Here is a 68,074-nt window from a genome sequence, read left to right as displayed (position 1 = left end):
CGGGTAATATGAATGTTTTGGTTCGAAAACAGCTCAATTTAGATGAAAAAATTCAAAATGAGAGAAACTGAGAATCAAAATACTTCATGAAAGAAAGGCCTAAAAAGTGGACGATGTGTTGACCAGCAATATCTCATCCGTTTGACCTGAAGCTGTGTTGTTTCAGTAATATTTGGGTCGAGTTGATATAGCTGGACGCATTTTGTAAAACATTTTCACTCGGTTCCACGTCGCAGAGTGGAACGAGCTAATACAGGAAGTTGGACATTAAATTTTTGACTTAGATTTCAAATTTCGATGATTCATTTCGTCATAAATTCAATTTCAAGGGGTGTTTCTGAAATTAAATTTCACGAAAAACCCAGTAAAACGACTCTTAAACATTTTTGTCTCATGTTTCCGCAAATATAAGCCTTCAAAGCTTCCAGATTTTGAATTCCTCCTATTCGGCCCAGTGTGCGTCGTCTTTTCGGATTGGCACCAATTAATTTTAAGTTAATACAAACTGTACTCGAACAATAGAGTGTTCATATCTTTTATTTTCAAGAAAATAAAAAAGTATCCCAAAAATCCGCTCCAACAAGAAAATAACGGGGACAAAACAACCAAGATGGAGCATCGACGGATAGTACTGCCGTGCTAAGGAAGAACGCCGTATGAACATTCGAGAGTTGCCAAATTTCCCTCGATAAAACACGTATTTTTGACGGCATTCGTGCATATTTCCCCTCGAAATTTTCAGATATTTTAGATTAAATTGGGTAAAAAATTGTCTGAAAATTTTGGAAAGTAATTTTTGCAATTTTCCCAGTAAATTCAGTTTTCATCGGAGGAAACTTGGCAACGTCTGAAGGCTCATACGGCGTTCTTCCTTAGCACAGCAGAGGAGGTGACTGAAATCCATGCCCGTGCCGCGGAATAATTCGACGTCTAAGTCCACGTCTCGCATCTTGGACGTCAGCCGAAATGGGTCAACAAAAGGTTGCCGCAGGTTACGGCGCCGTCGACGGCACGGCAGAAGAAAGTAATCGTCGTAATTGTCGGAGATGCGTTTCGAGGGAAAAACTTGCAGTGCTGCTCGGTCTGCTTCGGCGACGCGCCATCCTAGCTTGACCTTCCGGGGCATTGAAATAATGGCTCTTTTACAAGGTCAGTGGGACCGGGCCACGCCGCTGTGCCGCTACACAGTGAGAGCATCAATTCAAAAGTCCTGTCTATAAAAACGCCTTAAAAGCAGTTAGATGTTGCCAAATTTCTTCTTTGAAAATATGTATTTTTGAAGAAACAAGGTGGAGAATTGATGCTGGGTCGACACCATTTTGCGGGGAAAACAAAGCCGAGAGGATATGGTTTGTACCCAGCACCATTCCTCAACCTTGTTACGTATAGTTTGGACCATTTCCTAGTGTTTTCTTTCTCGTTTTTGAAGAATGTTATGAATATTTGTCCTTTAAATTTTTAAAATTTCTGGGTCAAATCACGAATAAAATCCTCTGAAAAATCGGTGGGAAAATTTGTGAATATTTCTATTCACAAATTTTCATGGAAATTCGTGATTTGTCGAAGGTTTGTCAACACGTGATGGTTCATACGGCGATCTTACTTAGCACGAAAGTATACTAGTGAGATACCATCCATGTTACTGGAGAGCAGGGATCCATTATTATTCTTAACTCTAACAAGTGCGTTAGGTTGTCCTAAAACAAAAAAAAGTAACACAAAGTAACACAGAGTGACACGAAACACGGAAATTTTTAACTGTGCAGCGGCTGCTTGTGAAGACTATCCTATTTTTCCGAGCGAGCTATGATTCTACAACTATGGAATTCTAATGGCAAATTGATTGAATGCAAAAATTTCCCACTTTCAAGTGAGGTCTTCAAAAAAGAGCAACATAAAAGGAACGGCATCGTGAGAATATAACCGAGCCCACCTCGAGGTGACTTGAACGAGTGGATAAGAAAGCAAAACAAGCAATGAACTCCAACACAATGTGCTGATAAGGCCCGTGTGCCAATTAATCGTCGTAGTGGTGAATAGGTGCGAGTGAAATTACTCGGGGTAAAACATAAAATCGCGTGTAGCGAAATATGCCCCACGAATGATTGATATTTTATGAAAATTTAAGCCTTAATTTAAGATTTAGCATGCGCATGCCTTTGTATTTACACTGATGTCATTCAATGTAATTAGTTTTGAGCGTCTATTTCTTCAGTCAATATTCGCTGGGCGAAAAAAGTATTTTTTACCAATATTGTGAAACACGAATTTGATACATAATTGAGTAGACAGAGTAATGAACTGTGTTATTATTCGTCAAATGCTGTATAAAATGTTGTCCGACTAGATGAGAAGCATAATATGTAGATGAAAATACTATATAATGGACAAGACTTCTCGCTGTAACAAAAGTCCCTGGGTGACACAGTTCACCACTATATTGAATATAATGCACAATTGCAAGACCACCCACTCTCTGTCCGACAATACGCCACAAAAATTATTTATTCAATTCTAATTTAATATTCTGATAGTTCACAAATGTGTAGTGTAATTTTGAGGGTCAAATATGTTATTTAGACAGGCTTTAACAATGAACTCGATTTACAATAATTTACGTTCATCTTCACGAGCCGATGTTATTAAAGTTTATCATCACAACCTGAAAGTTACAACTGATTAACTGGAAATAGAAATTGAGAGAATGATATTTCATGTAGGTATGCATAGATTATACAAAAAATTCAGTATTCTTTTAAAACTTGCTTACGGTACTAAAGACTGAGGAAAACATATCGAAATGACCAATTTTTCATGCCACTGAGTTCCTTCGTTCTTCATTTTGAGATGTGCAGTTATTTGGTGCGATTTTTGAAAATATGAACAACCTACTGTTATTATGCTGTTGGATGGGACACTATAATGATTTTAAAATGCAAAATACAAAGCAACTCTAATATCCCTAAAGTGCAACTTGAAAACATTTCGCATGATGCGTGCAAAGATTTACAGGAATCCGGACTAATCATTCACCATGGGCCCGACGCGATGCGATGTTTCTTGTCGCCGCGCTATCTGCCTCACCGAATAATATGCCTTCATTTCGTCGTGCCACTTCAAGGCAACACGTGATCTTGGCGGATGGTATCCGTGCCAGAGGAAGGCGCAGATAAACTCATTTAGATTCCACAACGTTCGGACTGTTTTCTCACAACACTCACTTGCCACTATTTTCCTCACTGAAGTTACCGCTTATCAGCCTAAAATGAGAATTCGTGTTAGGAATGTTTTAATATTTGTTGAAACCAAACAAGTTCATGAGATTTTAATTACTTGCGTATGGCAACTCCAATTCTTAAACCACATTTCTTCATAGACAAGACGGTTCTGTTTAATATGATCCGATTCATCTATGAAGTTCAGGTTGGAAGTTTGAACACTTAAACCTTTAAAATTATAATATTACATAAATGATAGAAATGCGAAGATCACTTCAATAAATCAGAAAAAAGTTAAGTAAGCTTCATCGCCTAAAGTCATCACTCATCAACAATTGCATTGTAGAGATGAAAAAGTATGAAGTAACAAAATTCCTAAAATTTGCAAAAAATTGAACGATCACTGTTCTGTACAATTGCTGCCTTGCAACAGCTACATTGTGGCATTTACAGAATCTTTCTTATGTAACCATGTTAAAAGAAAAAAATGGTAATTGTTTAACTTTTACAATTTATATAGGCTTAAGAAAATGCAGGATCACTACAACGTACTCATGGAAAAATACACTAGATTCTCTTTTTATAAAAGCAATCCAGGTAGCCTGAAAATGTTTAAAGGCCCTTTTTCTTTGTTTTTCTGTTTTCAGTCAGCGTAAATCTGATTGGAAAACCACAAATGCATGTCGTATCTCTTCTTATGATCAGATTGAAATTTTTTTTAATTTTTGTATTCATCATTCTTTTTGCTTAAATATTTTTCCGCATCTTCATACTTTACTCAGAGTCTTTCAAATTTGTTTTATTTTTCTCGTTGTAACCGCTCAAAATGTTTGTATGGTTATCTGGTACAATCGTGCCTTCAATTTGTAAGTATATGTATTTATTGATCTGCTACTCCAGAGAGCTTTGTGACTTAAAAAAAATTCAATAGTAATTACAAAATCTTCAATTTATAATTACAAATATAATGACAAAAATGACGGAAAATGAGGAGTATGACAGGAAAACCTTTCAAATTTTTCTCAAAGTTTCATAAATTTTAGCACTGGTACGGGTGCAGCGGACTGAGACACCGTGCTTGCATGCACTTCGACAGTGTAAGTCGGCAATCACATAACTCGGTTTGTGACGTCACAGCCTTCCTATCATACTTTATTTTTTAAACGGGAAACTACTCAACTGCAATTCTTAAAAACTGCTGTGTTTTTCCTTCTCTGTGCGAAAATAATTCTACATAAACTTTAAGGAATGATGTCAATTTGTTTTATCTTTTAAAAAAATAACATAGAGACGGAGATTTTCAGACACCGCAAACGAGTTATGTGATTGTCGACTTACATATTGTGTATGCACATTAATGATGCGGACTTAAACCGCATTAACTTTCTATTATACTAAAATAAAAACCTAAAAAATGGCCCGAACAGTACGTAACAAATTGAAATTTTTGGAGCTCTTTGGCTATGTTTTTCTCTCAAAATGTCGTGGACCCAGCACCATTTAGTTCCTTTATAATTGCACCTGTAAGTTCGTTTTTCTCGAATATCTCTGATCTCTTTCGAGTTTTGAAAAAGTTCCATGCGCTCACAATTTAGTGCCGATAGAGTATTTTTAATTACGTAATATAATAGAAATATGGTGGAAGGCATTCTCTCTACTATATTACGTAACTAAAAATATTCTTTCGGCACTAAATTGTGAGCGTATATATATAAGACTTTACTATTCAAAACTTGTGACAAGTAACGTAATAAGGAATACATAATGATAATCTTAGCACCAACTACAAAATAGGAATTGTATCAATGCGCTTATATAAATAAAAAGTAAGAATAAACAATTTTTAAGGTTGCACTGAGCGTTTGTTTTCACGACTGTACCTATTGTACACTATACTATTTGGTAAAAATAATCAAAACCCTAATACATAACGAGAGGTGGGATAAAAATAAGTAAAGACCCTATCAGCGTATGAAACTTTTCCAAAATTCGAGAGAGATCAGTGATAGGTATCCGAGGAAAACGAACTGATTAAGTCTGACGGACCATAGACTCAATCTGTGCGCACTGCATCGATGGCTGCAGTTGAAGCAGCATATTGATCAAACTAGTAATTTGTTCACATGACCCTAGGAAACTAACCTAGTATGAATGAATACTTTACACTGTAGATACTCGCTGGCGATAAAGAATTTAACCGTACGAGTAAAGCTGAGCTTTCAAACTGCACCAGACAATAATGATGGTCGATGATGCATGACCGCGATCGTTGTGAAGAAAATAAGCGGAGAATGGAGCTATTAAAACATACTTTCAGTCCGATTAAAGAAAGATAGAACAAGAATAAAAATATTTAATTCGTTTTTAGCGTCTAGTGATGCAATGCTATACAGGGTGTCTCACGAGAAAGGAGCCACCTTGAATAACTGCCAAAGGCGTCGGAACTTCGAAAAACGGTAAAAAAGGATAGGCAAAAAAGAGGAAAATTTAAAAGGAAACAATGTGAGCCTCGCCGCCATTATTGTGTGAAAATGCGGACTGACACCGTGAAACGTTCAAAGTTTTACATTTTATGATTTTTATTTTCACAGCTTTAGTCTAAACTGTTTTTGTATGGATCGTATCTGATAGTAATACGATATATCGTTTGGCTCAAAACCACAGAACACAACCTCAAACAACTACTGTGGGATTTAAGTAGGAAAAGCTGGAAGTGAGAAAATTCCTAACAATATCACTTTTCATTGCCATTTTTACTCATAAGAATAAAAAATCTATCACAAAAAACCCGTCCCCTCGGGTTACTCTTGAGGCATATATTTACAAGTTGAACCAATCGATATCTCAATCTCACCTGTTTGATGTATCGAATACGATCAATGGACCACTAGACAAGGTACGAATTTCCGCATTCTGATACATACTTCTTAATCAAAATTTCACGTAGAACACGATGCGCATACAACGAAAATGACCGAAATCAACTCCTTACGAAGATATTCAATAATTATTGGTGTGTGAATTCAAACCACCCACTCATTAAAACTCAATGCTCTACGTGATTCACATCGCGCGCTAAACGTTTATCATGACAGTCTCTGCGATGTAATAATCTGGAAACCTCAATCTTGACGCTTTGGCTCAACTTTAGCAAATTGCTTATACACGGAGAAGAAAACTTCGTGCGTGGGACCCGAAGTTTAGGTCGTATGGATCTCTGAAATTTTCGGATTGAGCATCTGAACACCTTAGGTCCAGCTGCTGAGGTTTGGATCACACATCTGAATCTTCAGTTCTTACATCTGAAGTACTTCGGTTTTCGCATCCGAACAACTTCGGTTCTCACATCCGAAAAACTTCGGTTCTCACATCTGAAGTACTTCAGATGTAAGAACTGGCGTTTCAGATGTGTGATCCTAACCTCGACAGCTAGACCTAAAGTGTTCAGATGCTCAATCCCGAAACTTCAGAGATCCATATGACCTAAACTTCGGGTCCCACGCACGAGGTTTTTTTCTCCGTGTAGTTTGAACAACACATGGTGGGAAATGAACATTGCTCGATTGAGAAGATTGCTGAAACCGTTGTAGTACGCGTTTTGACTCACGTAGAGCTTTCAGTTTCTTGGGACCGGGCAGTTCGAATTCCTTGCAATCAGTGTGAAATAAAAACGTTACTATCTTCGTTAGGAGTTGGTTTAAGTCATTTTCGTACCGCGAATCGTGTTTTGCGTGAATTCTTGTCAAGAAACGTGTATCAGAATCCTTTAATTCGTATACCTTGTCTAGCGTTCCATTATACTTTCGGGCCGATTAAGCTGTTTTCCAATTGCAAAATTCCTCGATGAATGTGGGTCTCCTAGACTATGCTTTTAAATTGATTTCGAATGAGTTGACCATTGACGAAAATCTGTCAGAGAAGATGGACATATCAATAGGTAAGTACGTCGACGATAGCTAATAGCGCACGAGCGCTTAAACACGGATCAAACACTGAAGTGGATTTCATGCGCGGCGGCGACGCCGATGGATGGCGGTGTCGGCGTCAATCGGTACCGAAGCGGCTTCAGCTCGCAATTTTGGGACATGCCGGAGCCTGAGCATGCCGCTGCCTCCATCACCACCGCAGCTCCATTGTAATCATTGTTGCGTTTTCAGATTAATAAGCAGTACGGTTCAGTGGTGCTCATGTTTTACGTCCGCACGAGAAAACGATGTAGAGGTCGAGTCTTCAGTATACCGTCACCTTCCGGCCAAAGTATCACATGGATTGCATTTTGCAAAAAGGAACCAGGAGCATTACATTATTGCTAAGATTGTGCAGCTCCTTTTGTCTTTGAAAGAATACCTAAGTATCTCTAAACAGTTTCTTTTTAACTCGCTAAAAACTGTAAATTTAGGACAAAAATTACCATATAAATTTCACATTATTTCAGGATATAAATCGTTATATTGCAATGGGTGAAGTTTCTCAATGTTAGCAACATTGCAATGATCCTGGTTCCTTTTTGCAAAATGCAATCCACATGTGTTATGCGACTTCTATTAATTTCCACTGCCATTTTATTTTTTCACAGAGAAATTTTTCAACGAAGCAGTCCGAAAATGTTACTGAATTTTCTTAATGCTGCCGATAAAAGTCAGTAAAATTTTCAAACAGAATCAACAAAAAGATTCTCTATAAAAAATAAAATGGCTGCGGATATATTTAACCGTCGCATGGCGCTTGTGATACTTCGGCCGGAAGGTGACGATATATGGGTTGCATTTTGCAAAAAAGAACCGAGAGCATTCCAATGTTGCTAAGAATTTGCAGCTTCATTGGTCCTGGAAGAAAAATCTGATCATCTATAAACAGTTTCTATTTTACACCGTAAAAACTGTACATTCAAGTCAAAAGTTACGATGTAAATTTTATATTTTTGCAGGATCTCAGTAGTTTAATTGCAGAGGACAAAATTGCACAATCTTAGCCACATTGCAATGCTCTAGGTTCCGTTTTGCAAAATGCAATCCATATGAGGCAGGCAAAAAGTCAAATCAGGCATTTATCCAAATGCCCAGGCAAAAAGTTAAATATTCTTACTTTGCTTGAAATTCTGAATTTTTTCCTGCTTTCAGATAAAATAATTCTTTGCTCGTAAAGGGAACGATTCTCTTTGAAAACGTGCACCGTTTATTGGTAAATACATTTTTTCCTAGTCCTTCAACGAGCAATTATCTTGAAATTTGGAGCATGTATAAAAAAACAGAATTTTTATAAATTTCGCAGTTAAGATATATGAGGAAAGTTTACTACAGCGTTGTAAATTCTCCACTTATTGCATCATCGTGCTCACACCTATTATTCGACCAAGTTTAATAGAAACGTTTCAAGTCGCATTCTTGGAATAAACTGAATTACGAGTGATTCTAATTTAAATTTGGCATATATTTTCTCCTGTTCAGAATTCCAAGAAAGAATATTTTGAACATGGAAATATGTGTTTTAATATTTGTTGACGTAGTGTTGACTCTCATGGAGAAATACAACTTCAAAACTCCTTTCTATTGATCAAAATTGATGCAACTTGGTGCAAGTATTCTGTTAAATTTTGTCTAGTTTTTCTCAAAAATTCCCATATAATGGAGAGATGCTTAGAGTTGTTCATTTCATACTATCATTTTTCTTCCCTATTGCTTCTCTTTTTATGTGCGACCGTGTTTAACGTTTATTAACAATCGACGGAACCTACCTTAACCTTGACAGAGATACCGCAAATCCAAACATGCCCGCAAAAACCGAATAGGTAACTTTCGTATCCTTGCGTTTAAGTCTCCCGGCCTAGTTTGGTTGGAGCTTTGCCTTTTCCACCGATACCTGGAATACTTACACTATACTTATCAAATGCATGGCGTCAGTAAATTCAAAACCATATTTCACCGCGATTTGGCTCCAGATAGATCCATGAGCGTAACCTGTGTTTGTTTCCTCAGGTGCCAAGCCTTACATTCATATGTTAGAATACTTTTCAACACAGCTATGTAAATTCTCCTTCTGTTTTTCAAAATGTGTTAATCTAAGGGGACTCGATTTTAAATCGCTATAACTTTTTCTTTTATTTTCAGTGAATCGACGATCTGAGTCCGAAATCACGTATCTTCATTGCGGTGTTTCAAAATTTCTTTTCTGTTTTATATTGGAAAGAAAAAGAAATCAACTCTATAGCTTGAAATTTATATAGACTTTTCCGCCTATGAAGAAGAAAACTCAAGAGAGGTTTCAAGAAATGTCGTCGACTAGTTTCCCAAAGCAAAAAATAAAGTAAGACCGGAAGTCTACAACGTCGCATACGGAAATACGTGGTTCCACACTTCAGCCATTTATTTATTGTTAAATATCTCAGAGAGAAATCCAGACTGCATTTGATTCCAGAGCCTACATTGCCTGTATTGTTTTGCTCCAATTTACTCTAAAGAAAAAATGCTGTTGTGTGAACATCAGCAAGTGCGATGTTCAATACCGGCCGTACCATTCGGCTCATGCAAGCGTACTCTTAGTTTTATGAACTAAATTTTTGGTTCATACAACCGAGATTTCAAGCAATGCGAACATTCGAAAAAGCTCATTTGCATAAACCGCGGATCTTGCGACCAGTGCGTGCGTGAATTGCGATGTATCGATTGTTGTGCCATTTAAACCTATGGTAAAGAATCGATTATTAAGGTGTTCGCTGCGAACATCCTGTATACGATCCTTTTCCATTAGTTTAAGTGGCATAACAATCGATACATCGAAAATCACGCCACGGCACTGCTTGCGACTAAACATTTTTCTCAGTGTGCGACTCGGCCTTGTACTGGCAAATAAGGGACGCAAAAAAGGTTGAATAACGATATTATTGACCTACCCAGTTGGTTCCTATCCGATAAACCAATCCAAATGTAACCAGGAGTTTGACAAGATGTGAAAGGAGTGGCCCATAGTGTCTTGAGGACGGAAGCACTCTTTGGGAACCACTAACTCTCTCGAGGGCTCCGGTATTGAGAGGACAGTATTCAGATTACGAGCACTACTGTCCTTGTCTCATCCCGGTCGGTCGGAGGACCAAGTGTGGGATTGGCGTGAGGATTAGAGCTGGAATGCGAGAGTGAAAAATTGATCGAAAGGAGTCATGCGAGAGGCTCGATGAAATGGAGAACGGAAGAGGAGAATAATAAGAGGACTTGTGCTTGGTCGACAACCAAATGATTTGCACCGTTATTGTCACGTTCTCCAGTTCGGCCTGAATGAATTAGTCGCTGCCATACGAGAGGACGTCTCTTCCATCGCATCCGTCCACATCACGGGCCGAATTCTGATGAACCGTCATGTGAAGTTCAGTGCGGGGCACATGCTTCTCTGATTTTGAGGTTTCAAAGGAATGGCACCTTATTAGGGTGATAGTGGAGCGTCATTAAATTGACTACTAGACAGGTGCAACCTCAAGCATTATGATACGTGTGATCTCATCAAAATTTTACGTAGAACAAGATTTGGACGTATTTCTGCCAAACGGAATAGAAAGCTGCATAAAAAAACAATCTTAAAGAGGGCGTGATTCCCTTTGGAGAAATAGAAAAGTGTAATTTTACATTCTGTCAAACGGAACTATGTGCCAACTGAATGCGACACTCATGAGCCGTGGGAATGGAAGAAGAGAGATGAAGACAGGGCTCATGAGTTAAAACCGAGCAAGAGCAACAATGGAGACTGCTTCATTGCCGCTGACGTCACTGGCGATTCATAATTCCCATTCATTCTTACGGACCTCAACTAACGAGCACCCTTTCTCCTTTCCCACCTGTCTCCGGTTTTGCTTGGCAGTTATACGTCCAAATACACAAATCAAATACAAAAAAAGCAAAGCGCCTTCAATTAGTGTTGAATGCGGAGGACATTATAAACACTTAATTTTAACTCCCGGTTGCAACTATTCGAGTTCCATGGATGTCCTTGTTGCATACGCATGATAGTGAAGGCGTTTTAACTGTCCAGGTACTCACCACTTCAATCACCGCCCGCGGTGCGCACTTAAGGCAAGTTTTACTGCAAGGATCCAAAATGGTTCAAAAAATATGCCCATTCATTCTCACAACAGAACAGACATTGCGAGAGTACATGTTTGTACAAAAGTTGATAGTTCAAGTCAATTTTACAGCCTTGGAATTGAGTTAAGTCCCTTTGTCCGGGTAACGACGCTTTGGCGCGCTTGAAACCGATGATCATGGAGATGTTGCATGTGTGAGGAATTTGGGATTTGACCATTGATTCTTATGTACAAGTTCGCGAGAAACACGATGGTGCCACTGGTTTTCTCTGAAATCATCTCCCAAGCTCAAAAAAAGCTCTCAAAGTGAGGCCAAAATGGAGGGGATATCCCACCCTACCCTGAGAGTCCACCTCTACATCAAAACAAACTCTCCATGCAAAGATAGGGAGCAAATACATTGACAGGGTTGCCACTTTATTTATGGACTCCAAAACTGAAAACACGGCATCACTGCTAATGTATTTGCTCCCTATCTTTGCATGGAGAGTTTGTTTTGATGTAGAGGTGGACTCTCAGGATAGGGTGGGATATCCCCTCCATTTTGGCCTCACTTTGAGAGCTTTTTTTGAGCTTGGGAGATGATTTCAGAGAAAACCAGTGGCACCATCGTGTTTCTCGCAAACTTTTACACAAGAATCAATGGTCAAATCGCAAATCCCTCACACATGCAACATCTCCATTGCCAGACGTTTCCTGCTCACAGAGTCGCTTGGATTTTCGGAAAATCTTGAATATTTGGTTGGTGGGACTAGTTCGGGTGAAATTTTTCCATGGTCCAATCGTGACACTCAAGGACTCGGACCGTTACTTGAGCGCATCACCACAATTTCGGAGCTGATTGATTGATGGAAGCCAAGGCCGCGCGAGGTGGCCGGAGCGGCGACTCTGCAAACAGTCCTCGCGGCAGGCGCGCGAGTCGGGTATTTAAAAAGTGCGCGGAAAAACAAAAAGAAGAGCGGACAGGAGTGAAAATGAAGGGCGGCGCGCGAGCGGAATGCAGAAAATTGAATCAACGGCGGCACACAATGGGATCGCCGGAAAAAACTCTCTCGCTGAGCGCCGAATTGATCGCTGCGGGGTCGCCCGCTCCCAGCTCCTCGGTTCGGGCGCCGTCTGACGCGAGATCTCGGGTTGCCCGATCTCGACCGAATCGTGAGTGATTCAAACAATTTCCCAAAATTTAGAGAGAGAAGTTTCAATTGACGAGAAAATGGAGGGAAATAAGAAGGGAACAAATAAACACATAGTGCAAGCAACATAGGGCACGACATTTTCACGAAACAGCTTGTGTGGTCATGGGCAATGTGCAGAAGATGCCAGATGATAGGTTGCCTAAGGAGGTTCTGAATTGGGTCTCCGTGGCCGAAAATGTAGAGGACGCGCCCTGCTAAATCGTATATTTGAATCAGTGAGTTCGAAAACACACCAACTCGGAAAAAAATTGTTCAGGAAACACCTAAAACTGCGCAGAGAGCGAAGAAGTTAGTTTAAGAAAAAATTTTTGGTGCCAAAGGACAAGTACTTAGAGACTTTGTGAAGCACCAAGTTGAAATCGATACACCATGTTTGATGACAGGGAATAAAGCGTTTAAAAATTTCCGAGATGGTGTGTTTTCGTTCTCACCGACTTTCAGATACTGATTTTTCATAGTCTGCCCTGAAAAATTTATATTTTTCGACCAGAATAACGCTTGAATATTTATATAACTTGTTGGTACAAGGTATACTGAACGAGGAAAGAAAACCGCAAAAGCGGATGGTCACCGTTTCCCTTGAAATGGCCAAAAATTGGTATTTCCAATGAAATACATCGGTTTTTCCTTATCCCGTCGCTGTTTCGAGCACTTCCGATTGCAATTTCGAAGATTCCTTTTGCGTGCAGATGCTTCTATCCATAAGTGTCACTAAACCGTAAAAAAGTGAAAATCGAAAAAAACCTGAGTGTGTTTTTCGAACTCTATTCATTTATGGAATAAGGCAGGAATTGAGGAGATGCGATTTGCCCAGGAGCTCTGGCAGGATCGCTGTCAGTGACTGGTTGGGTGTCGCAGAGCGCACAAAAGCGCTTCAAGAGCGACATGAGAACGGAAGGAGCAAAACAAAACGGAATACTTTGGCAGAGGATGGTCAACATTTTAAAAGTGCCTTGTTTTTCCGCACAGTAAATTGAAGTTCATCCGTTACGGATTTTCTGACGGTGAACTGCTTTGACCTTATTTTGAGCTTCAGATGGCTTGAATGTGATCACAAGTGGTTTCAAGTTTGACGGTTCTTCGAGCAATGCTCAAACAAACTGCAGAAAGAGTAAAACAAACTCTGTTTATCAAGAACACTGACAACATTACACTCGTGATCCCACTCGGACGAACGTACGCGATGAAGATGAACAGAAATAATAGGCAGCTCTGTGTTTCTGTGTTGCTGACCGTCCAGAGAAGTTAGATCATTTACCAATGCGGAATTCTCTGCGATTTTGAAGAAACATATCAAGCTGTGTCTCGCACGACCAGTGAAAACACATCAACAGAGACGAAGGGAAATTACTATTTCGACGGGCCTACTGACTAGAAAGGAATGTAACAAGCCAACTGCATATTTCGGTATAATTCCTTGGAAACTCCAATGCATGTACCTCTTCTAGGATAAGCAGCCAAGCCATGAAAGTGAAATTGCCGACAATACCATAGACAAGACGGAAAAGAAAGGGACTTTTTTTTTCGATGGTACATGTTCCTATCTTGCATGCCCCTAAGGGTGGCGAAAAGGGGCTGCACAAGATATGATGGAGTGTCAGCACTGTCAGCTCCTCGATAGAGGTTTTGGAGTTATGGGGAACCGTGGGGCTGAGACGTCACACAGCGCTAGAGAGTGTTATGAAAGCAGGTCTTATGAATTTGTGCATCCTGTCTGTCAATAAGAGAATCGATTGGGAGATTTCAGTCCGATTATTGAAGAATTAGATTTTGATATTTAACCCACAAATTTTCACCCACATTTTTTAAGTAGTTAGAATGTGTGTATTTAAAAAATTAACCTGCATAAAATATTGTCAAATATTACAATGGTCAAGTCTTGAATCAACTCCCGAGCTTTTAAACCTCAGACTTCCAAGCTGGGTCAAATTGACCAGAGGCTTGCTGAAACAATCGCACCGCAAGTTGTTGAGTTGTTGTTGCCAGTCCATTCGAGCTTTAGACATAGGTCTACAATAGAGTCTTAGAAAAAGAATCGGACAATAAATTTAGAAAAAATATCGAAATGTCAACATAGCTAATGATAGGAGAAACGTAATCGGGCCTCGTTTTTTAACATACATCCTGCATCTGAGCGACACCTCATTGGAGGCAATCAGTAGAAGTCAGCGAGTTCACGCCCTGGGTCATCGCTCCTTCAATTTTGCAGACGCAACATGGACATCCATCAAGTACGAATAGTTGTAGGTCTGCGCCGTTATAAACGCGAGTCCTTTCTTGAGCTCAATTTCTATATTGTGTTTATTTTTTCGGTTTGCCTTATTTGTAATTCTGCGTCAAGGGCTACGTGAGCAACACAGCCGAAGACAAGAAAGACGCAATCGGATCTCGAACTACTCTGAATGAAACTTTGAGTACATCCTGTAGATTACACTTACACATGCACGAAAAAAATCTCAGCAACGCACCATCAAAGAACTATTGACGTTTTTTAGACTTTTTGCCCCTACCGTAGACCCTAAAAAACAATTTAAATTCTAGGAAAATAAAGTTTTAAATGTCCATAGCCATGTTTTGCCGTCATAATTCACTGGACCATATTATTTTCATGATACATTTAAGGAACATCGCCGGCAAAAGTTGAGTCCCCCTTAAATTTAGCACTTTTTGTATGGTCTACGGTAAGGACAAAAACTATTATTTTTTTCCTCACCGTTAAAGTTATTTGGACCAATCCTATAACGTGAGGTGAAAGAAATATTACATCTTTTCATGTCCGCTTTTTCACCCCCGTCTTGGGGGGGAGGAATGTAATACAACTTGCAGTAAAAATGCACTCGCTTTGATGTCAACATCAGTCAAGCTCACTGAAAAAAAAAAAAAGCGAGCCCTACTGGCACGCTTAAAAAGTAGCTTGGATCAAGCATGGTAATTCTTGAATTTGCCGTCAAGAATTTTTTTTTTTTTTTTTTATTTTTTTTTTTTTTTTTATATTGCTTTAAGCTAAAAAGCAAAAAAATAAGCAAGAAAGTAGCTTATATTAACCAACAAAATTCTTGATTTAAGAAGAAATACTTCTTGGCGGCAAATTTAAGATTCTTTTTTTTTCAGTGGCTGGCTACCGAAATGAACCTTCTTTCCTAATAGTGAGCAGCCTTTCAATTTTTAGTGCCACCAACAGTCATCGAACTATCTCTCTATTCGTATTAACGTAACAGCAGCACTGTTTATGTGATCTGTCAATTGAATTGAAAGCTCGAGAGTAAACGACCTAAAGAGACGTGAGAAAGATCGCTGCGTGGAAGGAGTACGAGGTCTGTTAGATTAGAAACCGGATTTTGGTCATAACTAGCTTGCTGTGCGTCCGAATTAGGGTTTCTTGGACTTTTCTGATAGCTGATAACATACTAAAGAACGCTACGTTCACAGATTTTGTTTATGTTGATCAGTGTTTATTCTGTGTCATCTTGAATACGAGGAAGTCAGGTGCGTTTTGCGATTTTCATTATGCGATCACTGACAGAGCAAAGATTTAACATTACATTTTGTTTTAAGCTCGGTATACCTTGTACCGAAACTTTTGGTATGCTAAGTAAAGTTTACCAAGATCATTATATGAGTTGTTCTCACTATTTTGAGTGGGTTAAACGATTCAAAACTGGTCAGGAGTTCGTTGAAGATGAGGAGCATGGGAATCGACCATCAACGGCAACTAACATTTGTCACGTGGAAGAAGTGCGGGCAAAAGTCTCGAAAATGGTCGTTTCGAGCTTGCTGAACAGTGTAATATTTCTGAAGGCTCTGTACATACAATTTTGATAGAATATGTAGACATGCATCGAGTTTCAGGTACACTTGCCCCTTGATTGTTGTCCGTTGAACAAAATCCAACCAAATGTTAATTTCCCTATAGCTGCTTGAACGTGCTAACAATGATCCTACATTTTTGGATAGGATAATTTTCGGTGATAATACTTGAGTGTACGGCTAAGATACGGAGACGAAACTCCAATCATCCTTGTGGATTGAAAAATGTAGTGCAAGACCGAAAAAAGAGAGACAAGTTCGGTCAAACATAAAAATCGCAAAACACCTATGAGGTTGCCGTACTTGAAGCCACATACCAACGAAGCTAATTAAGATTTTTCAAATCTGTGGACGTAGCGTTCTTAAGTATATTTTCAGCTATCAGGAAAGATCAAGAAAACTAAATTTGGACGCACAGTAGGCTAGTTATGACCAAAATCCGGTTTCTAATCTAACAGACCTCGTATAGTACTCGAATCGTGAGTAGGTCACTCCTGTCAAGAGATGCCGCCTTTGCTGATTAATTAGATGCAGCATGAGTGAGTAGCGCTAAATAGAAAATATGTAATTGAGATTAAAAATAGAGATGCTAATGATGGAACAGCAACGGTGCACGGCCGATACAGAAGAAAGCATGAAATCTCCTGACCCTCCCCTCTCCGCGCCTCGTTTTCGCTTATATTGTTTCGGTGGTCTTCGTATCCCCCGAAATTGCCATACCTACCAAAATACGTTCATTTCCCGCACACTTAAGCCGGAAAAGTATTTATATTCTAATGAAGGTCGGCAATCCTGATGATGCTACATGGTCAAACGTAAGGAGTCTCTGCACGGATGGAACACTGAAAGGCTCAGGATATTGTCAATTTTTCACTTGTGTGCAATTACTTCTAAATTTACCGAGTAAGTACGTTGTACTAAAATTATTTTATATAAATATAATAGTAGAAATGATGTTATAATAAGTAATCATCGATTTGTAAAAAAAAAATAATGAATAAAAAGAGAATTTTAGAGTAAAAGTAATAGTACTTTTAGAGAATAAGTTACTTCAAGTTAGATTAAATAAGAGAAGTATACGATTTTCTACCATGATGAACTTAAAAACTGAGGGAGGTCTATTTGATGTTGGACGCCATGCTCAAGCAAAGAAGTGAGAAGTTTAGCGATGAGCATGGAGTCTAAGATCTTGGACGAGATGAGCAGGCAAGTATATCAAGGAAGGGCATGGAGTCCAATATCTTGGACGCGGTGCTACATAATCTCCAACACGAGGGTTCCCCGGCAAAGACATCTATTTCTATTATATTTCATCTATTACATATACTTTTGTAGTTTATAGCATCGTGGAGCAGCGATTTTAAGTTTTTCAAGCTTGCTCACGTTTTAAACACTATTCCGGCAGTTGGTGGTTTTTGCCCGATTTAAAAAGGTGAACGTATGCCAACTTTTTGTGCTGATTTTGTACCTGTGGCGCAACGTCTAATAGTGTTTCATCAGTAACACATTACTTTCTCCATTCATTAGCTGCCCACAGATGACAGTAAAATCAGAAGAAAAAATTATTACAGATCATTGACAAGGAACAAAGGGACAGTCTCCACAATCCTGTGATCCTAGGATTGCAAGCTCGCTGTGTGCTCTGTTCGGAATGCTGTACACCAGGGTAGGTTCGACACCAAGAAAATACGAATTTTCAAAGACTTGAGCGGGCACCGTGGTATACAAGCAATGCGTAAGTATCCTGCAGACCTGTAAATCGTTACAACAGGCAGGCGTCTCGCGTACTGTGCTCTACGCGCAATGCATGAAGTATCCTGCGGTCTTGTAAGGCGCTACCATACGTTCGTGCCGTGCGCGCCGGCCACACTGTGGGTGCGATTATTCAAACTTGCGGCGCGGCGTCAGCGTTTTTCACCCTATGATTTTGAAGTTTTGGTGCAGTTTGTTGGAATTATCGTCATTTCAAAATACGATAAAACTTTACATAAAACCCAACAAATTTTCTTCTCTTCATTTACATATTTTTATAAATAATTTTTAATAGAAGCATACGAGTGTAACGACTCTTACGTGTAGGCTTCCTCGTTGATCAGCGATGTATTGGCGTGATCGTTTGCATTTTGCTACATTAAAATCCTACATTTTGCTATTCGGAACTGCAATTTCTGGCTCATCTATGAAAACACGTGTGTGCATAAGAAAGTTAGTGGTAAATACATTGTTCCTAACGAAGCTATAGAAATGGTGGTTCCTCATTGCAAAATGAGGTTAACCCTGAACCCTCTCGAAGCGTAGAGGATGGATTCAACGAAGCGGAGGGTATGCATTCGATCGACATGAATCGATCTAAAAGTGAAAACGTGAATCTTTCGACGTGATTTGATCGAAAGTTCGATTTTTTCTCGAATTTTAACACAGCTTGAAATGTTGAATTATATTCAATCGCTGAGATTTGCTTTTTATTTAATATGATCCTATTCTCCGGGAATTATAGCAAAGTTTATCTAAGTTTGCAATTCTTTGTCATTGATGTCCTTTAATACTGCAGGTTACTGCTTATGTTTTTTACTGCAGGTTATGAATTTTGGCCTCCAAGATGATGTCTCGCCATTCCATTCATTCCTCGATCTTTTATTCTTCCATATTTGTGCTTTCATCGTTCTTATAGGTATATTTCAACGCTTTTTATGTATCTCAATTGTGTTCCTCCTCTCTTCTTTGACGCTGGAACTTAACATTTTAGTACATTTCGTCACCTGTCCGACGTAAGTAAGGGCGGATCTCAATTTATACGTGAGCCCTCGTTCATCTAAAAAGTCCATCCTCTCTGGGGCTCATGCAGAAATCAAGATACACCCTTACGTCAAAAAAGCGACGATTTTTTGACATTCTGCTACGGTGAATTCTCTCCACATGACCAAGAAATTGGATTATTTGAGGTTTTAGCAATTAATGAGCGATTTATCGTTAACCATTTTTTATTCCTATTTAGAATTCCCCTCTCTCCTTAAACATCTTCTCATCTCATACCCAACTAAAATCACCGTAATTTCTGTGTTGGCTCTTCGGTTTCGGGTGATTCGGCAACGCCTAAATGCGTCGGAGTGGTGCCGGCGCGATGCGTCAAATCACAATCACCTCGTTTGCGCGCGCGGCGCATCCAAATTACCCTAAACGTGCGGTGGTGCGGTGACTCCGCGAACCCGACTACGCGCCTCCGCAGTTTTCTCGGCCAAATTACTCAATTTTCGGCAACGTTTACGCACGCTGCACGCATCGATTCTAATTTTCGACGAAAGACTCACTTTTAACCCGGTGCTGTTTCACCTTCATTCGTCGCACCCTCCCCCCCCCCGCCACCTGCACGCCGCCGACCTGCCCCCAAGATTTTTTCTCCGATCCTAATTGCTGTGTAGTGAAAGGGCACGGCTAATGTCATAGATCCAACCGAACCGCAGCTCGAGCCGTTTGTTTTTCACGGAGGACTTCCAGAGGCTTGGGCTCCTTTAGTACACAGTAAAAATAATAAGTACATTTTTTTTGTTTATATGGGAAGTGAAACACAAGATAGATAATCCAAGCCTTCAGCTGACTCTTGGGTGACCCTGTCTCCCACTATTTTTGTACAGTTTTAACAATTTTGACTGGATTTTTTTCTAACTCTCTGTAAGTGAAAAAAATACTACTATGTTGATATTTTCGCTCTAATTGTTCTTGATATGACCACACGGAGAAAAAAACTTTGTGCGTGGGACCCGAAGTTTAGGTCATATGGATCTCTGAAGTTTTCGGATTGAGCATCTGAACACTTTAGGTCCAGCTGCTGAGGTTTGAATCTCACATCTGAAACTTCAGTTCTTACATCTGAAGTACTTCGGTTTTCACATCCGTATGACTTCGGTTCTCACATCCGAAAAACTTCGGTTCTCACAATTGAAGTACTTCAGATGTAAGAACTGAATTTTCAGATGTGTGATCCGAACCTCGGCAGCTAGACCTAAAGTGTTCAGATGCTCAATCCGAAAACTTCAGAGAGCCATATTACCTAAACTTCGGGTCCCAAGCACGAGGTTTATTTTTTCTCCGTGCATAAAACAGCTTTGCCTTCTTCCTCGTTCCTAAATCAGAGAATGGTAGGGAACGATGCCCACATTTTAGAACGGTAACATTGCTATGTATTTAAACAATCAAATCATTATTCGCACATTACATCGACAATGTCGCGATAAAATTCAGTATTGGTTTACTTCATCGACACAAAATTGAACGTTGGACAGAAGAATCAAGCAACGCGCCCTTAGTTAAAGTTTAATGCAGCGAACACTCTATTTTCATTTTAACTCCTGAATGCAACTATTCGAGCTCCGTGAATGGCCGTGTTGTATACGCACGGGAGTGAAGGCGTTTTGATTGTCCAGGCACTCACCTCCAAAATGACAGAGCGCTTTCAATTCTTTGTCAAGAAGTCAATTTGTCGTCCCTCTGACGTAAGGGCGCGTACCTCGATATTGTGGATATTTTGCCTTGAAATTTTCAGACTTTTTAGATCGAATTATAAGGAAAATTACCTGAGAAATGGGAAGAACAATTTTCACAAAATTCTTGACAATTATTGATCTTTCAAAGGAAATTTAGCAACGCTTGAAGGTTCATACGGCGTTTTTCCTTTCTCTGGCACGTCAGTACTGTACAATACATCGTAAATTTTTAAGGTGGTTCTTATTTCTTTTGGTTTTTTTAAGACTTGAGTTATTGAATGCACTTGTCATGTTAATCCCTGATTCTTCATGCCTAAAATTTGAGAAAAACAAGCTTCCCTCGGGAAAATTAGATGTAATCTCAGATTATACTCTCTGTGCTGGCAACTGTAATCATGCTTGGTTATTCATTCACGGTGGTTTTCTGAATTGAAAAGGAAACCAAATACTCAAGGACGAAAGATGGAAAATTAGAAAAAGTAAGATACTCACGAGCAAAATGAGATGAAATAGCAGGGCGTTACATGTGACGGATGGAGGGAAAGGGGAGAAAGGAAAAGAGATGGAAGAGCGCAGCGGTGCCAGAGAGACCCGGCAAGGAGGATGATCAGAAAGAGAAAGATAGGAAAACCCCCCGTCCATTGTTGACGGTTTTGGAAAAAAATACCATTATCCTAACAGTTACTTAAGTCATCTACATAAACTATCGAAGCATTAACTTATTTAATGTGTAATATACCAAGTGTTTGAGGCAGAACAGAGAAGAATTTGTGAACTAGGTTGGGGGTTTTCTGAATTTTTGCTTCCTACAAATACGATAAAACTCAAAATAATAAGTTTAGTTTAGAAAGTTAGTAAGAGCCACCGACTCAATCAGAATGCACATTCAGAGTATACGTGTAGAGGCAATTTAATGGGGTCTTTTAGCACTTTTGAGAACGATGCAATAGCTGATTGATTTAATGGCAATTTCTGTATTTTAGGATTTTTCAAATTTTTCTCAATAAGCGTGCCGCAAATGCGTCTTCAAGTATAAGAGTGGCACAGACACAGTAATACTACTCGTATGGAGATACTGTAACTCAAGTCGTTAAGTCTTTTCGTCGCTCCTCCAACGAAAGACATAAAAACGTATCCCAGCTTCCACATGATCCCTAGAAAGCATGGACATATATGTAAAGTAGGGCTCATGCGAATATTTAAATACGCCCTAACGCCGGAGGGGCGATAAAATGCCTGATTTAACAATTTGCATGAGAGGTATGCACCAACGACAAGATTTCCAAACCTTTATCTAGATTGTGATGCTCTAAAATCTCCTCTAATATTCGATATTGTTCGTGGAGAATTAATCAAAAAGCTTCTTTAAACTCTTAACAGAATATTCTTCAAGCAGGAGAGAAAAATCAAATAAGTTTTCTAAGAACGGCGTTAGAGAGTTTTTCACTGAAGAAACAACACAGGAAAAAAGTGTTGGGGGTTGTCCGCTAAAATTGTGGTACTACCCCAATTTTTCGGAAAGTATGGGCATTTATAATTAATTTTGGTGGTAGCACCGCAACATTTGGGTTAGTGACCTAATTTTATTGGGGTACTACCACAATTAATCGGAAATGCCCATATCTTCCAACGCCCCCACCTTTTCCCGTAAAACTATGGCAGGAAGTCTGAAACGGCGAAAACCATGATGCGTGGTTCGGGAATGTGAGCGTGGACTCGACGAGACTGCTCCACGACCCCATTGCGGAAATGCCAATAATTTTTCCGAGATGGCACCACCGGAAGCGGGAGACTTTTCACCGTCGACGGAGCCGTGCCGCGGCCGCGACCGAAGACAGTGGTTGGGAAGCGCTCCCGAAGAACCTCTTCTTGCAGATAATGGATGTGTCCAACTATTCCGAGCGCAAATAGACTGATGGCGTTACTCCCGGCCGCGTCGTCTTAGGGCTCAATTACCAGTTGTGGTTCAGCGGCTCCGCGCGGAGCTCGAATTTTTATTTTCGTGCGCCGCGATCCTAGTTCCGCGCCATGCGGCCCGCTCCAGTACTCCGCCGATGACGGCCCCGTGTCCCAGTGCCTTATCAACTTCCAAAGTTCCCAAGTGACAATGCCGCCGGCCAGTGTTAGTGCGTGACCAGTGTGTGAGTGCCACGGGCTAGGCGAAGCCTAGGAAAAATGTACAGTGCTCTCGGATGAAGATGTCTCACAGAATCGCGCTCCTAGTTTTCCTCATACAGGTTTTCGCAGGCGGCACGGATCTCTCGCATGTGCTCGATGCTTCGGATCCCGCCCTCGGGCCCGGGGAAATCAGAGGGAGCAATGACTCAGATCAGGGTGGGAACTTCCCCGACAGAGGGCGCAAGTTCATGTTCAACGACACGGAACTCTGGACCAAGTTCAGTTTGGTCGTGCGCCCGGACCAGAGTCCGGGGGCGTCGTTGACGACGGAGAAAAACGGGTTGATCTACACGACGAACCGGTCCCTGGGGGTCCCGACGCCCACCCCTTTGGCCAGTAAATGGACCAAGGTCCACGTGACGCTGCCCCCGCGCAAGTCCACGCCGCCCTCGCTCGCGACGACCGTGACGTCCATGACGTGGACGACGAGGCCCACGACGACGACGACGATGATGACGTTCGCGACGCAAAAGCCGGCGACGACCCTCTCGACGTTGGCGGCCTCGGTGACGAATCGGTCGGTGTTGTTGCCGGAAACGCGGCGGAAGCCGGAGAAAAAGGACCGGCAGGACGACATTTTTTACGACGATGAGGATGAGGACGAGTACGAGGATGAAGATGAGGAGGAGGAGGACGAGGAAGAGGAGGAACTCGAGGAAGCCGAGTTCGTAGAAGTCGAAAAAGTCGACTATGAAAGTAAGTTCTACTTATTTACCCACTTATTGGTACTGGTTGACTTTCAAATAGCTGTGGAAAAGATATTACAATCTGCTGAACCGATAGACCCTCAATAGAAGAGAAGTGAATCGATCTGAGGATCAATATCGTGGGATCGTGGGAGGACCGAGTGTTGTGGCGATTAGGTGTCGCAGAGCGCCAGAGAGCGCTGTGGCAGAGACTCGTATGCATGTAATCGATCTGATTCAAATTGCATGAGATATTTTCTTCGCTCACCTTTGAAGCCTAGGGAAAATATGTACATTTTACAATTATTTACTTCTAGCCTTGCTACTGCACGGAGAAAAAAACTTCGTGCATGAGACCCGAAGTTGAGGTATTGTGGATCTCTGAAGTTTTCTGATCACGCATCCGAAAACTTGAGGTCGAGCTGCCGAAGTTCGGGTCAGACATCGAGGCACTTTGGTATGTATCGGAAAACTTCAGATGTGTGACCCGAACCCTCGGTATATATCGAAGTACTTCAGATATCTGACATGAACTTCGACAGCTAGACCTCAAATTTTAGATACGTGATCCGAAAACTTCAGAGATCCATATGACCTCAACTTCGGGTCCCAAGCACGAAGGTTTTTTCTCCGTTTGAAATTTGACGGGTAATCGATTATTAAAGTGCGACACCACGTATTTCTATTGCTGTATTTCAAATTTCCACCCCAAGTCAACTTTACGGCTTGAGATGAATACAGAACATTCTACTAATAGAGAGAAAAAAAAGGAAGTTTTTAAGAAATCACGTGAGGTAGTTTTCCAAGGAAAAAATAAATTATGACTGGAAGTTTACAACGTCGCACACGGAGATACGTGGTCTCGCACTTTAGCTATCAATATTATTATTCTCTCACATTATTAATTAGTTATTAGATAGCCAAGAGCGAAGTGTGTTTCAAGTTTTGGGATTCGGTTCTTGCCAACGATAAAATAAACCTGCTTAAAGAGCTGCCAGGCCGTCTGGCTACTAATACGGTGGTTCAGGAAAGAAAGTAGGTTGTAATAAACATTTAGGTCTATATTTCCTGAAGATTTACCAGGCGTATGGTCCACCATACCGGAAGTCAAGTACTAGTCACTACATCTCTTGAATATTTACCAGACGTCTGGTTCACAATACTGAAGGCCTGGCCCGCCTGGCACCAGTTACTACGTAAATTTTCAGGATATTTTCTAGACGTTTGGCTCACAATGCCAAAAGACTAGTGCTAGCTACTAGATTTACTGGGGAGTGTATCATAGACTGTTTATTAGCTGCTACCAGGCTCTTTGATTCGTGCAAGACGTCCGATGAATATATTGGTTCTCCAGCTCATATATTTCCGCCTTCATACCTTTAAGAAAGGCACATTACAGACATCCCTGGGATATCTTGTCCTCCGGTTCAAAAAGAACTGAGAAACTGCAAGCTGTTTAGAAACGAAACAAGCGACTCTCATCCCTCTGCAAGTAATGTATTGTAGTAGTTATTCTTGTTTACTTACGAACAACGTCCGTGCATGGAAAATTTCAGAATTAGATATGACGTTGTCGAAAATGGAAAGTGATCCGTAGGTAGGAAATACCAATTGAACAACGTCTCGTGTTCCATTGGTAGTTAGGTTGTTTACATTCAATCGAAGTCAAAATTAAATTCATAAAATCAACATCATTTCATTTGAGATTTATTATATTCAACAAATTCCAGAAACGCCATTTTTGAGGATTTTTTTTGAGGGGGGGGGGGGGGTGTCTTTGCGCGGCGGAAATGAGGGGAGGGGAAGGGGTAAACTTTACTCAAAACGGAAATCATCGATGCGATTTTATGATTTTCTGAGCTCACTTGAAAATGAATATACGTCATTACGATAAAAGAGTGACGGTCACTAAAAAAGGTTAAGGAAACGTGATTATCTAGAGCTTGTATTGGATGGCACTAGCCCGCAACTCATGGAAATCAACTCGTCGTGGGAAACCGATCATAGGAGTAAAACAGGAATCTCTTGTTTTAGCCACAAAGAAATGAAAATTTGAAGAGTTACAGACTTTGAATTAACAATGGGTCATTGTTTTTAATGGAACATCATCGGAAAAAGTATTAGGTTATCCCTTAAAATTGTGGTACTACCCTAATGTATTGGATGATACGATCATTTTCAATTCATTTTGGTAGCACCCTGACTCAAATTGGGGTAGTACCGCAAAATTTGGGATAGTGACCTAATTTATTAGGGTACTAGCACAACCAATATCGGAGTCTTAACCCCTACCTTTTTTTCTGTGATTGATGGGAATTAACATTGTCTTGTTAGCAAAATTTTCATCGCTATCCCCAATAAACAAATTTTGTAGTCCTCGAAGTACTCGAAACTCAATGGACTTTATTTTGCGATTAAGGATCCACTGATTCTGGCTCATTCTGAATATCACCGATCTACATGGGGAAACTAATGGCCTTTACGTTGCTTCAAAAATGTTTCGGAACTGGTTGTTCCGCATCGCAAAAAGTAGTTTATTTCTAGCTGCAGTACAGTCTGGCAACAGTATGTCGAATGCAAAACGCTGCAACTGACGATACGTTTTGCAAACCCGTTGTAATTTGACTGGCTATACCACGGCCGGCATCGTGTAAACTAGTCTTCTTTTTTTTTGGTCGGCGCACCGCGATCGGAGGAGTTTCACTATTTTTTTTTTTCTTTCACGGACTCTTAGTTCTTATTTAATCCGTTCGATCCATGCGTAATCCATTCATCCGTGCAAAATGTCAGTGAAACCGCTCCACGATACGCGTCTGCCAATGGCGTTTGTTTAAGCTCTAACCCCCTTTTCAACCACCGATGATGCCACTTTTCCAACATTTCGTCCATATTTTCCAGAGGTTTAAGTGCAATGTTTTCTCACATTTGTTGACTCTGCATTGAGAAATCTACTTTGGGGGGAATGACAAGAAACGTAGGTTACATACTTGATCAAGAAAATGTGGCATTTTAAAGTAACTTCACAACGGTATAGCTCCTTTATTTTGATTTTACCTGTGCCCAGTCATCGCCCTACGACAGAGATGTAGACAAATTGCCATGAAAGTTGAGCTATCTGTTTGTAACCCCCGAAAATCCATTTCGCAAGACTCCATCACAAATGGAGAGAAGGAATATTCAGTTTTCCCAAAATTAGGGATTTTTATGTCTCAGAATTATGTTTTGATGGTCAAATTTAATGAGTTATAGTCTGTCCCAGATAGGCAGATCCCTCGGAAATTGGAATAATTTGCACTATTATAAGTAGAGGGAAGGTAGCGTTCAGAATATTATTACTCATCACATCACCGCTCCCACCCTGCACCGTACATAGGGGTGATAATGAACCGCCCAGCACGCGATGTGGCTGCGCTGAAGACTATACTGCCGTGCTAGGCATGCAAGAACGCCGTGCAAGCCATCAGGCGTCACCAAATTTCCTTGATAAATCATGAATTTTCAGAAAAAGTCTTGAATATTGCTCCTTCAATTTTTCAGAGGATTTTGTTCGTAATTAGATCTAAAACGTCTAAAAATTTCAAGAAAAAACATTCATAACTTTTTTTCAAAATTCAATCTTTTCTATGAAAAAAATTGGCAACTTCCGGATGCTCATACGGCGTTTTTACTTAGCACGACAGTATAAAGATCCACCATCCGCTTCTGGCCAAGATCGCACCTCGTGGAAAACCACCCCCTTGAAGCCGCGAGAACAGCTTCTATAGCTCGTATGAACACTTTTTGGCTTATCATTTGCATTGGCGGATCCAGCAAATCGGCAAAATTGTCTTTCCTCCATTTAAACCTATGGAAATGTATCGATTCTTGGTGTGGATAGGTGCTCCGACAAGAATCGATTATTTAACATAGGTTTAAATGTAGGCAATCCGATGTTGCCAAAGTGCTGGATCCGCCTCTGATCATTTGAGGAAGTAAACCCCAAAGATATTCACGAGTGCTAGATCATGGGATCGACCATTTTATTTGAGATAAGCGTACGAAATTGCGCATTTGTGCTTCGTATTCATCGTAAATATTCACGGATGTACGATTGGATTGAACCATGCACCGGGAGCATGCGCCGCGTTAGCCGCGAGCCAGCCTGTAGCCCTTTGGGCGACGCTCGCGGCATAGACCAGGTGAAAAGTGTCGAGGGTCGTCAAAGCATCCCAAACCCGCCAGATAGCCCATATTATTCAAAATTCTTAGGGTTCTTCCTATCTGGGAAAGACGTGTGGGGAAATGTAATGAGCTGTCTTCAAATTCGAAGTTTCTACGACAACTTTATGGAAAATAAGTGAATCGCATATTACAAAAACGAACTCCTCGCTGTTTCAGATAAATTTTAGACACAACGTAAATGCCACTAGTTTCCGTATACAAATAGGTACTTTGATGGATGAGCTTGATATAGTAGCAGAAATGTTAGTAGTGGTAGGATGCAAATATATTGCAAAATTAGGTTCAAATGAGCCGGTCTTTTAACACGTCAACGTGTGTTCAATCTTAAAGGTCTGATATATCTACGTCACTTGTCCAGCTATACCTGTGCTCTTCGTCAAGAACACTGCCATTCACATCGGTATGACTTGTGTGTCACACACAGCTTGTGTGTGAGAGACAGGCCCGGGGTGCATTAGTTACGAAAATGAAACGGAAATATAGTTGTAAGATAATATAATCCGAAGCATTATGCGGTATGGTTGTGTTCCTGCAAGGTGTTGGCGATGTCACTCATTAAGTGCAAATACACCCACACTAATGCAGTATAGTGGATGACGTCATCTCATAAGAAGGCACTGTTGATGTTTGACGTCAAAACTTGAAACTTAGATAGATTTCATTAGTTTTGTACCAAATCACAACATGCCGCTACTATGTTTAGATATGGGAACATGTCATGGGCACTAACTGACCAATCGCTTCGATAATAAGCGAAGCTTTCAGTAAGTTTAAGTAGGCCTGCTATTCTGGGATTTAAAATAATATCATCAGCCATCTACCTCCAAAAATTTCAGAATATAAAATAGCATCAGTGCAATTCCTCACTTCATTGCACTATATAGTAAGAAAAGGTAAAAAGTTTCCATGAAATATGGCACACTTTCACAACCAAAAGTATATCAAAGTAGAGTAAGTTCACTTACGGCCAAATTTTCCTTTGACTAGCCCTCGAATATACACCCAAGAGCGGTCAATTTTGTTTAAATTTTGCGAGGGAGACCGACGGAAATTTTTCTTTGTACCACCAGAAACCTAGATACCTTCTCAGAACGATCACGTTGGTGAGTAACAAGAAGGTATCAACATGGTACCAAATTGGTCAAATTGCCCGATAGTGACCAACATGGTAACAACATGGAACAATGTTGAGACCAATGTTGAGGCACCAGTGATGCATGAACTCCGTTGACGCTAACATGCGACCACGCATCATTACCGACATGGTTGTAACAACATGATCTAAACACGATGGCTTCATGCTCGTTTTTAGCGGGGATCGTCTATGTACGATTCTGAAACTTTTGATAAAAACGAAACGCACATTCCCCGTATGGACAGTGTTGTCTCTTTGTTTGAATTTTCGTAAATGTATTACATCGTTGTTCATTTAATTGAACTAGATGGAACTATCCCTGTTCATAATTCGGGCGCTATGGTGGTGGTAGATGGCTCAACCTTCGAAATTTTGGTTTCACTCAGATCACCTGATCGTGAACAAAGACGAGGTGAAATTGCGAATCTTTTCGCACCGTGCTCGCAAGAATTCGTGATACACATCCATTCAGATTTTGTGAATAGGCTTTCCCCTCTCTTCGGACCCATAGAATTGCTTTATGCCCAATGGAAATTCGGATCATCACTCTCCATTCTCGTTTATTCCAGATTAGGATATCGGCTGGAGAAACTGATGGTTGAAAATTCGATTTACTGACGGTGGTCAGTTTAGTTCATCGCATGTTTCCCACGATATGCTCTAAAGCCAGAAGGATGTGACGAGGTTTTATGGGTAATGTGAGTCATAGATCAAAGTGTGCCTTATACATTACACTGGGAAAAAAACAATTGATCAGAGTTAGACTCTTGAAAACATTGACAGAAAAAAAACTCTTGATTCAATCGGATTTTGCTTGATCAAAAGGAATCGCTAAATTAAGAGGCTTGGTCTGATTAAGCTAGATTATGATTGAATCAAGAGTACTTTTTTGTCGATGTTTTAAGAGTCTGGACTCTAGACCCAATGTGTTTTTTTTCCAGTGTAGCCTCAATGTTACACTTAATGAAATTAGCAATAAGGATCCATTAAATGTATGGACGAAATTAAATTTAGATATTTCTAAATTTTACATAACTAGAAAAACATGTTTTATGATACACCAAATTGCAGTTACTTTGCATTTAGGTAAACAAGGTATAAATATCCTAAAAGAGGCTAAAATCCACAAAGAGTACATAATTTTTTTAGGCTGAACGCACAATCTATGTAGTTGCAAGTAAAATAAAATAAAAAAAAAAATAAAAATAAAAAAAAATCCTTCAGTATGTATACTTACACATGATGCGTAGTTCTACTCTAAAATTGAAATGGATTCATAAAACTACAGTTTACGTGAAAATATGGTGAAGATAAGAGAATAGCGACTAATTATTCGAAATACAATATGAATTCTCATATTTGCATTGAACTATCCGGTGCAAGTTGCGATCTTTCCGTTGCAACAATTGTGTTTGGGAATGAGGAAAAACATGAGAACTCCGTTGCAGTCGAAGACTGATCTTGGCGTTGGAATTTTTGATGACGGAGTTTCATTGAGACACCCTCAATGCGATTGATTATCTTGAACAGATGCAGAAGAAACGTGGCATTTGCTTTGATACGATCAAGAGATTACCGAGGGAAATATAGTCTACTCGCAAGCCATTGTTTGTATACTTTGCAATTATTTAGTTTCGCTTATGGTGATTGAATTGCAACGTCTCAAAATCTCCAAATAATCCTTACTTTTTCGGGAATTCCTCACTCCTAAAGTAAACAATATTTTACTTGAATCAAACCACGCACTGAACAGTCTTGGTAAGCTTCCTCATTGAGAAGTATTCCAACGTTCAGCAACTGAGTCGAAGCACCGAAAGTGAGGTTGCCATATTTTTATATCGCAGAGACTGCCAAGGTAACGTTTATTGCGCGATTTGACTTACTTACACTTTTGTTGTTTCATGAACAAGAGGGTTTAAAAAACGTTAAATAGCTTCCTTAAGAGTAAGTTTCAGTAATTTTCATAATGTTCTATTTAGAATTTTGTCGAGGAAACATGTATCAGAACGCTTAAATTCGCATCTTATGTATTGGTCCGTTATCGATCAACAGTACCTAGCAGTCAGCATGCGTATGGATATAGGCAGTAAGCGCGGGAATTCAGAGGAGACTTTAAAGCACGTCTAGAAACATAGAGTTCACTTTCAAACTCTCATTTTCTTGTGCTAATGGAACGGTACACAAGCTACGAATCTAAGTATTCTGATTCACGTTGAGAGCGGTTGGTACAACCCAAAGTATTAAAATCAACTTTAAACTATAATTTTAACTTTTTTTTATTTTACATACGGGAGATTTGAATTCCCCGCTCTCAAGAAGAACAAGAGTCGACGAAACGGCCTTGGTAGGTTTCTAAAGGCCTAGATACACACGGCGATAAACGGCGCGATTGCAATCGCGGCGTTTAAACGCAGGTGTATTCGGTCAATCGCCGCGACGGGCGAGTGAAATTCTCGGAATTTCTCCAATCGCCGCGATTGAATCCAAAGTAGGATTCAATCCTACTTTTTGGGCGAGTAGATGCATTTGTTGTGTCCTGTTTATTCTTGATGGATGCGAAATCCACCAGTACATGTGGTCTACATGTGTTTTTGTTTACGTTCTTCTGTCTTCGCGGTGCTCGTCAATAAGTTTTATAGTATGTTTATTTTTACATTTGATGCGAAAATTGTTATAATTGCAGCAGAAGTGTGTCCGTTCATTAGCCACTCATTATTCAAGAAAGGCACCAGAACTTCAGAAATAGGAAACATTATTCAGTTGAAAATCTTCATCCTCATTCAATTAAAAAAAGGCACTAGTCTTTTGGGCACAGTACTTACGACTATCCTGTTATCAACATGATCAACTAGATAAGATACTGATCATTTTAAGGTTATAATAACATTAACAATTAGCTCTGATCGCGGCGATTAATCGCTAGGTGTATACGTGATCGCACTGATGGCCTCTGTTGATTGTATTGCGTTGAGCGATGCGACCCGAACCAACCCAATCGCGGCGATTAATCGCCGTGTGTATCTAGGCCTTTAATGAGGAATAGGTCCTTTTTGTCAGCTGATAATGGTGGCCTGGGTAGCCACCGAAACGCGCCCGATAAATGTTTAGAAAGTGAAAGCGTGAGTTTTTTAAATTTTTCACAAGTTTTAAAACGCTCCTTTCCCGCCCTGTGTCGGTTAAAGTGTTAAGTGCTAGCAACAGCTGAGCCGAAGCACCGAGATTGAGATTTCCATATGTTCATACCGCAGCGACTATTACGATAACTTTTTTGCGCAATTTGACTCACGTAGACCTTTTTGTTTTCATGACCGGGAGGTTTGAATTTATGCGTCAATGAACACCACTTATTTGGTTAGGTATTATTTTCATTGATTTTCGTTTCACGAATCGTATTCTACATGAACTTTTGGCCAAGAAACATATTTCAAAATGTTTACAGTCAAACCTTGTCTAGTGGTCCATTGGTTTCAAGTTGAGGAAATTAGAAAAGAAACCACGATGTGGAGACCGAATAGAAAAAAAGTTCGATCAGATTAAGCCATTCAAAATTTTTTTAGTCCTAGACAGCCCCTTGAAGCCTTGAATGAGTCGATCAGAGATGGATCCTCTAGTGTCCCGACCGTTTCGCCCGACAAGGTATTTGGTAAATCGCTCAACATCCGCAGTCTTCTCAAGACTTTGATTTCATAGTTTGTAATTTGCGCTAAATATTCCGTCGATTTATGCATCATTTGGCGGGCCTGGTCGAAAGCATTTCTGATAAAGAGGGGCAAAGTAGAGGGGATTGATGCAGTCTCCTGACAGGAATACGTCACGATATGATATGCTTCGTTGAGCGCATCTGATACCCGTCGCGGGGAGCGAAGTCGCCGATGCCCAACTGTATGGAAATCGCCGGAAATTTTCCGAATTCCGCTCGGAATTCCGGTGAATATTTAGCACAGTTTGGCATCCGGGCTGGAGACTAATGCTCACGGTGACTAAAACCGAGCTGAAGACACTTTCGACGAAGCTCAATGGAATTGATGTCATTCGGTGACAATGTTTAAAATGCAGTCTCAGGAAAAGCGGCATCTTTCCCGGTATTCCAGTGCATTTTTATTGCAACAGCAAATAGCCAATTTAAATATCAATATCTGATTAAATCCTTGTTGGCGGGAAAATTAAGCCATTGTTAATTCGCTACGTCTTGTCGAAGGGTTCGGATGTAGAGACTTTGTAAAGAGTTATACCGCTGGTGGACGCTACGAACGAGCCGTGTGGGTCCTATACGGTAGAAGTTTGAGTTAATTATAATTTTTAAGCTCGATTATTTTAACGTAACCAAAATAATGTAACATTTAATCGAACTGTAATTCAAATACAGTTGTTCCAGAATAAGATTTACTGTTTTTTAAATGTTCTGTGAAGGTGTTAGCTTGATTGTTCCATATTTCAGAATTTTTTGTTCAAGAAAGTCAAGCTGGAAGTTTTTAAAATACATCAGAGAAAATCCAAGTTTTACTTTAATTGATAAGTTTATCGATATCTCAAAGAAAAAATAGGATTTCCATTTTCAACAATTTAGCGTAAACATAGCTAATTGGACCACATTTTGCTAATAGGAGCTAAAATTTTTGGCTCAGTTTAGAAACGACTGATGCGTCACTGCATCCCACATGCACAGGTGTTCTTGTGTGTGGGCCATAAATTGCAGTTCATAATTGCAAAATATAGTCCAAGTCGTAACCTATGAAATTTTCGAAGCCATGTTGTGACTTTAAAAGACCGATTACGGACTAATTTGTATACCTCTTGGGAAACCACTTCTCTCTGATTTTAATTCTGCATGCTCATACCCAAAATTTATTGAAATTTTGGAAACTATTTCAGAAAATGTGAAAATATCATTTCCCCTCAAGACTTATTTCAAACTGTAAAGTCTTGATCCATCCCGAGGCATTCAACTCCTTGCGCGAGACAGTGAACGACTGACACCTTTTCTGACCATGTCATTAAAGGCAACGCGAAAACCGCAAGATAGTACTACTATTCTCAACAATAATGAGAGATAATCAGCTTCACTGCAGCCCTACATGAAACTGCCTCCATCTCAACTTGGAACAAAATTCAATTTCTTCACTTGTCATGAAACAGGCGCTTTATGACCTACCAACGTCCGTTATGTGGATTGGTTACCACAATCCAGGTAACCGATTTGTAGGTGAGTAGTGTCTACGGAAACATGGCTTTTGAAAGGTCACTTCGAATGAAAATTTGAAATGAGCCTTCGTAGATTGTCGGCGCTGAATAATTTCGCACTGTACATTTTCGGTTTAAATTGAAACACTAATGGCCTCGTGAAGGCCAGACTCGGAACTAAGGTCCGTCAAGCTGCGTTCAAAGTGAAGGAATGTTTCGCCCTATAAGAATCGTTCTCGGCTATTCCAATTGGTGTTAATTCCATGTTCGCATGCGAAAAAGAAAAGAAATTGAAATTGAAATTAATTTGGGAATAGGAAAGTATTTTTAAGGTAAATTATTTGTGATATGAATGAAAAAGTCAATGCGTTAAATTTTGTGGTTTCAAAAAAATCTTGTCTGAACTCGGAAAATACCACAAAAGCTGATGACGCAAAAGGATTTGAAACTTGAATACTTGGGAGAAATACGATAATGTTCAACTGTAGCTTTAAGACAATTTGACTCAAAATTATTAATGTTACTCTTTCATTCGTCTCATCTTTTAAATTTGTGAAATCAAACGGACTCAATGGCCAGATTTCTTTATAGTTTAGTTTTGTTTTGTTTCCTTTCGCTTGGATTTAACGAGCTTTTAAGTCTAGAATCATGAACATTTGAAGGTCCTGTAAGCTAATTATCATCTTGTATTTGGGGTAGAAAAGTATATGAATTCCGAGATGATTCTATACAAAGAGTAGCCAGCATACGTTCGTAGTATATCCAGAATTAGTGCATGTAAATCAAAGAAATAAAACATTATAATCCCGGCATAGTATCGACAGATTTCCCAAAAGCCCGCTTTTTTCAAATTTGCTACTCGGGTTCGAGGGACACTTTTTGGGCGCGCTCCTGCTACAGTGCTGTGCCTTTTGTATAGGCTGCTTGTTTCATTACAAAAGGTCCAATTTTGTGAGCACGCAATGCCTCATAACCTCCTCTGCGCATTTTTCTGGGGTGGAAAAACTCATAATTATTTGTATCTCCTCCGTGATCAAGGCCCATTTGAAGTTTCTCTCCCACGAAAAGTCGCGCGGAGTTTAGCGTTCTGTTTTAAATAAAACAGCACTTTCTAGAAGCAAAAATATCAGTTCGCCACTTGGTGCTGACGAATACACGTGAGGAAAGATACCCAGAAAGATACCCAAGAAAATGAAGAAACAGTGCCCACGGACGGTGGACGGTTTTTTCTCAGGTTGCCAAGTTGTAGCTGAAAAAGTGCTTTTATGTGTTCGTGAATTACAAATTCCGTAACCGATGATTTACTGAGTGATTTGAGTTCACCGACTTACATAGAAGGGCGATGGACAAAATAGGTAAGTGTGTGAGGTTGGCGTAAGTGGGCAGGAGGGTTCGGAGGAAAATGTCAAAATTTCAACTTCATGTATTTTTTTCCATCATTATATTGACCGTGGAGGCTACTTGTAAATTTTTTTTAGTAAGTACAACACCTTGTCTAAATGTAGGAAGAAGTCACAAAAGTCGAATTCATCATTTTCAATTTATTTCCCCACAAATTTTCAAAAATTTCCGTTTTTTTCACCCAGTTACCCAACGTCGTGGGGTAACTGGGATACCCCCCCCCCTTAATTTTGAGCGGGGGCATTATTTTTAATTTTCTCATGGCCAGGAAACAGTGATGTCCTAGCTCATTGAAGGTTTAAGAAAATGTCATTTGAATGTATATAAACATGTTTTAAGTGGTTAAGAATGATGCCGTAACAGTTGCGGACAAAAAAACCCGCAAAATCAGAGAATTGAATTAGCGGTATTTAAAAAAAAAATTTGTTTCCTTGTAGATAAATGCTTAGAACTTTCTGTCTTACTACTTATAAAGTAGTATTGTATACCAGGACACTGTTATTTGGCCACTTTTAGTGAGATATTAGCATGATACCATTTTTAAAAAATGAAAAAAAATTAAGCCGCAGGGCTGCTGATCTGGGATAGGTCAGGCGCCCAAAAAGTTCCCTTAATTTTTAAGGGGGGCCATTTATTTGTAATTCTCATTTGGCCGAGAAAGAAACGTCCTTTCTCATGAGGGGTTTTCAGAGTATATCATTAGAATTTATATAACCATGTTTAAGTCGTTAAAAGTGATGTCATAACAGTTTGCGGCAAAAATGTAATTAAGTAATGCTTAAGTTATGCTATAATTGACTGAAGTTAGAAGTTTAGTGTGCTGGGAACCCTGATTATTGGTCTTTGGCACTTAAAAGTCCACAATAGTCAATTAGTTTTGACATTTTCAGAAGTAAACAAACACCGAAGCACAGCAACCTTGCAATGGGTAACTGGGCAGGTGCCACCACTGCCACCTGCCCAGTTACCTTGGGGTGGGTGCCCAGTTACCCCACAAAGGGAAAATTTTCAAGGTAACTGGGCATCAACCCTTTGCAGCCAGTATTTTCATCCAATTACGTTGTAATTACTCACGCATTACACAAATACATCATACATGAAGAAGAATTGGATGTATTTCTACCAAACAGACCTATGTGGAGGTGAGAAATATGGGGTGTGCTCGTGGAAGCTGCATAAGAAGCAATGTAAAAGTGGGCGTGATTCCTTTTGAAGAATTGGAAAAGCGGGATATTACATTCTATCAAACAGACCTATGTGCCAACTGAATGCGGAACTCATGAGCCGCGAGGATGGGACGAGAGCGTTGTGGACAGGGCTCATGAGTTAAAGACGAAGCGGAGCCGGGAAGGCGGCGGACGGTGGTTCCTCCATCTCCGTTGACGTCACTGGCGCTTTATTATTCTCATTCACTCTTACAGCCAGAGAACTAACGAGCGCACCCCATATTTCTCACCTCCACATAGGTCTGTTTGGTAGAAATACGTCCAATTGTCAAAGTTGAATAAAATACTTGCTGGGAGTGAGATATGAGGCTCTTTTCGGGACCACCTCCGGCGTTGTTTTGAAAAAAAAAGCTGTCCAATTTTCGGCACTTCACCATTCACCATAAAAATTGTTTTTGAAGTTATGTTTACATGTTCTAGATGGTTTACGTCATAATGAAGGTATGCCAACAGTGAAAACAATTTTTGCACTAATCTGATAGAAATACAGAGGGTACTGCCCAGTTACCCACCGCCCAGTTACCCAACCTCACCTTACGTTGCACAAACGTTGAACGAAATTATAGTTTGTCATTGTAAACCCGCCAAAAAATTACGATAACTACGTTAAAATAGTCTTAAACCCACTCACTCCTAAATGGATAGTTTGCTCTATACGTATCACACTTTTTCAAAATTCGCGCGTCCGTGGGCACTATTTTATTGTTGCTGGCAATCAGATTTACCTACTGAGAGATTCAAGGAAACCTAACTAATATACGATTAATATCGCATAACCTGTTCGGTCTTTTACACGAACAGTTTTCTTCTTCTTCTCTACTAAACGACTAGGGCATGGCCCTGTTTGTCAAGCCTTCGAGTGCCAAGCACAAAATATTAAAAATTTAATAATTATCTGTAAAGATTCGTCAAGTCAATAAAACAAATAGCAACAGGAACATTCAATCATCTTCAGGAGAAGAGAGCCAGCTTTGTGCCCATCTCTTAGGCGGTCGTCCAGGCAGTCTTTTCCCTATGGGTTGTCCAGTCATACAAACTTTTGCCAGTCTCTCTTCATCCATTCTGTCAACGTGCTCCGACCACATCTTTCTCCTCATCCTAGTCCACTTGGCTACATCTTGCACATTACAAGCATCTCTGATGGACTCGTTGGTCTGATGATCCCAAAGTGTAAAGCCCGCTATTTTTCTTAAGACCTTCATTTCAACGGTGCGGAATTGTTGTTTGGTGCGCTTTGTCTCGGCCCTGGTCTCTGTGGCAAATGTTAACACTGGTCTAACGATTGTTTTATAGACTCTGACTTTACTTTCTCGGGCCATGTATTTGTTGCGCCACACCATCTCGTTGAGGCATCCGGCAACTCTCGCCGCCTTGAGTGCCTGGTCTAGCACTTCGGTTCCTAAGTCCTTTGCACTTGTCAGCAATGCTCCAAGATATTTAAACTCCATCACTTGTTCGATCATTTTACCATCTACTTCCAACTTGCATCGTATAGGGTTTCTACTGACTACCATACTTTTTGTCTTAGCGGCGGATACTTTCATATTGTACTTCTTGGCTGTCATATTAAATGTATGCAAGATTCTTTGCAGTTCATCTTCCGAATCTGCTATGAGCACAGCATCGTCAGCATAACAAATGATATTAATATTTCTGTTCCTAAGCGTATATCCTCGCCTTGGTCGCACGGCGCGAATTAGTTTGTCCATCACTAAGTTGAAGAGAAATGCGCTCAGCGAATCACCCTGTCTCACTCCCTTATTTATGACGATGGCATCCGAGAGACCTTCAGCGGTAATAATTTGGGTCCTCGTGTTAGTATTTAAATCTTTAACTAACTCTATCAAGCATCTGGGAACATTTCTCTCATTTAATATCTGCAGCACATCCTGTTTTCGTACGCGATCAAATGCTTTTTCAAGGTCTACAAAGCATAGGAAGAGTGGCTTATTAAATTCGATAGCCTTCTCCGATAGTTGACGAATCATAAATATGGCATCAGTAGTTCCTCTATTCCTCCGGAAGCCTTGCTGCTCTTCAGCCGCGTCTACAATTTCCTCTAAAATGTTCTTAATTACAGTAGTGAAAAGCTTCAAACAGGTATTGAGCAGCGTAATGCCGCGGTAGTTCTCTGGTAGAAGCTTATTTCCTTTCTTGAAGATTGGGATCGTGTGGCTATCCTTCCATTCGTCTGGAACTTTCTTTTCCTGTAAGATTTTAGAGAACAAATGATGGATGTGCTTGGCCAAAGTGCCACCGCCATATTTCAAAAATTCATTGCCTATACTATCTGGTCCAGGTGACTTCCTTAATTTGAGCCGGTGGATAGCTCTTGTTACCATGTCCAAGGTTATGTTCACACTATCTTCATTTCTGAATTCTAAATTTCCATTGGAGTCTGTATTGCTTTCATCATACAGTTCAGAGAAATATTTAAACCATTGCTCCTTATCTACATGCTGGACACGCTTATATTCACAAATTTCTTTTCGCTGGTTTCGGAGTGCACCCCACATTTTCCTCTGAGCTCCATAAAAGTCACGCTCCATGCCTTTCGTATATCCTTCCCAGTAATTCTCTTTGATTTTCGTTATTTTTTCATTGGTCGCGTTGCGGATTCTTGCATATATCTCGTGTTCTTGAGGGGTTGGATTGGATTTGTATTTGAGGAAAGCTTCTTTCTTTATCTTCGCCGCTTCCTTGACCTCGTCGCAAAACCACGGTGTTCGGTTATTCATGCGATTCTTGTTCACTTTTCGCCAACCAACGGCTTCTTCCGCTGCTTCTAGCACTTTTGACTTGATATGTTGCCATAGTTCATCAGCTGTCGAAGAATCACTGGGTGGACTCTCCAGTTTTCCGCGTAATCTCGATCGGTAAAGTCCTCTTATAGAGAGGTCTGACAGCTTCTCAGCACACAATTTCTGCACTATTACTGGACGCCTCTTTACTGGATTCAGACTCAATCGCAGTTCGCATAAGACGAGTCCGTGATCTGTGCCGGCATTTGCAGATGATAAAGTTCGAACATCCAGTACTTGCTGCGGATGCAGCTGCCGATTGCTGATAACATAGTCAATCATGGACGTCTGACCTCTACTATTGGTGTAGGTGATCTTATGTTGTCTAGGATGATCAAAGAACGTATTGTTTATTCTTAATTCGTTAACGGAGCAAAATTCTACTAATTCTCTACCGCTGTCATTCAGAGTAGGCTCGTTAAATCTGTTCTTCACTCCAGGCACCACGCTGTCTCCAACTCGAGCAACAGTTTTAGCCTATTTAAATAACTACATTTAGAGACAAGATACCTTCCACTGGCCTCTTGCTGACAGGTGGAAGCTTTTACTTTCAGGGGCTCAACACTTCCTTTTGGACAATTATAGGGGAGCAACATTCATCACTCTCTTTTCGACAGTTGGCCTACCTACTAGGTGGATGATACGCTTCGGATGATGTCATGAGCCACATAAAACTTCGGTTCGTTTGCGGAAGGAAACTGCCAACACGTTGTAACCATGAACTTAGGGTAGGTCAAAAGTTGAATTTTGTAGTCCCGAAAGAAAAAGCCTCCGGCATTGCCAATAGATACTAGTGTAGGGTCTCTTGTCTTTGGGTTGGCTGCACGGACGGGACGGTGTAACCTGAAAACACGGTGAACACTCCGGCAGGTGCGGTATAGGCAATATGCACGTCGGGCCGTATGCGTAAACGGTGTAGCGCTAGAGGTATTTCTACGATGTTGAAGGCGCTATATTAGAAACCACGAGCGCGCCTTCTTTGCGGCCGGCGTTCTGTTTCCTAAAGATCTGCAAATGTTGCAATTTTGATAATCATGATCGATTACTACTCGCATTTTGATTTCTGTGATAATAGCTTCGGCTGCACCAATGCTTTGTTGATATTTCCTAGGCTGTGCTTATATTTTTGAAAATAACAATAATACACAAAAATAGCCCGAATAATTCAACTAAAAACGCAAGAGCTTCCATCATTGCCAAGATACCATGGTATCTTATCAAACTATCATAACTTTGTCAATTTTTCACCAATTTGGCTTGCAGAGCACGCAATCGACGGAAAATTACATCAGCTTTAAAATGAGACCAAGATCATTTCGATAACTATCTTAGTTTAGAAATGGAAACAGAAACTTTGAGTCAATTTTCGTATCAGGCTCTAAGAAGCCCTTAAAATACAAAACAAGCAGTTCCAACGCCCAAGCGTTGGAGGGCGCTTCTTTGTCAAAGCATATTACTACCAACATATGTGCCCGAAGATTGACGAAGATGGAATTTAAAGTGGGATTCTTTGACCGCAAAACCCATCAAAATTTCAGATCGACCGCGAAGGTCTGAAACTCTCCACAAGCACTTTGGGATGAATTGAAATTGATGGCGAATGGAAACATAAAGGATGCACTGTAAATCAGACGACGGGAAAGAGCGGCGGAACCTCTAAAGCTGGTGCGTCAACGCGATCTAGCGGACAGCGGCGTCGCGACGGCGCGAGGTAGGGCGCGCAGGTCGCGGGGGAGCGGGGCCGGTGTCTCCGCTAACTGGAGTTGGGGGTCCTTATTCATTCTCTTGGTCCATGACATAACCTTAAACCTTCCGCTCAATGCCGCAAACAGCTGACGTGTCGATGCTGCGCCAAGAAAATGAACCAATCACAATGTAGCACAGTAATACGTCACTAAAATGAAGAGATCACGTGACTGTTCGTAATATTTTCAAATCGATTGAAAGTACTGCCTCGGATATAAGTATTTAAAGCATAAGGCGGCCCTAAAATACTTTAACCAGGTAATACGTCCGTGCGAGATTGTTATGCTTAAAAGCAAAACATTTCACGAAAACTTTTACGAATACCAGATGCAGAAAAAAATCAATTTTCCCGGGTGTACCAGAATGGCGTCATTACCCATAAGGCAAAAGGGCATGTAGTATAGTACATGTTACATAACTATATATTTCTTCAGGAGCTCGAACAACCTATTTTCAGCTAAAAGGACTCCATCAACACTCTTTTTTTCGAATCCGAAAAGACTTTGTGAGTGATAGAAAATTTCATTTAACTTTTACTCAAACGAGCCGTGACCAGTAGAAGGTCTCTTGTCTCTCACTAAACCTTATCCTCGACCGGATCAAACCTAACCACCAAAATTACAAACAAGACCATACTCTTCCTGTCCGCAGATACTCTAGTCAGTGCGTTAAGTACATCCAGCACGAGCAACATTTTATTCTGCATAAATTTTGCAATACTACCGCTAGCGACCGGTTGAACTGCGGTTTGATGGAAGTGCGCGAGTGGGCGGGAATAATTGTGCATTGTAGTGGTAAGATGGCACTATCTAATCATTTTTTAACACCAAGTTAGACACGCGCATACAGACCATCAACCCAGCTCGCTTTTCAGTCTAGTGCTCTTCTCACATTCGTGATGAAAATTGGAAAATTTGACATGAAACCTTATATTTTTATAATAATATCGTTATAGATGCAATTTATTTTATCAGCTGGAATTTTTTCGGGTCTAGTCCTTTATCATGTAATACTAAAGTTTACTAGATTTTAGGCAGTGGAAAATTAAAATCCCTCTTTCTGAATAACAGTTCTTCCAAGTCATGATAAAATCCTACGAGAGGAAGAAATCCTGCAATTCTTCATTTGTGAAAAAATAATATTAATTTATCAGATACTATAATTTGTGAAAATTCAAATTGAGATCCTTTTAAAAAAAAAAAAAAAAAAAAAAAAAAAAAAAAAAAAACAAATGTTATTTAAAAATATCGAGACCGCTAACAGAACTATGAGCCTCATATCTATCGAAATGCAAAAAAATCGGGGGAAAGTCCAAATTGACAAATTGAACACAGTTAACTAATTAAAAATAAACAAATTTTATGCAACACACTGTCCAAGGACTAGGAACGAATTAAATGCTAAATAGTTTGAACTAAAACCATACGGGAAATTATAACTAAAATAGTACCCATAGCATTGAGTCGACCAGGAATCAGTAAAATTTAATTTTCTGCTTAACCTCTTACTTTAGTGGTTTATTTTTACCTATCTCATTTCCGATCGTAAGTCTCGTTTATCAACGGATGTTCCTTCATGATAAATTTATACTCAAAAGTAAAATAAAAAAAAGTGTTCAGAATAAATTGAAATTGCCGCGACAACTGTACGTAATCACTTCAAATTAGATTTTGTGAGCCATTCGTTGAAAAACCATTCAACATTGTTCTAGCATCAAAGACATTTGGAGCGATTGAGGACTTGAGCCTGGGTGCATCGGGAAAAGAGTATCAACGGGAAGTGTTTTTTTTTTCACGAGGATTCGCGCCAGGTGGAACTGCTAGCGGACAGAATTATGCTCAATGAGCATGACATTCAGTGATTGCACAGTTTAATAGACTCCTCTACAATTACTCAAAGGATCTGTTGACTCTGAGTCGACCGTCGCTGACACCTTTGTAAATAAAACTCGAGCAATCCACGGAGCAGTAATTTTTCAAGACGCTGTATCCGAATTCCAAAGTCTTTACACAGATAGAAATTTCAACGCGAAAGTTTAGTCAGTACGAGAAGTAAAACACGATACCCTTGTTTCCGGTTGACAATTTCAAGACAAAATGCCAGCTAGTTTTTTTAAAATATTTAATAAAACACGATTGGTAATTTCCAACGTCGCAATTGGAGGAATGCATTTTCCCAGTCCTTTTTACTTTCTCGCTCCCCTGGGGTAGGGAGGAAGTATTGTCATCCTCCAAGAAAAAGAAAAAAAAAAGTTGAAATTTCATCATTTCCAGACGTTTTAAGGTCCCAGGAGTCAAAATAACCATACTTAAAAAAATGTGTGTCCGTCCGTCCGATGTCCCCCAAATCTGTGCACAAGGATATCTCAGAATCTATCTGTTCGATTTCATTCAAAATTCTCACAGAACACCATATCTATGGTCTCCTTATGCACGTCAAACGATTTTGAGGTACGCTAAAATTTGGGGGGGGGGGGGCTACGCTAAATTGTCCATTTTTTTTTTTTTTTACTATTTCAAATACACCCCAAGTGATAATCCTGCGCTTCCACTTAGAGCCTCGCCCCCTCCGTCCCTACTATGTGCCAGCCCGAGGCAACCGTTGTTTGAGTCCATCAAACTCGAGTCGCCTAGCCGGGAATCGAACCCGGGACATCCTGATTGTAACCTAACGCTACAACCACTATACCACAGGTGGCCGCCTAAGTTCCTTCGACGAGTTCCTTCATTGTTTTCTGTGCTAAATTCACCGCAAACAGTGCCAAAATCAACCCAAAATTTGTGTTGGATCGTGTTCGATTTCCTATATCAACCAATAAAGTAACACCAGAACACAAATATTTTTATCAATGTACTCGAAGACGAACTGACCGGCAAAATATCGAGTTTAAAGTTTCGATAGGTTTTAGCTCTCAGAAGCTCATACCTTTCTGATTATTGAAATTTGTAGGCTAACGGTAGATTCATAGGCAGGTCTATCTGGCAGGATTAACGGCCTCTCGCAAAGTATGCATGAAATGGGTTTGCTTCTCCTATAGTAGCTGAAAATAGTGCTGATTTACACTTTCTGAAATCGAATCTTAGTGCGCCCAATTTTAATAAGGACAGAGCTTGTTATTTTGCGGATTTCAACCACATAAAAAAATATTAGTGTTCTAAATTATATCCGGGCAAATCTGACTCTTATTTTTCTAATCTTACGTTTAAGTCACTAATGCTTCTTCTCCAGGTATTTTTATTTAGCTTCTAGGAATGCTGAAATTAACTGAGAATTGTAAAAATGTTGAACATGAGAGCATTTATTAGTGTCAGTGCTATTTTTTCACCCCTTTGCTAGGAGACGCGGATATTTAAAAATAAGATCCTTGTGTCGCTAACATTCTAAACACACCATTGTAATTTTTTAAATCGAAATCAGTCTATGGGTTGAGTGAACAATGCTGGCTTTTTTTCTTTTTCAGCTCGGGCCAGAACTTTGAGCACGATCTCCGCAATCATATTCTCACTCGGTGTCCAATATTTGCGCCAAACAATCTTATCGATAATCACTCACTTTTTGTTCAATGCATTCCTAGCATTTGTTAAAAAAAGGTCGTAAGTTATTCAAAATCCCATTTTAAAAAGCTTTCACTCTTCTCAGCGGTAGATTTTAGTTTTGCTAAGAATAAGGTAATCGGGAAAACACTAGAGTAGTTGAAGTCACAAGTGTAAATGTATCGCACTTTTAGATTACTGGTGACTCATCTTTCATGCACAAGTTTTTAGTACAATTCATCAAGTGATAATCTTTCCACCGTTATTCTTTCGCTTTTAAAAGCAATTCATTCTCACGACTTTGGAAGGTTATTCAATACCGAACAAATATTAACACGCCACAATTTAGGAAAAAATTGAATTTTGATTTCTCAAACTGAAATTTTCATGTAAAAAATAATGGACAACCGGAGTACTATCATGACCCTTGACTACTACGCTGTCCAACCCGCAGGTGGACCCACACCTCAAATGTTATGCGTCACGCGTTCCTCTTATGATTTTATATTGGAGAGTAAGATTTTTAATAACTTTCCCACTTTTAAAAAGGTACATTTGGATAAAAATTAATTCAAATCTCATGACATTACATCAACTTTAGTCTCAATTTTTCATGAACTAGGCAACCCTTCGATAGGAGAGGCATATTTTTATATTGATCAGCGTCGCATGTTTCAGGCTTCATAACCAATTTAATCACCAAAACTAGACATGGGGTATACTTTATGTCTAGTGGTCCACTGCAATGATTGGTATTAATCAAATCATTCATTGTATCAAACAAATCATCTCTAAGAAACTGAGATAGTTTCTACCAAATTTTGAAACCAAGAAAAAACTATTTGAAACGTTTGAATAAAGTAATTTCTCAGTTCTCACCATTGAAAGCATTTTTTTGGAAGTTTTCACTCTTTAATATTTGAGGTCGCAGATTAAGTCTGTGACAACCATCACGACGTCAATTATAATTCTGAACGTTGCTGTTCAGTCCTATTCTCTCTTGGAGGAACTTCATGACTCCTGCAACCAAAATAAAACAATACACCGAGAATGAATATTCTGGCTTGAATTGAGCTGTATCTTAATAAAAATCAACTAAGAATTCTTGAAAAATCAAATCCAGCTGGGAAAAACTTGAGCGCAACTTTTTCAAGCGCTTTTTTCGTTAGGGAATCGAAAAGTCTAAACTGCATGACATTGCATTGCCACTTTTATTGCCTTTTTCCAATACAAAATTGAGAGAATTTAAGTGGAAGAATTGTATGATGCTTTGGTCGATTTTAGCACGTTAGGCCAAATATAATGATAACTCGTCCAAAATCAACTCTTAAGCTTCATGAAGCTGTCAGAGGTGAGGAAGGATGGAAGGTAAATTAATACAAAGCCAAAGGTAAATGCTCTGACAAAGCATAGTTCACCTCACTTTTTATTCATAAGAATTGAACTCTTTGGAGGCAACATTGTCGTCACCCGCACAAAACAACGTAATTGCATTTCAATGTTGCCAGATTTCCCCCAGCAAATTGCATTTTCACTTGGAAAATCTCGGGCATTTCTATCTAAAAATTTCATCAATTTTTCTTCAGATCTCATGCAAAAACCAAAAATCTTTTAGACAGAAATAGCACAGGTCCATTCTTGTAAAAAATTGAATTGTTTGAGCCAATTTTTCAACCTTAGTATGGAGTTACGTTCCTTCGCCCGAAAGACGGCGATATAGGCCCCCGCGTGAAACGCACTCCAGTTTTCGCCCAGAGATTTCTAATTGTGTCAAACAATGACGTCTAAACTCAAATCGAAAAACGTGTTTTTTCATAGTTTTACTCTCGATGCTGTGCTACCGTTACTTTTTACTATCGCCCAATTATTTATTCAGATCGTCTAATAAGAGGATCAGCACGATACGACCGAAAACACCCGAAACGCGAGAGCGTGGCATAATCCTGAACTAGACGCACTAAATGGACGCATTTCTGCCAAACGGAATTATGTGCATTATGACGTGAGCCCTGTTATGCATACATTCTTACGGGTCTCAGGGCTCATGCATCAATGCACACAGTTCCGTTTGGTAGAAATAAGTCCAAATGAAGTTGCACGAAAGAGGTCTGAGATGCGATAATTAAAGCACGGCTCGTCGGGGCTGACATATGCTCAATCGCATCTACGCTCGCTTTTTCGCCGCAGTGAATGATACCGAAAGAGCAAGACTTGTAACACTTCTAACTGTTGATCGCGCTAATTGTAAGCTTAACGGTGCCTCCGCGGCTACGGCTCGGTCGTGGCTCATAAGGCAAGACAAAAAAAGGAATAAATAAATATGATAAAAGGCGATAAAAATCCTAATAGCTCGTTACATTAACGTCATAATAGAATACAGGCGTGCACTTGAATCTGCTTTCTCATAGATGCGCAATTAGTTCCTGTCGCGGCGTTGCGGAATATCTCAAAGAATTCCTGATTCTAAAGCGTCTAGCCCACGTTCAAACTAGTGCGCTGGTCACACGCTCAAATTTCCATCAATTTCCGATCAAACGGTGACTGGTGCGCACCATCTACCATCAAATTTCTGCGGCCTGCAAAAATTTGATGGTAGATGATGGTGCTGTGGGGCTCATCCTTCATCTAATTTCCACACAACCGTGCTTATTGCATGCTTATTTCAATCAACACGCTGTTTTAATTACTTTTACTCATCAATCTAGATAACTCTCGATCGCCATCTTGGTCATCATTTTGACCGAAATTTGACGGAAATTTGAGCGTACAACCAGGCCATAAGGGCTTCAAAGAGGCTCATCGATGGAACTGTTGACTGATGCCTATCACAATGTATTTGGGACACATCACAGATCAGATCTTGAAAGTTTCAAGGAATTTCGTGCAGAAATGGCTGAGAAATTGAAGAACTGGTGCCAGTTTAATAGCCGTAGTTTGAGCGTTGACTGGACGCTATAGACCAAGAATTAGACAGTGTGGCCTATAACATTAAATTAAAATGCACTGTACTGAGTAAATAAATATTAATTATTATCGTTTAAACTTTAAGTCAAAATTAATAGGGTTCATACGTGTATATTCTGTAGTCCCATATGTATTTAATCAATGATAAAAAATAATAATAAAAAAAATTATAATCGTATGGAAACCCAGAATCACGTCTCTTACTCAAGATAATAAATTTGTATAATCGTGTATTTTTGTCCGTCTACGAGGAAGAAGACCTAAATGTATAGAAAAAATGTTTCAGGTGAGCAAATTCCGTATAGATGAAGCAGGGAAACATCGGAATTTGAGATCTCGACGAATACACTTTCTAATGTCGCATAAAATAAGTTACGAGCAGTTTACCTTATTTTGAGCCAAAACTAATTACATTTTATTAGAATCCGACCTCTTGACCTCCAAAATGTTGGATAGCATTTTCTCGAAGCTATCCTTCTGGACTGCAAACATCGAACCCTTATAAAGAGAATTTGACTCAACATTTTGTGGAATGATTGTGGCTAAAACTTGCGTGGGACACTTTGAAAAGTAGTATTTGTTGTACTATTCCGGCACTAAATAAATTAAATTGAAGCATATAATGTCTTTAGAAGATGGTATTACAATAGGTATCACGTTTTTTTGTGAATTTGAGGGAAAAGGGAAGCGTTTTGGTCTAGGCTAATTTTGCGAAGCTTGAAATCCAGTTTTCGAGGCCATTATTTGGCACAGTAAAGTTTGGAAACAAGATTTGTTCTAAACCCTCAATATCTTCATTTTTTATTGATATCACTTCCTTCCCCTATATCCTGCTATTGTTTTTAGCTTCAATTAACTTCCGGGCTGACAACGCTGGTGGCGCTTCATAGTTGGAAGTTGAGAGTTTAACTTGGACGGAGATGTTCTGAATGCGATCGTAATTTCTACCTCCCACTCCCCTCCTATCGAGGCTGACGTCGTGCGATGCCCCGTTCTCCACTCTCACTCGAGAAAAATTAGAGTAATTGATTAATTCGCCGGCACCGTGCTAAAACCGACGAGGAGGCTCTTTATTACCAGGAAGATCTACGCAGCTTCTTGTTCGATCTCGTCTGCGCTTCTGGCGCCATTGCAACGAGCCAATTGAAAAACGTGACGGGTCGTGAGAACTTTGCTTTAAAATGAGGGCTGGTAGTAGGCAGAAAGTATAAAGTCCGCCTTCGTGATATTGTATGGCACGCGGATTCGGGCACTAGTCTCTTAAGGCTACCTACTCTACATCGATAATTTGGTGTATAGTCAATTTCATTCCTTTTATTTTTATGATGGAGAATTGGACTGCATTTTTCAATTTGGAACTATAAATTCTGGTTCATCTGAAAAAACCATAAGGAAACTAATTGGCATGGTTCTTGATTTAAGCTAAGTCTGATTGAATCGAGAGCTTTTCCATGTTTTAAATCGGGCCAGAATTTATAGTTCCAAATTGCAAAATTCAGTCCAATTTATAAGTAGCTGTTTCATTTCTCCCTCGGCTAAATCTATATACCAAAAGGAATGATTTCACAACAAGCACTCTACCAAAAAAAATTGTAGTGGTTATGAATTTGAATATTTTGGTTTATATTTTAGTGAGCTTCGAAGGTAAACTCTAATTTATAGTAAATTGAAACCGGTTTGATAATGGTATCAATTTTTATTTCATCAAAAACCGGGTTAAAGGAAGTTATAAATATGTCGTTACATTTAAAAGCCAGTGAGCTCCACCATGAGATCAAAATTAAGATAATTCAGTGGTTAAGCATACAACTATTTATTGCGCTAAAAAGCTCGGTCACTTGAACCAACAGTTTCGCTGGGAAAATCGGAGAGTTTGTGAAACACCACATGATTGACCATCCTCCCTCATTGTATTCATCTTTTTTCTTTCCATCCTACTATACCTCTCCTTTTTCTTCATCTACTCCTTATTCCTCCTTTATGTATGTATGACAGGAAGTCTGCAACGTCGCAAATCAAGATAAGTGGTTTGGTAGTTTCATCGTCGATATTGCCACCATATTGGTGCATTGGTGGATCCAGCGTATTGGCAACATTGTCTTTTCTCCATTTAAACCTATGTAGATGTATCGATCCTTGGAAGGGCCAGGTGCTCTGACAAGAATCAATTATTTGGCGTGGGTTTAAATGGAGGAAATCCGTTGTTGCCAGAGTGCTGGATCCGCCTCTGTATTGTAGAAGATACGAAGAATGGACCACTAGACAAGGTACGAATTTAAGCATTCTACTACATGTTTCTTGACGAGCATTTCACGTAGAACACGATTCGCGCAACGAAAGTTACCGAAATCAACTCCTAACGAAGATATTAACGTTTTTATTTCACATTGGTTACGAGGAATTTGAACTGCCCGCTCACAAGAAACTCAAAGCTCTACGTGAGTCAAATCGCGCACTACAACGGTTTCAGCAAGCTTCTCAATCGAGCAATGTTCATTTCTTACCATGTGTTGTTCAAAATATTATCAATTTGCTACACCTGAGCCAAAACGTCAAGATTGAGGTTTTCAGATTTTTTTATCGCAGAGACTATCATGATAGACGTTTAGCGCGCGATGTGAATCGCGTAGAGCATTGAGTTTTCGTGAGCGGGTGGTTTGAATTCACGCATCAAGAATCATTAAATGTCTTCGTAAGGAGTTGATTTCGGTAATTTTTGCTGTGCGCATCGCATTTTACGTGAAATTTTGGTTAAGAAACATGAATCAGAATGCTGAAATTCGTACCTTGTCTAGTGGTTCATTATAGGAGTGATTTAAATACCTGGATCTCTGCCTCACACCTGGCAAAACACCGGAGCTTCGAGTTCTCGCGGTGAGCTGTTAGTGACAGTGGAGGTGGCTAGTGGAGTGCTCGAAGTGCTCATGAGCGAACGTGACCGGGTAATTCGATATGGACCAATGACAACTGATTCCAGCCCCACAGCCGCAGTCCTCTCTTTCCTCTCACAACCTTGGGTAGACCTGTGTCCGGCGCGGCGCATCGCTGACAATCGTCGGCCGAAATTTTGAGGGCGCGTGCGGCTCTGCTCCGCGTTGGCGGCAAAACGCGACTCATTACACCCGAGCAAATCGAATTCGAGCTGGCCTAAAACAGGAACGCCCGCCGTCGCCGTAGATGAAGTGTTTTTGAGACACCGCACTCGCTATCCAACATAGAGGACGTAAAGACGTAATGTAAATGGGAGAGGTGACGCCATGTTTTGGTCGACGAGCTCCGAGCCCGGTGTGCGCCGAGCTTCGGTCATTTTTTCGATATATTTTTGATCCAAAATGGCGATGTAGAATTCGTAATAATTTATATCCTCCTTGTTTACATCGGATGGTCGGGCTCCCGTGTATAAACAATCAGTTATGTATCGAAAAAGTGACCCGGCGTGTCACAGAGGTCTCGGAATTTGGGACCTGGGAGATGCTCAGAAGTGGTGCCATCTCTCCCATTTACACAATGACTCTATGCACTCTATGCTATCCGAGAAGTGTGAACTGTGTGAACATTGATACTTTGAAAAAATCTGCTGAATTGATCGTTTAAATTTCATTTTTTGACAAAAAACGAATTTACTCACATTACGCCGAGAACTACAAATTAGCTGTTTATTGACGGACGTATTTTATGCGGTTTGGTAATTTCACCGTCGATATTTAGAAGAGAGCTTTTACCGGCTTTTAAATATTTATTTTGCACTCCTAGCAAATTTTCAACATGCGTCAAAGCCGGACACACTTGGTTTAAACTCATTTCACCCAGTCATATTATATCGAAACGAAAGCTTTTTGAGTCATTCACGTGTCATGACAAAATAGTATTATCTAATTTGCTTTGCGGTTTCATTTTAGCAATACCAAGCAAAACACTTCCAAACATCACAGCCTCAAGGTGGACAAGGAAATAGGGTAAGAAATGTGCCGAAACGGACGATTAAACAAAATGGGCAGCACTGAATGTCTTGAATTTCTCGAACGGACTAATGAAAGAGCAATTTGTATTTTATACGAGTCAGTAAAGCTCAAACAACTACTTCCATCACGATATTTTGAGATTATCTTTAGTTCCTGGAGCGGAACCAATGAGGCATGATTGCTGGCAATTTCTTACTTTCGTGGTCAAAACTTAGGTCGGCCTTCCTTAAAGAGTCAGATTCCTGGTCGCAAGTCACTATTGGTCAAATCGGTCATCAGACAACGTCTGAGTGAAGGCAATGAATGAATCGGTTGCGCGTGTCACAAAATTGTATCTTAGTAAAAGAATCCTTAAAGTCAAATAAATAGGGAAAAGTTTACATTTTATCGAATCCCTAAGTTTTTACGTCAAAATAAAATAGAACGTGCCTTTTTAAAATAACAGAGGATGACATTTTATATCGCGAGTATGTACCAAACTCTCTTAAAAAATACGGGTATGAAAATTTTTTTGTTCGTGTTTCGTATCAGCATTCATTTGATATAGCACACAAGAGCAAAATTAATGAATTAGTCGTTCTCAACTTGGTAAATACAACACTACATATAAGCAAGCGGAGTTAGCGGAAAGAAGTGATAAAGTGAGGAGAGCCTTCAGATCTTCGATTAGGCAGAACGCATGGTTCTAGAGTTGTAATGGTTGCATCCTGACTTCGGTGGATTGAAAGTGACCGCTCGTTCACTGGTCCATATGTGGATAAATATTAATCGTTTTACGAACATTAGGTTAGGTTATTAAAACAATGTTACCTACCAGCTTGCAATAATCGCCACAGTTATCAAGTAGGTCATTAATAGGACAAGAACTTTTTTCATCAACATGAGGTGCATTCACTCTATGTTTATCCTTAGACTACTTATAGACTACTTATTTTCAGATTTCAGACCTGTTGCTAAACATTTCATACAGATGAGAATGAACAAGTTGGCATATTGAGCATCGCAAGACAGTGCCGATGTATAAAGTGTGTAAAGTACGCATTGTAAGCTTTATTTTTCAACAATTTTTTTAAAATATAAGACAGTGATTACTGAAAGTCTGTTTGTTCAAATCAAATCATGTGCAGACATAACGAACCTTAAAAGCGGTGAATTGTTCATGAAGCAACCACCGTTGAATTTAGCAAAAATCACGCGATTTTAAAGTAGAATCTCCGCTACTTGGAGCGCTGATTCGACGAATATGACTCAATATAACCTTCTTCGCGAAATGATTCCTCCTTTCCTCCACGTTGAAAGCAAAACTCACTCGCCGATCGCGAAAATTGAAACGATCAACATTAAAAGAGGCGGTTTCTATTTCCCGCACAAACATCAAGCTCTATCATTGCCGGCGCAGCAAAAAACCCGAGCATTGTGGACCATTAGTTACAACTGCCCAAACCCGGCGGAGATGATCTCAGCGCGCGAGATGAATAGACTCACGGCGCATAAACTCAATATTACGGCGACGATTTATGACTGTACAAAGGGGAAGCATTATACGGAATCACTTTCGAGTAACGTGCTTTATTCGTGAAACAGACTCGGGATTTTTTCCCCTTTTTCATTTCGTACGCTTTCACTTTAATACGTGTGGACTGAGTAAAGTGACCATACTGTATCGAAACCGAAAGCTAGCCACGCGGCATCTCCCATAAACGCTGCTCCCTTCCGCACAGTGAAGGCCATTCCGTTGGTTGTTTAAAGCTTTTCCCGGAAGACGGTGTTTAAATCAGAGCATTGCTATACACGTTCCATCTTCAACGTCCCCGTAGTAATCGATAAACACACAATATTGGAAAATATATAAAAAAACAACCCTTTGGCTGCGTATGATAACGTTTACGATAATCAATTTTTATGGAGAGAAAATTGATTACGTCATAAATCATTCATTTCAGTGTTACGTGATCGGGAAAAGTTTAAAATGACATCAATTTGTATGTATACCTTGCACGCTGATTTCTCACTTCCGAGATTTTGAGAGTGGGCATTATGTTCAAAATCTTTTTCGTGAATCTTTGCTGAATAAGCATGTCCATGGCCGACGTGGGAAACCACGTAACTGAATTAAAGTGCCTCAAAATGTTCACTCCTATTTCATTTTTTCGAGAAGGAATAAAAAGCAAACTATATAACTTGCAATTTTTACAAAGTAATATGCTAATAGAGAGGAAAAATCAAGGAAATTTTCAAGAAATTACGTTACAAGTTTTCCAAGAAACAAACAAGTATGACAGATATTATGTAACGTCACCACCGGAGGTACGTGTTTTCGCACTTCGGCCATCAACGTTTTCCTATACTTGATTCTTACCCTCTCTAGTTATTATTTACAATTGAAAACTTGTCCTCGTATTGTTTGTTTTGAGCTTGCTGCTTTTGTGTGATTTTATGCATGCAGGACTGTTTGAATTTTGACAGTCACAAATTCAAAAGATTCGTGCGGTGAACGCTCTCCAACGTCGAATGTTGGAGCCAAACCCTTTTTTATAACTTCTCCTGTCTCCCTCTTTGATAAATTATAAACGGTTGAAATTATCATAAGATTGAATTTTATCAAATTCTGCTTAGTGACCTTGAAAAATGTTTTCTTTTCGCAGATTATTCAGAGGAGCCTCCTACAATACTTAAGAAAAAGAAGAAGCGGAAACGGAAACGAGGGAAAAAGAATTCGCTGAAGCTGAAAGACTTCAAGAAATTAAAGAAATTCATGTTACCGTTACTTCTGGCATATAAGCTCAAATTCTTCACACTTGTCCCGCTGCTACTTGGAGGACTCGTGCTCATCGTCGGGACCACAGGTTTCGCCGGATTCTTCTTCGCCCTCTTTGCCGTTGGCCTTGGTCTTAAACACCACTAATAGTAAGTATCCTCGTATAATAGTAAGTATAGTAATAGGTACATAATAGTAAGTATCTATATCGAAACGGTGTGCACACGCTTAAGACAAGTCCTTAAATTCAGCCACTCAAGTACTTGTTACGTAGGGAGAGAATCGTCATGCCTGTGACGCTCTCTGATTGGTTCATCAGTTTCGCGCTTTTCATGAGACTCCCAAAGATCGATGTGAACAATCCTGATCTAAAGTTATTTGCATGAAGGACAGAATCCTTGCCTAAATCCTTGAGGCTGGGGAAACTAATACACAGACAAAAATGAACTTTCGGGTGAAACATTCATCACAGTTTACTCAGAAATTATTTCAGATATTGGTTGTTAAAAAATCATCACCATTTAAAGAAATCTGTCGCAACCCCGTTTGTTTACCTTGGTATAAATATCGTATAAATACCTCGATGATGGTTGGAAACTTCTACTTTGGGGGTTAATTTTAAGCCAGCAACTGCAGTCATTTACCTTTTTGTTGACTGTTGAGTACCTTTTTGTCGCTTGAAATTACCGTCCGTGACTGATAAGCTGAGCAATGCAATACGCCAAACAAGTGTACCAAGCATATGCTTGCTTGCTATACAACATAGTAGGCACGCCGTTCAACAACTGACATAAACGTAGGTCGACAAAATGTTGGCGTCCTGAAAGTAAAAGTTTTCATCATTTTCACGATGATTCCAGTGGAGAGTCTTCTCTTGTCCGTGATGAGGCGTGAGTAAACTGGAGCACTTTAACGAAAACCTAGACCTGGAAGAGCGCCGCCATGCTGGCACCGCGTCGCAGAGAGACAGCAGCAGCTGGACTCCGTACGTGCCACAATTTTCCGAACTTTCATTTTTAATTGACCGAAATTATCTTGGCAGGGAAAAACAACGCGAGCTCCGTCCACTCGGATACTCCTCGCAGGTTCCTAAAACAATCAACATTATTTTTCGTCCGTGGCCTCGGCCTTTCGCAGTCGCTCTCGGGCCATGGTGCCAAATCATTTTTTTTTAAAAGATTAAATTCTCTTTGGCTCGTTCGTTTTGCTTCAAAATACTAACTCAATTCTGATCTTGCGTAAGCGAACAAAGTTTGTTTAGAACGTCATTGATGCGATTACTCATTGAATTTAAAGTGGTGCGTCAAAGGTATTCATACTTCAAAATACTAACTCAATTCTGATCTTGCGTAAGCAAATAAAGTTTCTTTGGAACGGCATTAATACGATTAATCATTAAATTTAAAGTGGTGTCAAAGGTATCCATATCCCAACAATTACTTGGAGACTTAAACGCAGGAGTAGAAAAGTCAACCCTTTTTTCATAGATGAAGAATTACAGCATATTTAAGCCGATTAGTGGTTTTAATGTTATCGACCCCTGTTGGTGCTCATTTCCAAAACTTGCTTACAACTCCATAAAATCAGGTACAGAAGACAAATTCTCAGCGATTGAATGTGATATTTACCAGTGCAAAATTATATTTCCCTCAAGGACTGAAAATAATCTCCGGTAAAAGACTTCACGTAAGCATCAAAGTTACCTCACAAGCGCTCAATGTTTCAATAAAGGGTTAGGGTTTTTTTCCAAATATGATGTTTGACACACTTTATGACCTTGGTATTATTCTCGTCAGTTTTACAATACTCAATAGAGGGGCCTTGCAGGACGAGGAGGGTAAATGCAGTTTTTGCTACTTCAAGAAATCCGCGTCCGAACTTATAAAAATACATAGACGCTATGACGGAAAGAAAGTTCAAGCTCATTTTATGATGCTTGATAAATGAATTTTTCACAGAATATATTTTAAGACAAGTTTGAGTTGGAATCAATAATGCCCCCCCCCCCCCCAAAAAAAAAAAAAACACTCAAAAAACATTAAAAGTGACAACAGCGGAAGGGGAGGAATACGCGCTCGTAATTTTACACTCGATTTGATGGCGGCAATTCGATTTGAGGCAACTGTTTGACAAAACATGACGTGAGGTGAGTTGGGGCGTCCCGGTGGGATAATTGCCGGAGTGGCGCGGCGCGGCGTGGCGCGCGAATGCGAAACCAATTTGGTGGCGGGCTGGGCCGGGCCGGGCCGGTTTTCAGCGGGGTGGATGCGCGACTCCGGACAAGGCCGGCCCGGAAAACTCACTGGGTTGACGCGACGTCACGACGTGGGGCCCGCCATTCCTCCGCATTCTTCAATCATCCCGGGCCCGGGCTTTTATTAACTTTCTTTCACGCGGCTCCGCGGTGAGTAAGCCTACGCAGCAGATCGCACGTGTCCGCTGACCGAACGGATTGAGTTTAACAGGGAGGAACCAGCTCAAGGTTTCTAGAAAAACAAGTTACGAGTGATTAGAAGTACCTACTTTGGGAGAGTACGGACTTGCCGAAAAGGGCAGCAAACCTTCTAACGCAAAAAACACCAGAAAAAATGTCTCTGCCAATCCTCAGATCCCCATATCAAACCAAGATGGCCGGTAATGCACATGCACGAGCGTCCTCCTACAAAAATGAGTATTATGCAAAAACTAAGTCAAATGTATGCTTTACGAACGACGGGTTGCAAGAATTATAAATAATTATTGATGATCATATTTCACAAGTTTGCTGCCCTTTTGGTCCCAAAAAACTCAATAGTTCCATTCTCCATTAGCAAATTAAACTGCATTGGGGAAAATGATGATGAAACATCGAGCTAAAAGTCAATTAAATATCGACCGTGAAACTACCAGACCACGTATCTTGGTTTGCCACATTGTGGACTTCCAGTCATACTTTATCTTTTCAATGGAAAACCTCTCAACGTCAGTTCTTAAAAAACTTCCTCTTTGTGCAGTGAAAAACTCTGTGAAAATTTCAAGGAATGATATTGATCTGGTCTCCTTCAAAAAATTAAACTGGCCGCCTCCGATTGGGCTGAATTTTTTTTTACAGACTCTATGGACCAATTCTAGAGGTCAATTTGAGCCGTTTTCCCGAATGCGCAATAGGAAGGGCGTAAAAAATTCCCAAAAGTTGCGTTTTCGGCGTGTGATTTGGTCGTGCGGCGCGTGGCAACACTGAAGCAGCCTCTAGTACCGCTTTATCGGCCTGAAGGTTTCAGCGGAGTCCGGAGCCCTACTGCACACGTACTGGTTCCATGATAGTGATGTCCCGGGTTCGATCCTCGACTTTTTATTTTCCGCATGATCACGTAACATTTTATTTTTAATTCTTCATCCGCATTTATAAATCAAGCAGTTCCGATCACTATCCCCCCCTCCCTCATTTTACGTACATTTTCCCCCGATATTTATTCACATTGGCCACATATAATCGTATGAAACTTCATTGATATAAATTAATGAATTAAAAAGCAAAGGGCTAAAATAATGTGTTTCTTGGTGACCCTTGCATGCACATGGGTTTGGGGTTGCTCTTCGATTTATTTACACATTACATATTTTTCCAGGAAAACATTTGAAGATAATGTAGTAACAAATAAGGTTTTCTTTTGCTTTTTAATTCATTAATTTATATCAATGAAGTTTCATACGATTATATGTGGCCAATGTGAATAAATATCGGGGGAAAATGTACGTAAAATGAGGGGGGGGGGGATAGTGATCGGAACTGCTTGATTTATAAATGCGGATGAAGAATTAAAAATAAAATGTTACGTGATCATGCGGAAAATAAAAAGTCGAGGATCGAACCCGGGACATCACTATCATGGAACCAGTACGTGTGCAGTAGGGCTCCGGACTCCGCTGAAACCTTCAGGCCGATAAAGCGGTACTAGAGGCTGCTTCAGTGTTGCCACGCGCCGCACGACCAAATCACACGCCGAAAACGCAACTTTTGGGAATTTTTTACGCCCTTCCTATTGCGCATTCGGGAAAACGGCTCAAATTGACCTCTAGAATTGGTCCATAGAGTCTGTAAAAAAAAATTCAGCCCAATCGGAGGCGGCAGCGGAGAGTTTTTGAACATCGCAAACGAGATGCGTGGTATGGTAGTTTCACCGTTGATGTGTAAAGCATAGTTGATTGACCGAAGTATATTTAATTGGCTTTTATCTCGGTGTTTTATCGTCAATTTCCCTCATTGATTGCATAACCATCCAAAAGTTTCGCGCATTTCAGTGCGTTAAAGTGCATTGCCTTTAATTACTCATAAAGGCTCGCTGTTTTCGCTTCCTGGGTGTTTAAGACGACAGACCCGACGAAAAATGAGTTTTCATACATCCGAGCTTTTCATTTATATACTTGTTCCGAATCATACCACTTGAATGAAGTCCAACTTGGAATATTTTCGGCTGACTCGGCTCTCTCCGGGCAGGAGTTGCGGTCGTATTTCATACGGCGCAGAATACGATATCAAGGAGCGTGAACGGGCGGGAGACGGGAGACAGGAGTCGTCGGTTAAGATGCATAATTGCAGCCTCCATATTCGTGGAAGATTTCCTTACAAATATGCGCGAATGTGGGTCACGAGAAGAAACGGCGGTTTTGAGAGAGCGCGCGCCGAGTGAGGAGCGCGGAGTGCGGAGTGGGACTCACCCCCGCCTTGCAAGTCCCTCGCCCGACCCTATTTTCCCGTCGAGACGGAGTGGCACAGCGGGATCAAATTGCACGAATTACGCGTGGCTCTTGACAGTTGTCATCTGCACCGATCATCGGTGGCATCGCCTCGCTCTTTTTCCACGATTTGCATGCCGAGCCCGACTGTTTTCCAAACCTCGCACTCACAAATAGCTCATCGTGGAAAATTTACTGTCTAAAACAATATTTTCAGCCCAAACATGAGTGGTGTATGTCGAACTGAGCCATTTTTTGGGCAAAAAATACCTGAAATACCTCCACAGAAAAAATTAAATTGATGATTTAACGATTCAATTGCTAAAAAAAAAAAGTGACTGCAACGTTTCAACGTAGATTTTACAACAAAAAATGCTACTTTAACCACTGTTGTAAGCTAATTTAACCACGGGGGTGGTTAAAGTACCATTTTTGTGTTGTAAAATTTACATTGAAACATTGCAGTCACTTTTTTTAGCAATTGAATTGTTAAATCAGCAATTTAATTTGTCCATGATACATAGGGAGAACCCGACATGTCGGTAATTTGGAAATCAGGTTATAGAGCTTATAAGACCCAAACGAGCAGCCAACCTGTGAAATCAAATCATCTAGAATGATTTATCATCACACTTGTTTCCACTCGTTTTTGTGAAGCACGTGCTTGACGTATTTTTTGTATGAATTCAGTCATCTGTCTATTTATTTCATTCATCTATTTCATTTTATCATCCTTGACCATTTTGACTTCGTATTGAAAACTGAAGATTGGCAGGGGAAATTTTTTAGTGTTTTTCGTGGTAGAGGGTTGGCCGCCTTTATGGGGCCTGAGAGCTCCATATTTCGACATGCCTGTACTCTCTCCATAGAGGTACTCTATTTATGACGAACTATGCCATTTTTTTTACAAAAAAACTAGTCACACTACCGTGATACCAAGGAGAGCAGGAAAACGAATTTTCTTCAAAGTTCAACCAATCCAAGTTAAATGAACTAAATGCATGATTCCCTTCAGTGCAGCAAAATTACTTTTATTTACAAAATATAACAGTTGTGAGAGAGGTGATAGCAGCCCTAAATATAACGTGACGTCATTTCCAACAAATAATAGAGGTTCGTATATTTTATCACAAAGTCAAGCTGTCAGTAGATCAGCGTTTTCTGCAATATGAATCATTTCAAGACATAAAATAACCTTGAAATATCATTTTCCATTGACAAAGACGTAATGTAAGTAGGCGAAATATGGCACATACGGCTTTCGTGCCTTACGTGAAATGAATAGGGCTCTAAGAGCCAAGATTTTGTTGCCCATTTGTTTACATTGATGGTTAAACTAATAAACAAAAACTATCGATAGTCGATTTTTTACGCCTCGCCTCTGTTGAAAAGCTATGAAAAGCTTTAAAATTTGTATGACTTAATTATTCTTGGTTCCAATTCATTCTGCTTGGAAATTCCATTGTATACGAGGGGCTTGGAAGACAAGTGGAATAAGTGCAGATTTTGCAATTTCAGGAAATACGTGTTTAAAGTTTCAAAATTGCATGGAGCCTCATGGCGAAAAGAAAGTTCAAACTCACGTTTCGATGCCTAAAAATTGGATTTTAGAAGTGAATGTTTCACGGAACTTAATTTAAGACTACTTTTAGTTTAAATCACGAATATCTCAATTTTTTGAAAAACTGCATGTATCCCACTTTTCCTTCAAGCCCCTCATAAGTGTGACTTCCATATTTATTCTTTAGTCAAGTCATCTTGGTCCATCATTATTTCCAGAAAATTTTAAGTCGATTAAGTTTTAAAAATCAAAACTCCCGGACGGCCACTGATTAGGTTGATTTAAATCATGAGGAACTATCTCCATTGTGACTTAGGCCCAGAGACTCATAATAACACAAGTCTGAAAAATCACAATGCCACCATGGACTCCATGGAGATGGTTCCTTACGATGTAAATACGCTTCATTTATACTTGACTTAAAACGATCTCGAAACCCCTCAAAGGTTGTCATTGAACCTCCAGCAGCAACGACCGGAATTTGAGGGATAAGAATGTATCCTAGCTTGAATTTTACTTTCTCTTTAAAATGCACCAAAGAAAGTGCCATTAAGATGACAGCTCTATTTTGCCACCAGGATACAAAAAATAAATGAGAAAAATGAATGGAAACAAATGAGTTGACAAGCCATGGTGTTTATGTTTAAGCGGAATCATTGGCATTGCTAAGTACTAGTCTGGGAGAATCTTCGACGATTATTCAGCATTCTTCCTTATAATTACGTTTCTCATTCCAATCTAAAAAAGGTTAGCCTATTTAAAACCGATCGGTAAAATGTTTCACTAAAAATACAGATGAATTTTCTAGAACAGCTTTATGAGATGTTTATAAGAGGGAAAAACTCATAGGCGACGTTTAAATTTCTTACAGCCGTATCAATAGACATTTTTCACGCGTCCTGCATTTTAAGAACCTGACATTGAGCTAATCTCTCTCAGTTATGTTTTTTTTTTAATTCAAAGACTTATTTTTTTCTTATTTTATTTTTATTTTGTCTAGGAATGAAAGTACCTTGACGTTATCGAGACAATCCAATGTTTTAACCGATTCTTAAGAGCCACTTGAGAATATAAACAACGATGTGATTCTCAAAAGGCAGTAATTCTAGGAAGGCAGATAGAGCCAATAGCCTTTTAAAAAACTAATGCATGGTTAAACTTTCCTCCGAGCAAAAGAACTTTATCTAAAATTTGCCCCTAAATGATTCAAAATGAGGGTTTCCACAGTTATATACTGGTTTGGGTGGTTCGGAAAGAATGCTAAGAGTCAAATGATTGCCAACTAGAGGCTTATTTAGTAACTTAAGAACGACCGCCAAGCTTTGAAAGTCAAACAAATTAATTGAAATAAACGACTTTTATCCGGTTAAACGTAATAAATTCTTTCTTGGAAAGATGATATAAAACTTAAATGCGTTGATTTTAAATTAAATACTTCAATACATTGGTGTAATCTGAAACTAATTTTTGAAGATGCTATTGAATAAAAATGTCGTATCAATTGGCTCATATTTAATATTGACAGCAAATAAGAGGGAGAAAAATGATTGTGATTTCAAAATTGAAACAAACAGAATATGGGTACAGAGCGAGGGAAAGAGCGCGCGTTGATGACGGCGCAGAGATACAACTATTCGTACTTGATGGATGTCCGCGTTGCGTGTGCAAAATTGAAGGCGCTTCAGCGCGAGGCGTGAACTCTCGATGCCTCGCTTCATGCTACTAATGAGATGTCGATTAGATTTGAGAGTAAAATAAAACAACGAGGCTGGTTTACGTCTCTCCTATCTTGGACTGTGTTGCTCACGTAGCCCTAGAACCACCCTTACAAACGAGACAGTTGGGATCGAACACAATATGAATAGGGAGCAAGGAAAGGACACGCGTTGGTAACGGCGCAGAGATACAACTATTCGTACTTGATGGATGTCCGTGTTGCGTGTGCAAAATTGAAGGCGCTTCAGCGCGAGGCGTGAACTCGCAATGTTCCAGACGTCCCCATTCCTTCCGAGCGTTCACAACCCAAGACATGTTTGGGCTACCTCTCTTCAGACAAATTGATGTATGCTTTCTTAAAAATTTGACCACGCAGATCTGGCCTAATATGAACCAGTAAGTCCGTTTTTTACAGTTGAAAGTATAATTAGAAAACTTAGGACTTCATTGTCCAAATGATGTCCGGAAATTATTTGATCATTGATAATTTTCTAAAAAAACCGATGGCTTAAAGAATAAAATGTTCTGCACAAACATCTATTTTCTCGAAACCACAATTTCGGATTTACTGCAAATCTCTTTGGTGCACAGAAAAAAGGATTGAAGTTAAGGGATTATGGGACATAACATTTTCGATAAAATTATAATTCACTTCAATCCTCCAGGTCCGGGACACAGAAGTTTACGTCCAACACGTACCATCATTGTAAGGGAGCCTACTACCAGCACGCAGTAAAGCGTCCAGCCCACTTACAAACTAGAGGCTTCAAAGAGACTAATCGATTGCCCCGACTTTAACCGCTGGCAAATGAGTAGGCCAGCAGGCTGATTGTTGAAATTTGTAGACGAAGCTATAGACAAAGAAGACAAAATGGATATGGAGGGATCCTATTGGTGGAAACGGGTGGTTGCAATGGACAAAGGACGTAGGTGATAGACTAACTAACGGCAACCCACGAGAGACCCGATAATTAGTCCATCATTTCCTCCCTTAATCTATAAGAGCCACCAGTTTCCACCAATGGGATCGCTTCTTGCTCTCTATGTCTTCTTTGTCTATCGCTTTGTCTATCAATTTCAATAATCAGTCCAGGCATCGATGAACCTCTTTGAAGCCTCTAGTTTGTAAGTGGGCTGGACGCTTAATAGGGCCCGCATGGGTACAGAGTGAAATGGGGCAAGCATACTCCTTTGTGTGTCAAATTTGGAAGGGTTAATGAAATTATTTTACCTAAATTGGACTACATTTTGCAATTTGGAACTATAAATTCTAGCCCGGTTTAAAAACAACGTATGTGCCATTAGTTTCCCTATGCACATATGTGTTTTTTCCAGAAGAGCCAGAATTTATAGTTCCCAATTGCAAAGTGCAGTCCAACTTATGGGTCCCATTACGCGCACTCGTTCTTTTCCCAGTATCAAAGAGAGAGGCAGTAAGTCCAAATATTAAACCATTTCTTTGGATTGCAGCAACACATTTTATGGAACAAGTTCTTCGTTTTCAGGAAATTGAAATAGGAGGCCCCCTCACACAGTGTAGTGCGTGACACATACTTTCATGTCCAACACTTGCAAGGTTTAGATGTGATTCATTTCACGGAAAATTTAGTGTCTCAGAGATAATCTGATTATTTCCGTGTGACGCGGCAGCATTTACATCATAAGTAGACGGCTCAACTTTTACCTTTACCGTTTACGTTGCTCAAGGCCTATGAAATATTTTGTCGAGTGCCCTAAGCGGCAACGCTGGTGGCAATCGGAGGAAGAAAACACGGTGCGGTGAAGGAAGACTCGGTGGAAAGCACCGACCAACAATGATGTTCACCATGCACCGAACACAACACAGAACACAAAACGAATCATCCGCAAATACTCCGTGGACGCAAGTCGACGGAGGAGGAGTAACGGGTGCGCGGGCTCACCGACGCGCTCGGCAAAAGCATTGTAACTGCATTGGGAACCACGATGCTGTTAGGTGGTTCTTGCTCGGGAGGGCGCGGTGCGGCCACGGTTTTGGGCGACGGACACAGCGCAGGCGTCTCGCGGCATGACTGGCAGGAACACAGTCATCAGACTGTAAATTAGGCCGAATTGTTAGCGGAATACGGCAGCATGTATAAACCATATTTCCGCCAATATTCGAGTCCGCATCTCGGCATATGATGCTTTGTTGACATACTTAGGACTCTGCGCGCGATGACGGACGTCTGAAAAATATCCATGATATTAGAAAACCTCGATCGAGGTATGATATGCCGACTTATTGTTGTATCGTGATGCTGGCATACCAATGATTCCGTTTTTACACCCGTATCGCACCACCAACTAATAGATTAAATCGTGCAACATTATTTGTTGATTCTAAATAATCTATTCATGTCTTTGTAAAATAACGATCGAATTTTTAAATAACAGTAAAAGCTGTTCTATTAATTTGTTGAAAATATTTAAAATAGTGAAAGCGTTTTTAATTGGACCACATTTTGCAATAAGGAACCACTATTTCTGGCTCATTTCAGAAACATCATATATGCCATTGGTTTCCCTATGCAGAGATGAGCTTTTATGGAAGAGCCAGAGATAGTGGTTCCTTGTTGCAGAATGTGATCCAATTATTTTGACATATTAATATTATTTGTTGAATTGAGTGGGTTGAGACCCAGGTTGGAAAATTTCAAAGAATCGCCGAAAAGGAATGTTAGATTTCACAAAATTTCCACCTGACTTTTGCAGCAACCAAAAAATGCTGTCAAATTCTCCATCTAATTGGAAGAAATGACTTAAAAATTGGCTGATTCTATGGTCAATTTCACATAAGAAAAATACCCACTCTATTACAGTGAATCATTTGAAGCTTTAAGATGGGCTAAAACATGTTTTGAGGTCGTGATTTCTATTTACTAATCTCTGTTTTACCTTTTACAGGCTCTGAACGTTGGAAAAAGATGACCGCTGACTCCAAGTGGAATTCAACGTCAGGCAAACACATTTGACTGCCATATTGAAAACTAGGACTTGCTAATGGCTCAGAGGCTTTTCATCTCCATCAACATCTAACTCACTTCCGTTTCGGCCGTTTCACACGTCACAGGATCAAGGGAGGAAAAATTCGCAATAGATTTGCAGAATCAAAATGTGTAACTTTTAGGAAGTCAAACAATATTGAAAGAAGAACGGTTAAATTGAACTATGCATCTATTCCTTAGGAAATGATTCTTCAATATGGTATTTATGAAGCTAATCTACGCGAGAGCTTTCTAAAGTTGCCAAGATTAAGGGACCCATCAGTCATTCAGACTCTCGTCCGAACCACTCATTTGGAAACGTTGAAAACAGTTGAGGAAAGTTATGCAAAAATGTTGATTACCAACAGATAAAGATGTCACTCGTAAAAAATTAGTCCTCACATATAATTGTTATTTAAATTTAAATATACCCTGCAAGTTATTTTCACACTCTTAAAATATGGTGTAAAAACCGTACCTTGAAAGTCATCGGAATGCCCTCAGTGTCATAGTTAGAATTTCATGAACTGATCAATCCACCATTCTGGCCAAGGAATTTTTAGGTATGTATTTTTCAACGTTCATCATGGGTCAATGGGTCAGTTGTGTCGGTCACATAATCGTGTCTTGATGCTTGATTCTTGTGGATTAGCTAAATATAATAAGATCAGTCCAAACATTAAGCTTCTACGCTCAATATTAACCGTGATATCGCCCTTTGAAAAGACGGGTTTTCGAAGTCATCTACCGCGGGAGTGACACCCTTTTCTTCCACCCTGCTTTCATTAGTTGGTGTGACGCTCATTTTCACCGGTTATTCAACGTGGAGCTTGTATGAAAGCAAGATGGAAGAAACCAAGGGTGTCACTCTCGATGACGTCGATAACCCGACTTTTTAAAGAGCGATATCTCTGTTAATATAGAACGTAGAAAGTTGCGATTTGGACAAATCTCATAACTCGTAACTAATCTACAAGAATCATGCATCAAAACACGATTCTGTGACCAGCGCTACTGACCCTTTGTTCTACGCATTGGTTTTTTATGACTATTACTGTATAAATCAACATAATCAACGTAAATTTATTATATGTTCCCTTGTATACCTAATTGTGAGAACATAGAGAAAATCTAAATGACGTTTCCAGATTATGATGCATTCAAATCAGTACCACAGAGTCAAAATGTACGTAACTCACATTTTTAGAAAATGGAGTTTTTGACGATTTCAAAATCTCCATCAACGGTCCTTGCGTGTAAACAATTTGATCCCAGCTTACGCCAGTTGTGAGCTACGGAGTTTCAAAGTTACGATTTACATTGGAATCAATGGGACCGACGCGTGGTTTGCCCCTGATATTTCGAAACGACTAAAATTATGTTAGGTGCCTTTTGGCTCTGGGGTACTAAAATTAATTCAAACTTGAGGATGTATCTCTTGAAGCAAAACAATTTACAGGACATAGAGATTTATAGACTCTTGCGAAAATGTATCATCCCTATTTGTGGATCGATCCCCATATGAATGAGAGCTTTATCTCAACTGAGGCTTCTGATTTATAATACGAATATATGTAATTCATTGAAAACAAATATCTGCACGTCTGATGTCCCTTAGGTTCCAGTACTTTACGAATATATGATCACTCTGACTTTTGATTCCATTAGAATGTGCCAAAAACTTGCTTGAGCTTCTTTGCGAATTTTTCCACCTGAGGTTGGTCATGTTGCCTTTTCATTTCGGAATTTGAATGGAGAGAACTCAATAGGCCAGTTACACTTCTAAAAAAACATTTATCCGATACCTAACAGAATAAACATTGGCAAAATTCAATGACCCTTGCTGATTTGACGCTCTTCCTCGATGAGTGACGGAATGGGATGTATCACCGTTTCGAAAACCAGGTTGGCGTGGGCGTCATTCACAGAGGTAATGCGTCTGGTCATTATCTCTTTCACGGTGGCGACTAGTACGTACAAAAAGTGTACAATTTACATAATTAATCGATATAGAAACCAAAGTGGAAGAAATCATAGTGCCACTACCACCAAGAGGCACGTCAATCATAGTAAATCTCGAAATAGGCAATACCGACCATTAATGGATTTTGAAACGTTGTGTTTAGATAAATATGATAGATATAATTTTATGCTAATCGACTATAAAACATCAATCTAACTTGGTGTAACTGGCTCATTGAATAGATAGTTTAAAGCGAAACTATATAAATCTTGACAAGAGTCTTAAACACCATGTACTCTTTACCGATTTCGGATTCATGCCGTAGGAGTCGTATTCTCCATAGCTAACGCTATGCAATTGACAGTAGGTACTTTAAATTAAGTACTGTAAAATTGGTTAAGGAACGCATAAGATACGGCAAAGTATTTCAAGTGTCCATTGTTTTCTCTGAAAAACAAACTTCTGGAATGCCTTATGCATTATTTCCCTCATACTCATCTGAGAAATTTTGACCGTGTAGTGCAAAAGAAAGTATTCTTCAAATATTGTTT

The 68,074-nt window shown here is 39.9% G+C and overlaps 1 protein-coding gene across 1 annotated transcript; it reads left to right on the top strand.

Moving 5' to 3' along the window:
• Positions 1-22,629: 22,629 nt before the first annotated feature.
• On the top strand, positions 22,630-65,632 carry LOC109030009 (uncharacterized). The gene is made up of 3 exons (XM_019040750.2): positions 22,630-23,644; positions 54,450-54,711; positions 65,481-65,632. The coding sequence occupies exons 1-2, from the start codon at positions 22,963-22,965 to the stop codon at positions 54,707-54,709; spliced, it is 942 nt and encodes a 313-aa protein (XP_018896295.2). The 5' UTR covers positions 22,630-22,962; the 3' UTR covers positions 54,710-54,711; positions 65,481-65,632.
• The last annotated feature ends 2,442 nt before the right edge of the window (positions 65,633-68,074 follow it).

The sequence above is a fragment of the Bemisia tabaci genome, chromosome 4 (assembly GCF_918797505.1).
Source record: "Bemisia tabaci chromosome 4, PGI_BMITA_v3".
In the NCBI taxonomy this organism is placed as follows: Eukaryota; Metazoa; Arthropoda; class Insecta; order Hemiptera; family Aleyrodidae; genus Bemisia; species Bemisia tabaci.
This window is presented reverse-complemented; position numbering and strand designations above follow the sequence as displayed.

Coding starts and splice junctions, on each gene's coding strand:
- LOC109030009 (XM_019040750.2), top strand. CDS start 22,963: ATGAAGATGTCTCACAGAATCGCGCTCCTAGTTTTCCTCATACAGGTT. Junction 23,645..54,449: donor CGAAAAAGTCGACTATGAAA/GTAAGTTCTACT, acceptor TTCTTTTCGCAG/ATTATTCAGAGGAGCCTCCT.